The sequence below is a fragment of the Lontra canadensis genome, unplaced genomic scaffold, assembly GCF_010015895.1.
Source record: "Lontra canadensis isolate GAN:19392208 unplaced genomic scaffold, GSC_riverotter_1.0 scaffold1, whole genome shotgun sequence".
Classification (NCBI taxonomy): Eukaryota; Metazoa; Chordata; class Mammalia; order Carnivora; family Mustelidae; genus Lontra; species Lontra canadensis.
The window spans coordinates 11381505-11453593 of record NW_022630995.1 but is presented as its reverse complement, the minus strand read 5'-3'; the positions used below and the strand labels follow the sequence as shown (position 1 = coordinate 11453593).

At 35.1% G+C, this 72089-nt stretch overlaps 4 protein-coding genes across 5 annotated transcripts in view; 2 read left to right on the top strand and 2 right to left on the bottom strand.

Annotated features, from left to right (window-relative positions):
* ODAM (odontogenic, ameloblast associated) overlaps positions 1-1167 on the top strand; it is a 7111-nt gene extending 5944 nt beyond the window's left edge. Inside the window, exons 8-10 of the mRNA XM_032863759.1 lie at positions 271-342; positions 771-932; positions 1138-1167. Coding sequence (XP_032719650.1) covers positions 271-342; positions 771-932; positions 1138-1167 — 264 coding nt within the window. The remainder of the gene's footprint in view (positions 1-270; positions 343-770; positions 933-1137) is intronic.
* A 4874-nt stretch (positions 1168-6041) lies between these two features.
* On the bottom strand, positions 6042-6510 carry LOC116871126 (40S ribosomal protein S15a-like). The gene has a single exon (XM_032863632.1). The coding sequence runs from the start codon at positions 6483-6485 to the stop codon at positions 6132-6134; it is 354 nt and encodes a 117-aa protein (XP_032719523.1). The 5' UTR covers positions 6486-6510; the 3' UTR covers positions 6042-6131.
* A 20119-nt stretch (positions 6511-26629) lies between these two features.
* Positions 26630-44581, top strand: CSN3 (casein kappa). Of its 2 annotated transcripts, none has more exons than XM_032863403.1 (5): positions 26630-26650; positions 36442-36503; positions 40939-40971; positions 42134-42629; positions 44470-44581. In XM_032863403.1, exons 1-4 carry the CDS (start codon positions 26635-26637, stop codon positions 42593-42595), a joined length of 573 nt encoding a protein of 190 aa, XP_032719294.1. In that variant the 5' UTR covers positions 26630-26634; the 3' UTR covers positions 42596-42629; positions 44470-44581. The 2 variants fall into 2 exon arrangements, with proteins under 2 accessions (XP_032719294.1, XP_032719386.1); XM_032863495.1 differs by lacking the exon at positions 26630-26650 and adding an exon at positions 33339-33403 and having other exon boundaries at positions 40936-40971.
* An 8866-nt stretch (positions 44582-53447) lies between these two features.
* On the bottom strand, positions 53448-54552 carry LOC116859621 (gamma-soluble NSF attachment protein-like). The gene has a single exon (XM_032845102.1). It carries the CDS (start codon positions 54518-54520, stop codon positions 53585-53587), a length of 936 nt encoding a protein of 311 aa, XP_032700993.1. The 5' UTR covers positions 54521-54552; the 3' UTR covers positions 53448-53584.
* Between the last annotated feature and the right edge of the window lie 17537 nt (positions 54553-72089).

The window sequence follows — 72089 nt, the reverse complement described above, 5'->3', positions numbered from 1 at the left end:
CTTGCTTGATGCAGGTGTTCTGTAGGATTGTTCATGTCCAACAGAACACCAGGGCCTAGCAGAGAATATCCAGTAAGCTCCTGACAACACAAGCAGAGTTGTGTGTCCTGTGTCAGAGGCCACTTTTCTCTTTCTCAAATCTAAATGATTATTTTTGTTTTTAAGTAACTAAAATTGAAGAAGTTGGGAAGGGTGTAACTGCCTTGCATGCAAAACTACATATTTTAAAGAGGAAAAATTTAGACTTTTTTCAACTTTCCAATGTTCCAGGTTATGCCAGGAGGACAGCAGCAACTAGCCTTAGACCCCCTCCTAGGCACAGCTCCTGACACTGCCGTGATGGTAAGATCCTCTTACCACCCTGTGCTAGCTACCAGAAGTCAGCAACTGTCAGCCCACAGGTTCCTGCACTATTGTTCATTTTAATGGACTTCACTGTTATTTTTTCATCAAAAATTATTCTTCCTTCCACCTGTAATCTTTTACCAGTCAAGGTCCAATTTACTCAGTCCATCATATATTTACTACTCTATATCAGATACACTCCTAGGGACACTCATTTAAAATCAAATATTAAGAAACATCCAAATTTGCCAGTATATATTTATAATAATTCTATGATAGATTATAATCTAAAAAACTAATAAAGTCATTTCCTTCCTAAATAAATTCTTTGCCTTACATCTCAATCCTGTGGCTTTATATTCTTTCCAATTTTGATCTTGTATTTGAATCTGTAACCACTTTGTGTTCTTTCTAATTCTATATAGCCAGCAGAAGGAGTGATACCATATTTACAAAAAGAAGGGATAAACTTTAAACATGCCAGCGGAGGAATTTTCATTCCTTCAACTTCACAAAAACCCAGTACTACAAATTCTTTTGCTCCTGCCATCGACCCAACTATTACCCCAGAGCTGATGGAAAAGAAGGTAGAGAATAAAAGATTTATTTTATGTAAAAAATGGTTACCTAATGGAAAATATAAAGTTAATGTTTAATTTATAAGATTAAGTCATAGAAATGATGTGAGAGTTAATGATATAGTAAAACACATTGTCTTTACCTTAAATAGGGAGGCCAATAATTTAATTTTGATTTAATAAGCACTTCTTATGAATATCCTTTTCTCGCTAGGCCAAGACTGATTCCTTAAAGGAACCGTAAGATGTTTTCCTAACCATTCAGAGTTTTTGGTAGGTATTTGCCAAAAGGCATGCATTAAGTACCATGACACATCCTAAACTAAAAGAGGGGAAAAAAAAAAACATCAGGGGAACTAATGAATAGGTCTTACCAAAATCAAACAAACAAAAAGTGCTTATATAGTTCTGTAAAGCTAATAATAATTGTGGGACTTTAGCCACTTTTTTAAAAATAAAAACAAACGTTTGAGAATCATGTCTGCCTATACCATAAATTTGGTATAGACTCTGAAAACACGAGTAGTAAATATATTAGGTCCATATAAAAGACATTCTACAAACACAATACAGAGTTAGTTCTTCTAAATCATCACCGCACTTTGCAAGCCAGAAGTTGTAACAATGTCAATACATCTGTATTAGACTGGAATGAAATAAACTCTCAAAGTGATTTTTAAAAATTGCAAAATCATATGGAAATTTAAAATGCCATGACGTTCATATCAAACATAATTAATTAATCAATTTACTGTCCTATTGGGCTTGGTTGGCTATGAGGCTTGTGGTGATTGACAGATGGGCAGGCTGGGACAGCACAAGAAGTAAAAACTACACACTAAAAAGCAAACAATTTGGCCTGAGGGAAAAGTAAAAGGCAAGGTTTTGTTTGTTTTTTTTTTTAACTCTCCTTCCTGCTGCCTATGGTCTTTTCTGATTTCTCCTCTTGTGAAAATGAATCCTCAGCACTCTTCAGCTAAGAAACAAAACAACAACAACAAAAACTCTATAAAATACAACCAGAGTGAATAGTTTAGCCTATATTTCTTTAGAAAAGTCTCTTTAATAATGTGACATTTTGTACAATGCAAGTCAACTCAAGTTACTTAATCAGAAATACTAAGGGATTTCGGTATAGCATGACCTTCCTTTTATGTGACACAGTGCCAGAAGTAAAGTTTCCTAGTTTCTGTTAAGTACTTTAGAAAATATCTCAGAAATGTTCCACAAAACAGTCTAATGGTATTAAAATGCACTCTTATCTTATTTTTCAGAGAAAAAGCTATGGCGGTGCCCCGGATATCATTTTAGGCTATCTGCTTCCTCAGTGCCGATAGCAGTTCTTTGAAATATACAAAATACTCTTCTCTTGAATTTCTTTTTTCTTATCAATAATATTACACTTTTTAAATAAGTCATAGAAAATAATATAATCATGTAAGTCCTGCCTTTACAAAATTGTTTCTTTTCAAATATCCTATCATTATATAATCTAGAAAGTAACAACAAGAATAAAGCTAATGTCACTGGATCAACTAATCATTGCATTTATTATTTATTAAGGGTAGCTTTGGAAAATGAGAATAAGGGTACACTGTCATTGAATTTATGAGTGTGGTGATTGTGATTAATGAACTAAAGTATGTACCTTTAACATATCATCTCATTATTACCCCCAGGCTCATTTAGCTAGACTCCTTCTGATGCAGTTCCTTTCAGAGTCAAAACATTTGGTGGCAGAGATCATGAAGTGCATGCTCCCAGTAAGACACAGCTCCGCAGAGAGATGGCTGTCCTCACCAAAAAGATTAGATCCCTATGAACATGTGGGCTGGTTTGAGGAGGCAGCATTCTGTTGAGAATAGGGCACAGATTTCAGATTTCATCATATCTGGCTTTCAATGGGTTTTGAGCCTTCAGCAAGTCACTTACCCTGAGTCTCGGATGTAAAACAGACATAACAATACCTTTTAGAACTTTTGAAAGGACTACGTGAAATAACACATATAAGATACCTGGCCATACAAAGTACTCAGAAAATGTTAATTTCCCCCCTTCCACCTGTGACTATGGAAACTTCTTATTTATTGTCTCAGCTTTAGAGCTAAAGCTAAAATTCTGAGAAAACTGACATGTAATATGCTTTATATAACTGTATGTGAGTGTATGTTGATGTGTGGGAGTGCATGTACACAGAAAGAAAATTGAATGTATAAATGAGGGAATACATGAATGTGTAAAGAGGTTTCAAACATATTTGGTTAGTATTGTAGGCTTTAAAGTTGATCAAAATTCCTGGAATCCTACGTTTTCATAATTTAGTAATATTATTCTGAAAACTGCTACTTACCCTGTGGAAGAGCAACCCAATAATCCCATATTCTATTTTCATCTTATATGTTTCTCCTTTCCCCGTAAATTGGTGAGTTAAATGAGTGTAATTCTGGGTAACTGAATGACCTCTTAATATCGGACATGACATAGAGATTTGTACATCAAGATGTCTGATGAAAGCAAGTATTCAACACTTAGGAACATTGTGTCCCCAAATTCCAAGAGTTCACAAGGTCACTGAAAAAAATTACATGAGATATCTCATGCCGAGTGTTTAGAAAACATTCTGAAACACAGCACACACTTAACTTCTCTTCAAAGAGGAGGAGAAAGGGGATGGTCAGAGACTGAAGAGGAGACATGAGCATGACAGTGAACAGAAGCAGAAGTCAGGGAAAACTGCAAAACTCTTAAGCATCAAACTAAAATCCAATCAAGAGTTTGGCAATATCAGGGGTTACAATAATAAATACTGTGAAAAATATGAGGATTACATAAATACAACAGTAATAGGTAAAAGCATAAAATGAAGAAACAGCACGTAAAAATAATGCAATGTTAAGCGTTATTACTCTGAGAACAAATATTTTGACAAAAACATCCATATTAAGCTAAGTATGTTGACATTATTTCTTTATTCTAGACAATATTAACAGGACCTTATTACTCTGGATAGCTTTAACAGATCCAATTTAGTGTCTTAACTTAAAAAATAAATTCCCTAATCTCGGACTGTTCGGGATCCAACCTGTTTCAGGAAGATGTTAAGTCATGTTAAGGTATTTGTAAGCAACAACTATGCTTGAAAACCTGAGTACTACAATTGCTATCAATGTAATATTCTACATTTTCAAAGTACTTTATAAAAGAACTTTAAATCTACCATTTTGGTTAGCAAAATTAGAAAGACAAGGAGGTACACTAAATGGAAATATCACCAGAATATGAGCAAAAAACTATGTTTTGTTTGTTTTAACCCTAACATTCCAATCTCTTCATCCCAGGCCAGTGGGGGAAAAAAAAGTGAAGGAGAAAAAGAAGCTTAACCAATGCACTTTGTACTGATTTGAACAGAATAAATCTACATAGAATAATTTCTTTAAAATCAGTCCTATGTAGATTTTATAATCCATAAAGCTTTGTTTTGCTTTAAATATTTCTTTGGGGGAAGAAACATCACACATCTTTTTAATTAAGGGAAATATTTTTACAGTCTTGAGGTCTTTTATATTTTTTACACTTATCATGCCACAAATTCATGCAGAATGAGTTGCAATGCTCCTCAAAACTTTCCCTACAGACTTTCTCCACTGGTTGCTTCCTATGTAAATTTTATTAGAACAGCATTAGTTCAAGACTAAAATATAGAATCCATGCATGACTTCATCTTCATTATATCCATATCCAATCTATCATCATAATCTGGCATCCCTATAATACACAGATTTTCAAAGTATGTGGTTTGATGAGTTTTATTCACACACACACACATACACACATAAATATGTATACCTTGTAGCCACCATCCCATCAAGGACAGAACATTTCGATCATCCCTAGAAAGTCCTTGCTGTTTTCCAGTCAGTCTCATCTCCTGTTGTCATGCCAGGCTACTACTTTAAAAAAAATTTTTTCTGCCAATAATACATGAATTTCGCCTGTTCTGGAACTTTATATAAATTAAATCATACACTATATATTCTTTTGTATCTGGCACCTTTTATTCAATATAATGCTTTTGTGATTCATCCATTTACTATTTCAGTTGGATGTCACATTGCACGGAAGTACCTGTTTCTTTATTCATTCTCCTATAAAAGAACATTTGGGTTTTTCCTAATTACTGAACATTACAAATAAAGCTCCTGTGACTGTTCTTATACAATTCCTTTCGTGAACGTGTATTTTCATTTCTCTTGAATGAATACCAAGAAGGAGAGGAAAAGCATAGAGTAAGTGTATGTTATAAATAACTGGTAAGCATTTTCCAATATGGGTGTACCATTTTATACTCTGATTAGCAATATGTCATAATTCCAGTTTCTCCACCTTCTGGCCAACGCTTACAATCATCTTTTTTTAAAAAAATCATCTTCAGGGCCGCCTGGGTGGCTCAGTGGGTTAAGCCTCTGCCTTCAGCTCAGGTCCTGATCTCAGGGTCCTGGGGTCAAGCCCCGCATTGGGCTCTCTGCTTGGTGGGGAGCCTGCTTCCTCCTCTCTCTCTGCCTGCCTCTCTGCCTACTGGTGATCTCTGTCTGTCAAGTAAATAAGTAAAATCTTAAAAAAAGAAAATCATCTTCATGAATTGCTCTTTGGTCCCACATCTTTTCAGAGGTTAATCTTCATGCAGTATGACTTCCATCCCTTCTTCTCAAAAGTTGCTGAATGAACATTGTCATGAATATTATTTTGACTTTAAAAACTATTTGTAAAAGTCCACTGACTCCTACATCTATATCTGTCTAATCTATTAAATAGCAAAGTTTACAGCTAATCTAAAATTGTAAATAGTTCAAAATTGTCTGTCTTTTTAACGTTAGCTATTTTAACAAGTATGAAGAAGCATCTCATGGTTTTAACTTGCATTTGCCTGACGACCAATATAGTGTTTCTACATTTGCAGACCATTTGTGTATCTTCATTTCCAAAAATTATATTCTTTTGTTGACTTTTTATGATTGAATTTTAAGAATTTTTTAATATATTATGGATGAACATATTTTGACAAATAAATGTATTTTGAATACTTCCCATTGTGTAGCTTGTCTTTTCATTTCTTTTTTCTTTTTTTTTTTTTCCATTGAGGCATTTTATTTGCACGTATGTATTACATCCCTAGAAAAAGAATCCCAGGATTTTCCCTCCTGTGTGTTTTCATCTTGCTTCTTCATGGTCCATGATGCCAGCTGAAGTTGTCAGTACAATGAAACCAAACTGGCGGAATGGGAGCAGGTTATTCTGCCATTTTTCTAAATCTTTCAGTTGTACATCAAATCTGGGGCTGATCACTCCACACTTGTTCAACCTTCCTGTGAGGTTCACAACAATCTTCCCCGCTCTGTGATCATCAATGATTTCAAATTCGCCAATATAACCGTGCTTCATCATCACAGTGAGAAACCGGACGATGACTTTGGAGCACGGCCTAATAAGAACCTGGCGTTTGCCTCTCTTTTCAGCATTGTTGATGCTCTTGAGAGCATCTGCCAGGACATTCATGCGCACCATTATGGCGGCAAAGAAAAATGGCGGAAAGAGCTTGTTTTTTCATTTCTTAATGGGGTTTTTAAAAAACACATTTTTTTAATTTGATGCAGTTCAGTTTGTCAAGTTTTCAAAGATTAGAGTCTCTTATGTCCTATTAAGGAAATCTTTACCTACTCCAAAGTAATGAATATATGTTCCTATGTTCTCTTACAAAATTTTAAATGCTATAGTTTTTATATTATTTAGGTCTGTAAGCTATCATTTTTTGTGTAGAGTATGAATATTGGGTCAAGAATTTTTTTTTTTTTTTCCCACACAGAGACCTAGCTGATGTTATACAGAATCATTTTAAAAGACTACAATTTTCGGGGCACCTGCGTGGCTCAGGGGGTTGAGCCTCTGCCTTCGGCCCCAGTCATGATCTCAGAGCCCTGGGATCGAGCCCGACAGCAGGCTCTCTGCTCAACAGGGAGCCTGCTTCCCGCTCTCTCGCTGCCTGCTGCTCTACTTGTGATGTCGCTCTCTGTATCAAATAAATAAATAAATAAATCGTAAAAAAAAAAAAAAAAAAAAAAAAGACTACCATTTTCTAATTGAGTTGCCTTGGAATCTTTACTGAAATCAATTGACTTTATCTGTATCTGTTTTGGACTCTATTACATTTAATGCTTTTTCTGTTTTTGCATCAATACTACATGGTATTGATTACTATAACTTTACACCTTTTGCATTTCCATGTGAATTTTAGAATGATTTTACCAATGTCTACCATGCTAGAGTTTTAGTGAGATTGTGCTGTATTTCCAAATCAATTAGTACAGACTTGATATCTTGACAATATTGAGTGTTTCAATTCATGAACATGGTATATATTTATTTATTTAGGTCTTTTTAAGTGTATCTCTGAAGTGTATTGTGTCTCTCAATGTGGAGTCTTTGTAATATTTGTTAAATTTGTTTCTGAATATTCTATGTTCCTAAATTTCATTTTCTATTTTCAGTATGTAGAAAGGCAGTTGATTTTTATACATTTCATTTGTATGATATGATTGTACTAAATACATTTATTAGTTTCTGTAAGTACATTGTGAGTTCCATATCCTTTTCTACCTAAAAAAAATATATTTTTCTGGAAATAAAAGTAATTTTACTTGTGTCTATTTAATTTATATGTTTGCAATTATTCTTCCTACCTTGTTACACTGACTAGGGTATCCACTGTAGTGATCAGCAGAGAAATAAAAGTGGACATGTTTCCACTGTCCCTTACATCAGGGAGAAAGCAATTATTATTTCACAATTAAGTCTGTTGTGCATTTCCCATAAATTACCTTTATCAGATTGTAGAAATCCTTTTATTTCTCGATTGGTGAGAATTTTTATTATGTTTAGCTGAAACTTTTGTCAAATGATTTCTCTGCATTTACTGAAATATTATTAATTTTCCCTTTGATTTGGTTATGTGGTGAATTACAAAGTTTAATTTTTTAATGTTGAATCAACCTTACATTCCTGAAAAAAAGAAAGAATTTGTTGTAATGCAATATCTTTTTAAAATATTGCTGGTATCAACACAAAATGAACAACTGTTTAGAATCTCTAAAAGTAAGAAAGAGAGTTTTATTATAAGAGCTTAAGTTAAGACACCTGCCCAGGAAACATGCTCTTCACAGGGATGAAAGTGCTTCAGAGACTGAACAGTTTTACAAGGTAATATGCCTTCTCACATCTTGTAAATGCTCAAAAGATTATAGATTAACATATAGGTAGGAATAACTCTTTAATGTCAAGGAATGCATTGACCAATATCTTAAGGACTAGATGGTTTTCCTTTAGACTACTCATTTATAAAGTGTATGTTTGTATGTTTGGTGGGCCATAAATCAGGCTTTTGGTTTAAACAAAGTTTATATATAATCATGCTGACTTGGAAAGAGATCTAAAATAGATTCCTGTACATATCAGGCCTTTAGAGAGCTTTTTCTCTAATCACTGGGTTTAACCCAGTAATATTCTATGAATGATTTTCACTTCTCTGTCCATGAATGCTATTAGTTGGCAATTTTCTTTTCTTATAATATCCTTGGCAGTTTACATATTGAGGTTTTGCTGGTTTCATAATAAGAGTTTGGAAATTCTGTTCTTCCTGAGTCAGCCTGTATGTTATTGGTATTCTTTCTTCTTTAAATGTTCGATAGAATTCACCAGTAAAGCCATTTGGGCCCAGAGCTTTCTTTAAGTGAATGTTTTTAATTATACTTTATTAAATACAAGGTTGCTTCAATTTTTTATTTCTTCTTACATTGGCTTTAGATGTAATGTCAATGAATGGGTATAGCTGTGATTCAATAAAACTTCATTTACAAAAGCAAACGTGGGCTATATTTGACCCTCAGGCTATAATTTGCCAACCCCTAACTTAGATCACTGATTGTAAACATTTCTTTTATTCTTATATAAATATGTTAAAGATATAAAATTCTAATCATTCCTTTCTTTTTTAATTCATGCATTATCAGGAAATGGTTTTAGGTATCTAAATGTTTGAGTATTTTCAGTATATGTTATTATTAATTTTAAAATATACCCATTGAAATCAGGAAAATATATTCTTTTTATAGATATTTTTATTATATTGTTAGCTGATTCAAATACATTGTTGAAAACAAAAGAAGTGAGAAAAAGACTAAACATAAAAGGAATAATGAGTAAATAAGCATGAGAAAGTATTTCACATCTTTTTTGATAATGAATATGATGTATTTATATGTAACTCAGTAGGCACAAATCATACATAATTAAAACCACTAATGCAGTGAAAGTGTATTGTAACTAGCAGTCCATTTTCTCAAAGCAACAGAGACTAATACAGTACTTTGCAATATAATTTATAAAATGTACCTTAAGCTTACATTCCTTGATTCAATTTATTTCATACCTGTATATCTAAGGAAATGATCCTGTTAGGCATAGCAATTCACTGAAACTTTATCAAACTACCAGGAAAAAAAAACAAAACAAAACAAAAAGAAAACAAAAGAAGTCTCCTCACAAAAGGGAACTGCAAAACATTCATTAGCAGGATATTCAGCAGATATTTATTAATGAAGTACATTCACATAACGTTAATTTGAAACTCAACGGAAATTAAGTATGCATAAAAAGCATGCACAACAATGACAGCAAAATAATAGACAAAAGTGTCGGGGTAAGAACATCAAGGTCCTGTTCTTTTATTTTTTTAAAATTTTCTGCAACGTGTTTATTATGTGAAATTTTTAAGGAAAAAAAATTCTTGGAATATATCCCAAACAATTAAGTTGCCTTTTAAACACCCCGTTCCTTCTTTATTACTGACCATGACTGCATCAGCTCTAACCTGGTTTTCCCCTTGGAAATCAGCCACCCAGATATTCCATCACTGCTTCAACCATCTCTTGGTGTCTCAGCTGAGAATAACTGTCTCATCTCCACCTGGAAATCCACCACAGGTACTTGCTGTTTCTGAGATCACCTGGGGTACGGCTGACACTTTTGGTTGCTCAGAAGGATGTCCTTCTACGTGTGACTTGAAGTTCCATCTTTGTTCCACAGTCCACGTCAAGTGTGAGCGGTGCCTGGCCGACTCTGTCATGCTGCTGGCTGCTCCTCAGAGCAGAACATTACACATACCCAGTGGCTGTTCCCTCTACCAGACATTTTATATCATTTTACTCCTTTAAAATTTATTGTTACAGTCACTGCCTCAAACTATGGTCTGTCTTAATGACTATTGTCTGTGCACTTAAAAATGATACATATAATGCAGTTGCTGGGTCCCATGTTCTACAAATACCAGTAGATCAATTTGGTTGATTGTTTCATTCAAATTTCCTATATTTTGACAATTAAAACAGATGTGAAAATGTCCAGCTGTGATTGCTGATTTGTTTATTCTTCCCTGCTTCTGTTGATTTTTGCTTCGTATATTTTGAAGCTCTGATTTTAGATGCATAAACATCTTGGACTCATATTTTCTTGAGGGATTGATCTTTTAATTATGTCATGACCCTAACTATCTCCAATAATACACCATATTTTGAACCTTACTTTGTCTAATATTAAATGAAGACATACCAGCTTCTTATGCTTAGTGTTTACATGATACATGCTCTACCATCCTTTTACTTTCAGCTATGTCTTTATATTTAAAGTATGTATCTTATAAACAACATATAGTTAGTTGGCTCTTGCTTTATTATCCAGCCTCAAAATTTATCTTTTAATTGGAATATTTAGTCCATTCAAATTTAGTGAATTTGTTGATAATGACTGGGATTAAGTCTACTCACTTGTTTTTTGTTTTCTCCTGTGGTGTTTCCCCTCTGTTTTTTAAATTAAACCCATATTATTATTTTCCCTTTCTATCTCCTTGATTGGGTTTTTAGCCTAAAAAATTCATATCATTTAGTGTTTTCTTTGAGGATTATATTATACATCCTTAACTCATCATGGGCTATGTAGAATTCATATACTACCTCTTTTCCTGTAACACAATTATAGTACAATTTATATAATACTATTTACATTCTACTGTCTTTTGTGCTAATACTTTCATATATTTTGCCTCCACATACATCTATTAACTCTTAAAGCATTTTAAAAAGGAAAAAAAAAACACACCTATATTTACTTACACAGTAATTTCAGTGCTCTACCTTACTTCCTTCCTATAGGTCTGAATTTTCACCTGGTGTAATCTCACTTTAGCCTCAACCTTCTTTAAAGTTTATTCAATTTATGTCTGGTAACTGAATTCCTTCGGTCTTTATAACCTAAAAATTCCTTTATCATGGAATACATGTCTATATCCTGTTTACGTGTCCACATTTTTATAGATTATCTTTTCTGGATGTTGAATTCTAAAGTGATATTTTTTTTTCCTTTTCACATTTTAAGCACATTACATTTTTTTTTAATATTTTATTTATTTATTTGAGAGAGAGAGATCACAAACAAGAGTGAGGGGTAGAGGCAGAAGCAGACTCCCCACTGAGCAGAGGGCCTGATGTGGGATCCCTGGGATCATGACTGGAGCTGAAGGCAGACACTTAACAGACTGAGCCACTCAATGCCTGTTACATTATCTTTTAGCTTCCATTGGTTCAGGTGAAAAATCAGCTATCATTTATGATGTTTCCTTAATATGCAATGTGTCTTTCTTTCCTTAAGCTGCTTGAAAGACTCTCTTTTTATCTTTGGTATTAGCAGCTGACTGCAACAGACTTAAATGTAGTTACCTTTGTATTAACCCACCTTCCTGTTGCACTGAGTTTCTTGGATCTGCATTGATTTTTGATAAAATTTGGAAACATCTTCTCAATATTTCTTTGACTATTTTTCTGTTCCATTTTCTCTCTTCTCTCATTCTAGAACTTCAATAACATACATATTAGATTACTTGATACTATTCCTCAGATCAGTGAGCCTTTGCTAATTTTAGTTTTCTCAGTTGTTCAGTTTGGAAATTTTCTATTGATCACTGGTCCTTTTTATCAATTACAGTCAATCTGCTTTTGCTATTAATATCATCCATTGAGTTTTTAAGTTTTTTAAAATTTTAAGTTCTTGGATTACTATTTGATTTTTTAGCAATTTTTTTTTACCTCTCCAGAAATTACTAAACCTTTCAGTCAATATTTTAATCATATTCCCATAAATCCTCCAACATGTTCAATTCTAGTTATTTTAAAATCCTTACCAGTTTATTTCAACTCCTAGCTCATCTGTGGGTCTACTGATTGATTTTACTTTCGAGTACGGGTAACATTTCCTTGTATAGTGGTTAATTTATGTGTCATTTTAACTAGCCACAGAGCACTAAGATTAAATATTTCTGGGTGTGTCTGTGAAGGTGGTTTTGGATGAGATTAGCATTAAATTGGTAGACTCAGTGAAGTAGATTACCTTGCCCAATGTAGGTAGGCAGCATCCAAGTCACTGAGGGCCTGAATAGAATAAAAGACAGAAGGAAGAGGAATTTTCCCTTTTTTTTTCTGCCTCACTCCTTGAACTGGGACATCTCATTTCATCTTGTTTCTTGAACTGGGACTTCTACCATGGGTTCTCCTGGTTCTCAGGCCTTTGGACTGAAACTGAATTACACCACTGCAATCCTGGGTCTCCAGCTTGCAGATGATAGATTGTGGGACTTGAGTCAATTTCTCATAATAATTGTCATTAAAGATATATAGATTTAGATACACAGTTGATTCCCGAACAACATGAGGGTTGGGGTGTCAACTCCACCCACAGTAAAAAATTCATATATGATTTTGGCTTCCCAAAATCTTAACTACTAATAGCCTACTGTTGACCAGAAGCCTTACTGATAACATAAGGAGGGCATATTTTGTATGTTATATGTATTATTTATTGTATTTTTATAATAAACAACAGAAAAGAAAATGTTATTAAGAAAACCATATGGAAGAGAAAATACATTTACAGTACTTTGCTATTAAAAAAATCCACATTTAAGTGGACCCACACGGCTCAAACCCATGTTGATTGAGGATCTACTGTAGATACAGAAAAGAGATATATTATACCTGTTCAATTTCTCTGGAAAACTCTGAGTAATATAATTTGGATTTTTTCTGCATCCTTAGTCATCTTTTCATTATATGTTGACTTTGTAAATGATATATAGTAGAGGCTCTACCTTTTGTTATATTCCCTTGAAGAATGAATTTTGTGCTAATATAGTTAATACAGTGGAGGATCCACACTGGTTTAGTGGAGGCTTTTTTTTTTTTCTTTAACATTCATATATTCATTTCACTTTTATCTTCAGTGCTAGGGCAAATCTAAGTCCTATCAACAGGGTTTTTACACCTATGGCTTGCTCTTATAGTATTTGAATAGAAAACTTATGATATTTATTAAGCTCCTCTAAGTAATGGAACTTTTAATTCCTAACTCAAGTCCACCACAATAGGAAGTTGCTGAAATCTCTACTCTGCTCTTCAACTTTCCAGCTATTGTTTTTCCCTGGGATCCTTGATGTCTTGCTTTGCATAGGCATATTTTAGTAGTCAGCCAAGAATTGAGAAAGACTTTATATACATATTTTGAGGATTCTACTTCAGACATTCCCTTCATTATGGGACTTCCCCACTTTGGCATCCCCAAACTCCCTTCTCTGATATCTCAGAGACGATCACTTCCTTACTCAGGAAGCCCCCAACCCCACACCCTGCAGATGAAGAGCGTCTATGAGGGAAAAGTGATATAAATGTATATTCAATCTTTCTTGGAAGAGTCTAATTTCCTTAAGTTTCTACCTGCTTTGGTCACTCACCAATGCTTTCCAACTATTGTTTTTCATATTATATCCAGAGTTTATATAATTGTATTAGTAGGAGGTTTAGTTCAATATAAACTTTTCTGTCACAGAAGGTAAAGTTTATATTCTTCAGATTTTCCATCATAAATATCTTTGAACATCTTTATCTTTACTGTCTCTACCTTCCTGAGGGCCATGCTCATCTCTTATGAGGATTAATATATTATCACCTCCATATTAGTTTCCCCCAAAATAGAGTGTTCATTCAAAAAAGGAACCTCTATCATGTTAGTCCTTTGCTTAAAACCATGCAACACCTTCCCATTGGTCTCTGCTTAAACACCAAACTCTCTTAATTGACTTAAAGGTTCATATTACTTGGTCCTGCTAATATATCAGTCATAAACAGTTTGATCATTATATTCCAACCAAAATAAACTCCTTTACATTTCAGAAAATATGCCATGAGCCCCTGATATCTAAAATTTCACACTCTGTTCCCTCTCCCTGGAATATTACTCTTCCTTTTCTTCATTTGGCTAATATTATATCACTTAGGTCTTTACTTTTTCTGGTTTACTCTTTCATAAATCATTTATATTAGCCTGGGGTGCCTGTTCTGTAGTTCTACAATATCCATATTCCCTTAGTCATTTCATTTATAAATTCTATTTACTTGTATTTTGTCTAACAAGCTGTAAGCTCTAGTAAGCCATGAACAGTGTCTTTGCTACCAAGTACCACAGAGTGCCTGTGACTTCCACAGTGCCTGATTTGTTGTTACAGCAAAATAAATGCTTAATAAATTAGTAAATTAATGACTATAACTTAATTTGAACACAACCTAATTCCCTCCATCGATAATTTGATACCTTGAACGGCAAAAGCCAGCAGATGAGCAGCCTTGCTTACTTATTTTCTCAAAAAATTAGACATGAAAATGCCATCAACACATTTTGATTATCATATCAATTTCCACTAAGAATTATGTATATTTGATATATCCTAAAAACAGTTTAACTTTTGCCTTCAAAGTTTTCCAGTTATAAAAAATTATTTTTGTGGCTGATTCAAAACTTCCCTTGCCCATATCAAAGTTATTTTTTTGAACATACAGTTATACTTTTAAGTATATAAAATTAAAAGACTATCTTTGTTATATGTTGTAGCCTAATGTCCAAAGGGGTTGGCATATAACCTCTTCTGATATAAAAACACTTTTTAAAATTACAGATTTGGGGCACCTGGGTGGCTCAGTCAGTTAAGCCTCTGCCTTCGGCTCAGGTCATGACCCAGGGTCCTGGGATTGAGTCCCACACTGGGCTCCCTGCTCAGCGGGAAGCCTGCTTCTCCTCTGCCAGCCACTCTTCCTGAATGTTCACTCTGTCTGATAAATAAACAAAATCTTTAAATAAATAAATACATAATAAATAAATTAATTAATTAAATTACAGATTATGTAACTATTTAAAATCTCTATAGCCACCTTGTAATTCACTAAGTGGATTTTTCCCCTAATTCATTTCTTGTTACTTGTGTTATGGTTAGGAAACAGCTCTTCATTCCAGTTCCACAGTTTACTAGATTTGTGTTAAGTAACTTTCTTTCTTTTTTCTTTTTGTTTTCTTTCTTTTTTTGAAATCTAACTTTCCAAGCTGCACTTTCCTCATCTATAAAATGGGGATAATTACAGAGTTTATCCTATAGGACTATGATGAATATAATGTATTTATATAAAGCATTTGTCAGCTTCCAACACATCAGCATTTTCTGACAATGTTATCTTAAATAATGTAAACTAATAGAACATTTTCTAATTATACTATATCCCTTAGAACTTAGTGTAATAGAACCCCTATTAAATACAAAAGGCTTCTCATATTTTAATAATTCAGAGAGAAAAATAAAGGGTGAAAAAACTTGAAATTCTGGACCATGAACATGGTGATCAGATATATACCTGAAGGAAACTAGCTGTTCAAATTCAAAACTTTTGATTTCAATATGCTGCCACATAGAAAACATGATTTTTATTTAAATTTTTTAAGCTAGGAGACAAACAGGAAAAATGTTGTTAATGTTTTTTTAATGCTGAATAAATGGGTGGCTATAAAAGGTTAACCAATTTGCCCAAGTTAAGTAATTGGAAGGGCATGATTCAGATCCTGGATTCGTGATTCTACAGGCCACTTTCTTAATCTCAGCATGAAGAGCATGTGTCGGGGGAAATGTCTATTAGGAGAAACCACAGGCAGTATCTACAGAGCTCTGTGTAACACAGACAGGGTAGCAGCACTGTAAACCATGATTTGTATCAAAATATTTAGGTTTTATTCAAACATTTTAGGAAAAATGTAATAGTTCATAGAAGGAAGTCATTCATTTTAAAATTTTGTATTTAACCAAAATTGGTTTGATTCTGAGGAAAATAAGGTAACGTATTTTGCAGGCAGAATGGCTACCTAAGCTTTTTGTAATATATTTCAAATATGGCAATTTCCATCATTTGAGTGATGTGAAAAATATCAAATTATCCATAGAATTTGGTATAAAATTCAAATTATGCTGATGAAATCATGTCTAATGAGTTTGGGGACAGTTAATGGAGCTTATCAGGTACGGGTCTTTTGAGTTTCAAGCTGTTATGACTGAAAAAGAGCATAAAGAAGTATCCAAAGCAATTTCTAATGAGCCTAATTTGTTCACTCAATAAGTATTTCTTAAGCATATAATTAGTGCCATGGTAAGCTAAGCCCACTCCAAAGAACAGTATGGTGGTCACAGGGTTGCCTGGCTATGACTCTGGCACTTGCTGGTGCTGACTTCAGGCATGAGAACTCTATGACCACCTTCCTTTTTAACAACTGGAAGTTATGTGTGCATTGCAGATTGTGGAATTGACAACCACTGAGATTCTACTACATTTGACAATAGGATTCTAATTCTTTTGCAGGAATCACAGTCACTAGGGACACTTCAAGCTGAATATATAACACAGGCTTTGAAGATAACTCGGAGATTTATCTGCATCCATGCTCTTAGAAGGAAAATGTCACAGTCTTTTTCCAAATAAAATATTCCTCCTGAGTACCGAATATGTATGCAAGTCTATCAAAGGTTATTTCTTATAGTCATTTCTTATGGTTTTCAATGACAAAAAAGAGAGAGAGAGAGAACAGAAATGTCTAGAGAATGTGTATGTATTGAACTTCTACAAACTTTGTCAGCCACAAGATGTGGAAGTTGGTATCTCTGCTTCTTACTGAGTTAATCCATTGATAAGTCTTCCCATAGGGTGGCGTAAGATGTGCATTTCCCTCCCACTAATTCTAATCCTTTAATGAGAATAAGCCTAGGGGCTTTTTTTATTTCATTAACTCCTAAACCTGTTCCCGTAGGTATTCTCATCTCCACTTACCACCCAGTCTGAGTGTTATAATTGAAAAGGTACAGGAGAGGTCATCTAACCATTCCAAAATCTCTGCTTCCTACACCACAGCCTATAGTTACTCAACATCTCCTTGAATACCTGGAGATAGATAGGTCTTTTTAACTTTCAAAACGTTTTTCCTTACAGATTATTTTTAATATTTTTTTGAAGTATAATTGACCTACTAGTTTCAGGTGTAAAATCTAATGATTCAGTATTTGTATATACTGCAAACCAATCACCACAGTCAGCCTAGCTTCCCCATCACCATATTAAGTTATGTAATATACCGTGCAATATTATTGACTGTGGTCACTATGCTGTACATCACATTCCCATTACTTATTTATTTTATGACTAGAGGTTTGTGCCTCTTGAACCCCTTCTCCCATTTTGCCCACCCTCCAATGCCACTCCTCTCTGGCAATCACCAAGCTGTTCTCTGCTTCTGTTTGATTTTATTTTGTTTGTTGGCTTGTTTTTTAGATTCCACATATATATGAAATCACAGGTATTTGTCTTTCTCTGCCTAACTTGTATCAGCATAATACCCTCAAGGTCCATCCATACAAGAGTTCATTTTTTTTGTGGCCGAGTAGTTTCCATTGTGTGTGTGTGTGTGTGTGTGTGTGTGTGTGTGTTTGTGTGTGTACACACACAAATCACATTTTCTGAATCCTTTCATCCATCAATGGATATTTTGGTTGTTTTCATATTAATATCTTGATATATTCATTTTCTTCTGCCATCTGATACCCCCCAAAAATAAATAAATAAACCTAAGCTCTCTTTCATATGATAACCTGTCCAGCTTCTTTTTTTTTTAATTTTTTAAACTTATTTTTTTAAAGATTTATTTATTTATTTATTTGACAGACAGAGATCGCAAGTAGGCAGAGAGGCAGGCAGAGAGAGGAGGAAACAGGCTCCCCGCTGAAGGGCTAGATCCCAAGGGAACATGACCTGAGCAGAAGGCAGAGGCTTTAACCCACAGAGCCACCCAGGTACCCCCAACCTGTCCAGCTTCTGAAAGCCACTCACAACCTCTTTCTAAGCAAAACATCCTATTTGCTCTTCCGTGGGTTACCCTTGCCCTTTGAAAGACAACTGCGTGCTGAAGACATTGCAGAGGGAATTTTTGTATATATAATTTTTGCTCTTTTAGGCAGAGCTGTTTTCTGTTTATTAGATTCTAGTCATTTGTACGTAAGATTTGACACATGAAAGTAAGACTGCTTCTATGGCCTGAATTCATCCAGAATTACAGCTTTTCAGAGCTTGGTGTGTTGATGTGGAGGGTGAAATTACATCACTGATCAGAAAGAACAATCATTCCCTCCTGATACTGCTTGGTTTCAAAATTCCACTACTTACATTCAGACTTAACTAACATAGTAAGCCCCTAATCTGGTTCCAATTACTATGTAATATGTTTTCACACACCTTTACATTAACTGAAGAACATAATTATCTATGGAACCCTGAGGATGTGTGACAGGAATAGGTCTCACTTACTCAAAGCTTCAGCTCTGATGTTCGTGAAACCATCATTTGTGAAGTCAGACACCATGATGACTTTTATAAATTTCATTTCACTTCATTATCAGTTCCAGAGATAATTATTTTTATAGTCACTTTATTTTTTAAAAAGATTTATTTATTTGCAAGAGAGAGAGAGAGCAGGGGAGAGGCAGAAGGAGACGGAGAAAGAATCTTAAGCAGGCTCCACACTCAGCATAGCTGATGTGGGGCTCGATCTCACAACTCCGAGATCATGGCCTCAGCTGAAATCAAGAGTCAGATGTTTAACTAACTGAGGCAATCCAGGTGTTCCTTAATACTTTTTATTTTCTTAAAATTATACTACCAAATATGTTTTCCAATAGGTCATAATCAATGCCAATAGGATGTTTACAAAATATTTTTAATTATGGAAATTAAAATAAGTTTTTAAAAAATAAGAGCATGGGGCAACATCATGTGAAACAAAAAGCTCTGAATATACACGAATAAAATTTGAAAAGAAACCACAGATAGATGTATCCGGTAGTCATTTATCTAAAGTTTCGATGAAACTGTAAATGTTACTTATTTCTCAATTTCAACACATTGTGATAGCTGATGATTCAACGGATTAATAACTGATCCCAGGGAGAGGCCTTCAAGCCACAAACTTCTCCATTCCATTAACTTCTGAGTATATATAATAGCTGTAATATTCCTGGTCCAGACATTGCCTGTTTCTTACAAGATATCCAAGAGAAGGAACTGGTTGCAAAGTCTGAGAGGTAAGAGAGCTCTAAAATATCGTGAACTAGGATAGATGACAGGTAGGTAAATAGATAGACAGACAGACATGTCCTGTAACGGAGGACATTGGGAGATGGAGAGGAGAGGTGAGTTGGGGGAAATTGGAGGGGTAGACAAATCATGAGAGATTGTGGACTCTGAGAAACAAACTGAGGGTTTTGGAGGGGAGGGAGGTGGGTTGGGTGAGTGTGGTGGGGGGTATTCAGGAGGGCACGTATTGCATGGAGCACTGGGTGTGGTGCATAAACAATGAATTCTGGAACACTGAAAAGAAATAAAATGAAAAAAGTCAAAATTAAAATTACTCAAACTGTACACAATGGTTACTTGAATTTGTAAACTTAGTAATTAATTAATCATTTGGGGTACTATGCTTTATCATTTTACCCCTGACAGTATCTAGTACAATGCTTCAGGCTGAGAAGATATGCTCTGTGTGTGTTTATTTATGTCTGTGAGGAATGTGTGTGTATGTGTAAAATTGCCTATTCTGTCAGTCGTTCTATAGAATTCTGAGCTTCACTGGAATTTTAATCCTCTATCTTATTATAATCATAACATCCATCTGGCATTTTTTTAAATCCCAATTTGATTTTTGATTAATATGAACTAAAAAAAAAGACGGAGTTTAAAACTTGATTATAATTTTTCTTTTAAATTTTATTTTTCTGTCTCATAGATATTTAGGAAGCATCACGTGATTAAATCCCCCTAGAATCTCCGTTAATCGCCTTGAAAAACCCCCAAATAATAATAATAACATGGGCAATTGACATTTTCCTGAATGTAAAAGTTTAAATTAAATAATCTTCAGAAAACTTTGTAATGTGTTGACCTAAAATTGTAGAAATAATTTAGCTCATTTTTCTCAAAAATTTACTAGCAATTATAATGAGTACATTATAAACAATTTGTAACATGAGATAAAGAGGCTACAATCAAAATTAAAATATAAAATGAAATGCTTTGGAAATGTCCTTTCCCAAATGTCAAAAATAGGTCCCTCTAAACAGCATGGAATTTTGGGAGTTGCCTAAGAACCAAATCAAATTTGTGTCACCTAAGTTAATTCCATAGTCATTATTACATTGTTTTGAACTTCCTGAGCTCAGTAAATAACTGCTTACCCACACACTACCATTCTCTGTATAGCCTGAGGCTGTATTTCATTCCAGAAACTACTATTACCATATAAAGAGATTATTCTGAAATGACATGCAAAATTTATTTTTAAAAGGATTCATGTAACATAGTTATAAAGTTGCAAAGTACCTTTGATTTTATCCAAACAACAATGTACTCCATTAATAAATAGATTGATACCCTAAGATTAAGGAATTTACCTAAGCCAAGGAGTTGTTAGAACATAATCTGTACTAGAACTGGATCTTCCAAATTTACGCTAATATTTGGTATTCTCCCAACTTCTAGGATGTTTCTGAGTAAGATGAAAGTTCTCCTTCTGATCACAGTCATCTTGGCAGTAACTGCTGGTTTCCCGGTAAGTACCCATTTCTATATTCCAGAGTATTTATGATTTTTTTTCCTAATTCATGAATCTTAGGGATTTTTTTCCTCCACATGCTGTATTTCTACTTTATAAACATGCCTGATGTCTGCCCCTTTAACATGATATTCTAGAAAATACTGTAAATCATATATTGTTCAGTGCTCACTTCAATTCCATGTAGCTTGTAGTAGTGAATTTTAATCATTTAGAAAATATACTGACACTCTGCAGAAAAATGGTTACTATAATATTTTCTAGACACTCAGATTCTAGATTTTTAAAAAATGGATAGTATAAAATAATATTAGGTAGTAGATAAATTATTTCCTTCACACATAATACATCTATTTCTCAGTTTGCATGTTTTATCAACATGAGTTGAACTAATTTCACTGTTTGAGTTTTAGGTCTCTGAAAACCAGGAAAGAGAAGAACGAAGTGTAAGTTACATTTTCTCTTTTTCCATGTAAGATTTCCATGTAAAATATCCATAACTGTGGCTTAAATTCCTTTATCCAACCTTCTCAAATTCTAGAGAAAACCTTAAAGAGTTTAGGTATTATTAGCACTCCACAGAATAAACTTCAAGAATTTGATCTTTGTTTGTAAAAAGGGAATTTTATCAGCATCTCAGGTAAGAGTGGGACCCAAACTAAAACTTGAATCACTCTGTGATAACAGGGTTATTATATTTTTGTTAAAATTATTTAACCCAATAGAGGCTCATAATTGTTCATGCCTCCACTCTGCTTAACTCTATAAAACTCATTCTAGAAAAAGTAAAAATATAATAATAATAATAATTAAAACTTAAGAATTAGGAGATGTGGACCAGCTCTGATGATCCCACCAGTGACAAATTCACTAAAGGATTATTTTGGTCTAAACAGTTAATCAAAAATTTTTAAGAAAAAGAAAATAAAATTTGAAGAGGGAGGTTCTTATTTAGGGATTCATTTGTACTCCTAGAAATCTTACTATATGGAAGGAAGCATTGTTTTGGGGTCAAAACTATAAACAGTGTTAAAGATACCAAAACTGATAGGGATATAGACAGAAGACAGAGGGGGAAAGAGGAAAGAATGAAAAGAGATGAAGAGAAGACTATCTGACACAAGGTTTGGGTAAAGATCTTATATAAAAGCAAAGGGAGAAATCTGATGTCACCTCATCAATCCCCCTCCCTCTTGGTCTTAAAGTTAAAAGCACTTATCAGTAAAACTGGGCTATGAGTAGACAAGTACAAAGATATGGGTATCTCTAAGTAATTTCCCAAAATTTTCTAAAATGATGCAAATTAACTAATCCCTGTTTTTGTATGTGTAGAAAAGGTAAATGATCCCGGAATTTCTAAAACCTCTACTTAAAAGTGAAGACCCACGTTAAAAGGCTATTTTACCTCTTTCAGTCATAAAGAGTAAAACAAGCCTTTTTAATTTCTTTCAACAGGCCAGTGGAAGCAATGAATCACCTTCACCGTTTTATGGCCCATTTGGCCCATATCCACCATTCCTGGATCCAAGATATCCATGGTGGAGATATTGTCCTCCTTTCCCAATACCTTTCAATGTCCCTCCTCCTAATGGACAGTAAAGAAAGAAAAGTTCCACTACAATTTAACATGAAATAGGTGGTAAGTATGTCCAATACAAAGCATGTTTTTTAAGTTGTCTGTGAATTATATTATTCCATGAAAAAAGTATGTTACAATGTTCTCACTTATCCCTTTAAGTTATAATTTGTTTCAATCTTTTTCTCTGGTAGACATTGTTAGGTCTCTATTTAGAGGTACTTGAGTCTTTCCATGATCAAGGGGTCAGAGAAGTTTAAAAACCTCATTTGCTATGAAATAAGTCCTTTCCTTTTTTATTAAAAGATTTTTAACTCTTAAAATATTTTCTACTATCATCAACATTTGTGCATATTTGCACTAAGTCAGAGGTCTAAAAGAAGTAAAATTTCAACCAAAGAGGATATCACAATAAATAAACTTTTGGACCTAGGGTCTAAGGCAGACTTCAGCCTATTCCTTAGAAAATCATGTGTTTTTCTAATTAATATTAAAACCTCAAACCTAGCTTCTGATTGTCACATTTTAACTAATCCTAAAAGTTGAATTATCTCATATATAATAGAGGCCCCTGTCATCTCCTATCAAGAACAAAGTAACCAGATGAATTGAAAGAAGGTAGACTACAGATTACATTAGGACCAAGACGGCTGTTTTAGGAAAGAAAAAACTTTCAGCTAATACCTACCACTAAAGGCCTCTGCCATCTTTCCTGCACCTACTCAGTCTTCTTGAGTGGAAAACTTCCCAGTCCTTGACCAGATTTACTTTTGAAGTGATTGTCATTATTAAAAAGCAAAAATTAAAAAAAAAAAAAAGTAATTCACAAGCAAATTACCCATTGGGATTAATAACTGAAGGCTTATCATTTATTTCAGGTCACTGTACAATGGAATGTGAGCCACTTCCTTGAAGAAGCAATATTCCTGCTAACAAGATAAAAATAAATGTAATTGAAATAGCATACAGTATTCTCTCGCTGATTATCTTTAGTGGGCTGCAATAAATAAAAGAGAAGAACCTGGTTTCCTATTTTCTAAATGTGCTTTGCTGGTAGGAATGCAAAATAAATTCTAACAGATTTTAACACACATTTCTTTCTTTCTTTCTTTCTTTCTTTTTTTTTTTTTTTTTTTGAGAGAGAGACTGCGTGAGCTAGTAGTTTGGGTGGAGGGGGGAGAGGGAGAGAATCGTAAGCACAGACTCAATATCATGACCCTGAGATCATGACCTGAGCTGAAATCAAGAATTGCACGCCCAGCCAACTGAGCCACTCAGGGGCCTCTTAATATACATTTCTTGATGACTAACCAGTCTATGGAAAATAAGGGGATGGAGGTGACCAAAATCAACCAGTCCTGGAAGTATCTTGAATAAAAAATTCTATACAGCAACCTGTGCTGGTATTTGTATTACACCAACTATATTAACAACTGCACCAATTGTATTAACAAGAGCCAGAGGTCAATTTAATTAAAAAAAAATTTTGAGTAATTGTTCTTCAATTACTCAGTTGATACTGTAATTATATACTGTAGGATATAAACTTGATGTATTGGCAAAGGATATAAAAAACAACCAAGTACTTTCTCTAACTTCAAAAAACTTATGAGTAAGATCTTAAAAACAGCATTGATATCGTTCCTGTAGGCTACAGGGTGCTTTTTTGAATTAGATCACCAAACCATCACATGATCTTTGTTCAGTAATCACATTTCCTATGTGAGGAAACTAAAGATCATGAGAATCCTGTGGACCTACACATAGACCTAGAACATGGCAGAAAAGAAATACAAACCAAGCTTATCCAACTCCTATGTTTTTGCTAGCAGCCTATATACTAAAATAAATTCTGAGTCCAGGACTCCACAATGGCAGTACCAATGTCTAGTTAAGTCCATCTGTTTTCACTTTATTTCAGGAGGAAAAATCAAACCCCTACTAATAAATTTAACTGCCACACACTTCCTTCTCTGCTAATCTAGATGCCACACCATCAAAAGAATTACCTTTTGAAACACTCTCTCTCTCTCTGACAAATAAATAAATAAATAAAATCTTAAAAAAAAAAAAAAAGAAAACCCCAAAACAAAAAAACAAATACAGTAGTTAAAAGTAAATGACAGTTACTTCTTTTTTTTCACTCAAGGAAATTACAGTGATATAATTTGAGGTGAATAAAATCTGAGAGTTAAGGACATATATCAAAGACTTAAGCAAACAAAGAGGAGGAAAGATAGTAAATTAGAGACTCGTCCTTCCCAAACTTTAGAGTAGCCAAGCTTTGCCTTAGGCCCAGAGCTTTGATTTCCTACCTTCATTTTCCTCCATCTTGGTTTCCCTTGACTGCCTTTCCTCAGTATTTCAGTGTATTTCATATATTTCTGACTTACTCAAATACCTCGGAAAGCTTCATTTTACCTGCACCTTAAATCCATTTCCCCCACATGGCATTCAAGGCCTCTTACATACTAGCCTTGAGCTTCTTTTTGAATTCCCGTGGCATCAGCCAGCCTCTCTTATGGCCCCAGATGTTACAAGACACTACTGCCATTCCCGACAACTGGCTTTCATTCTCACACTGCTGTGGCTTTGCTTATGCAGCTCTCTCTTTGTGCAATGTCCATTCCTCTGTTTCACTATTTAAATTTATCTTTCAAGATCCAAATCCAATATCGTGACCTTCAAGAAAAACTTTCTGCTCTCTCTCCAAACAGAATAACTCACCACTTTGACCTTCTTCCACCATGTTTTATTTCTTCTTTTTTTTATAAATCTTACTATAATTTCTAATAAAATCATCCATTTACATTTCTGTATCCTTCTCAAGAAGACTGTAAGTTCCTACAGTAACATAATAATATATCTACCCCCCAGTACTTAAGCTGACTATAGGGTACACAGTGAATGTTTGATAAATAAAATATATTAAGAAAACTTTCAAATTCCTAATGTTAAACAAAAGAGTTTTTTCATACTCTGACCTATATCAACACAGAAATTAGCAGGTTATTTTTTTGTGGAAAAAAATCTTATTAAAATCAATATATCAATGGTAACATTACTCTCTTACTCAATTATAGCATTAGCAAAACAAATTGGTTAACTTTGCATCTCTCCATACTTTGTTACAGAAATTGTAGGGTCCATAAAATATGAAGTCATGAATAACATTATTTGTCACAAGACAATGCAAAAATCACTATATGTGTGTGTGTGTTTGTATACATATACATATATATATATATATAATTATACATGCAATTTGAGGATACACACACACACACACACACAATTTCACAGGATTTAACATTTGTGTCTGCTATGGAAAAACCAAGTTCAGATATTATTTAACCAAATATATATTCCCTTTCATATAGAGTAAATGAACACAGCAAAGATTTCACAAGCTTCATTGAAGAACAACTTGTCCTGATCATCAGTTTACATAAATCTCATGATGAAACTCTAGAAACAAACCCCTAAAGGAAGAAAAGGTAGCAGGTGGTGATAAAAATAGACTTTCTTACAGTAAAAGACAAAAAGCATCCAATAAGATTCTACTTGCACAATGAGCCTTTTATTGTGTCACAATGGCAACCTTTGTCCCCACAGGTCAGGCAATTAGAAAAATTCTCTTAGAACAAAGATTACATTTCTCTACTCCAAGTTAAAATTGTTCATAGCTAACAAACCTAACATCAATAAGGGAAACTCTGCCATGACCTGTAAGTTGACTACAAATCAAGGCCAGCCTAATGTGCTTCTTGGCATAACTTGAATAGAGAAACCGCTGTCTCCCTTGGTCATTTTCAGGGTCAGAAGTTCCTCAAACACTAAATATTCATTCTTTGGTATTAAAGTCAGGGATCCCAGTTAAAACTATGGGAGGGACAGCAAAAGGACCAAACTGTCCTTAATATAATTTGGTAAATGAATTTTTTAACAATTATTTCCCAACCTTACAGCTGACAGATTGGAGGCCACTAAAATACTGAGGAAAGGCAGTCAAGGGAAACCAAGATGGAGGAAAATGAAGGTAGGAAATCAAAGCTCTGAAAAGGGGCCTAAGGCAAAGCTTGGCTACTCTAAAGTTTGGGAAGGACGAGTCTCTAATTTACTATCTTTCCTCCTCTTTGTTTGCTTAAGTCTTTGATATATGTCCTCAACTCTCAGATTTTATTCATCTCAAATTATATCACTGTAATTTCCTTAAGTGGAAAAAAAAAGAAGTAACTGTCATTTACTTTTAACTACTGTATTTGTTTTTTTGTTTTTGGGTTTTCTTTTTTTTTTTTGAAGATTTTATTTATTTATTTATTTGTCAGAGAGAGAGAGAGAGAGAGAGAGAGAGCACCAGCAGGCAGAGTGGCAGATAGAGGCAGAGAGAGAAGCAGGCTCCCCGCTGAGCAAGGAGCACCATGTGGGACTGGATCCCAGGACCCTGGGATCAGGACCTGAGCCGTTTTCTTTTCCTTTCTAATTTTTTTTTAATCCTCCATTTTCTTTTGTAATCTCATGTTGATGTATGGGGATAAGATCCACAAAAGCACTGTGTCCCAAAGTCTGTTTCTTGAAGATTCTTTAAAACATCATTTGCTTAACTATTCTTCCCAAACTAAACTGACAACAGAATGATCCCCATCTCTTCTAAAACAGTTAATAAAATTAGTGTGCCCCTGGACACCTATACTATTTTAAAATGTAATCAGCTACAGAGACACTAAGTACCACATTCACATGGAGTATATATATACTAATTATTGAAAAAGGCTTTATGGAAAAATAAGCAAATCTAAATTCATCTCCACTATTCTATTAGTTCTTTTGAGGAGAATACTCATATTTTCCCACATAATCTTTCAAATTTCATTCATTCACTAAAAAACTAAATATTTATTTTGTGTCATTCATTGTGCTAAATGCTAGGGATTTGGACAAAATGATCGTTGTTTTTTTTTTTTCCACCTTTAAAGATCTTAAAGAGATTAACATACATACAATTACAGTAAATGTAGTAAGTGTTCCAATAAAGTACTCACAGAGTTATTTGGGGGTTTTTTTGGTTTGGGGTGGTTTTTTGGGGGGTTTTTTGTTTGTTTGTTTGTTTCGTTTTCAGGGAGAGATTTTTTGTTTTTAGAGCAGAAGGGAAACTAGTTCTGCCTACACAAATTAGGAAAGGTCCCACAGATGACTTTGAGCTGAACCTTAATGGATAAAAAAAGGCAATTGACAAGTATATAAGCACAAATAAAATGTTCAATAGACGTCTACTGAATGGATAAACTCTACTCAGATTAGTATTTATTTTATTTCTTCATTTATTTTAGAGAGAGAACATGCGTGTGTGCAGAGGGAGGGGCAGAGGGAGAGAATCTCAAGCAGGGTCCACATTGAGCATAGAACCCAATGCAGGGCTCAATCCCAGGACCCTAAAATCATAACCTGAGCCAAAATCAAGACGTGGATGTTTAACCAACAGAGCCACCCAGGCGTCCCTCAAATTAGTATTTTTAATGACATTTGTCTTCGTTGGTCAAAGTAAAAGAGAATAAAAGATGGGAAATAAAATCATTTAGAACCTGTTTCTAATGAATAAAAAATTAATATGCATTTCTCTTAATCTTAGGAATACCCTCTGACCTGAGGGGAAAAAAGAGAAAGTAATAAATATTATATTCTTGTTCCGTATATAACATTTCTGCTTATTTTTCATATGGATATAGAGAACAAATATCACCTGATGAGATTTTTCCTTGGTAAATGGGAAGATGTCCAGGAGGTAGTATTTCCTCCAGAATTCCATGTGAATTTAGTACTACCACAGCAGAGTTTTTCTTCTGGTTAAAACTTCTGGCTGAAGTTCACGCAAATCAAGACAGTTGAAAGAAATTAGCTGCAAGAGAACAAGGTGAAAAGTAAGGTACTGGCAGCTAAAGGGTCCTCCCTCTAACAGCTTAAGAAGGCATCCCATTTCTCTTAACTATCCGAGACTTTAGCAGAGCAATGAAATACAACTGGGAGCACACTGATCTCTAACAGCAATCACTCCAAGTGAGAGCCCAGTGAGAGCTCAGCTCCACAATCAGAGGGGAGTCAGTTCTAATGCTCTCCAGAAAATCAATCCTAGAACATCCGTGTATTATCCACATACTTTGGCTCCTCAGTGATGTAAATCAGAATTCCAGGGAAAACAGATAATACACCCACCTATGTCCAGAGCTCTTCATGCCCAGGTTCCGACATCATCCAGAACAAAGTAGTGAATCCCAAACTTTCAAGTGTATTAAAAGCTATTTAGGTGTTTATGTACTATGCAGATTTCTAGTGACACTCCTCCTCTAAAAATTCTGACTCAATAGTGTGTGGTGACATAAAAATTTGCAATTTAAACAAATATCCAGATAATTAATAATTTGTGCAAAAAACATTTGAGTGTCTAAAATATGCCAGACATAACTCTATACAATAAGGAGCTTAGGTTCTAATGAAAGAAGACAGAGAATAGCAAATGAAGGTACATAAATTTTGAAAATAATTTCATGTTGTAATACATTATGAAAAAGTGAGATAAAATAATGGAGTGATGAAGGGAAGGAAAGGACTAGAAAATGTACCAAGAAATATCTCTGAGAAGACATCTGAGCTGAAACTTAATATAAAGGAGACATTATTTGAGAAGAATTAGGGTAAGTTTCAAAGACTATGAACACAAGTAATATGGCACCTTCTAGAAACAGAAAGGTTATTGAGGCTGACACAGAGTGAGAGAAAAGAGGAAAAGAGAGGCAATAAATCATGTAGAAACAAATAGACACTGATAAAATGCTTGGAATTTATCCTGAGTGCTAGAAGCCCCTGAATGACTTTAAGCAGGAGAATAATCATATCAGGTGTATGTTCAAAAAATAACACTTTTATAACTGTGTAAAGAAGGTTTGTAAGGTGACGAGAATAAAAGTAGTGAGACCAGAAAGTACTGAGATGGTCAAGCGTGGGATGTCAGTGTCTGGGACTGATTAGGGCAATAAAGGTAAGACTATAGAAAGTGCTGGCAGATTCCAGGTATATCGTTAAAACAGGGCTTATAACTCTTCAAATGGGTTGTTGAGGAGGGGACAAAAGATGACTCGTAGGACTTTGTCTTCAGCCGCAGAGAGTATCACAGTGTCATTTACTAAAAAGGAAAAAACTAGTAGAGGACTTGGATGAGAAAAGAGATGTGTCTGGAAATCAAACATTGTTTTGTTCATGATAAATGTGGGCTGTCCATCTCAAACATAAATGGAGATGTTAAAGCAACTGCCAGATACCTGAATCTGTAGTTCAATGAAGAGAATGTGTATCATATTTAAAACTATAGGAATGAGTAGGTTAATTATAATGATACTAGAGAGAGGGAAAAATTGGAGAAGGGAGGTAAACTCTCGAAGAATTATGAAAGTTTTCCCAATTTTAAGAGTTTGAAAAACATAAGAGGAAGCAAAAGAGAAATTAAAAGCAGCCAGTAATTTGAGAGGTAAAAAAAAAAAAAAAAGAATAAATCATTACAAGTCAGAAATAACAATCACCATGCCAAAGGCTCCAGAGATCCAGAGATTGATTAAAAGAAGTTGCACTGGATTTTTTTTTTTTTTTATTCCTTTTTTTTTTTTTTTTTCAAATCCATTTGCACTGGATTTGGCTACATAGAAGTCATGACCTGGCTATATATTTTGAATGGTATGAGAGGAATAAAAGACCTATTGGAGTAAATAAAGCACAGAGTTACAGAAAGTCCTGGGGTCATATTGGATATATAATGCTTTACAAAACTGAAAGCTTTCTTAATTACCTTTTATTTTTTAATCTGTGTTATTATAGTGAACCCAGAAACTCTGGGATTCTAAAGTTTATTAAAGCATAAATTTATATGTGCATGCTGAAGTCATAACAACACTCATTCTGGGCTCCAGATGGTATCAAATGTCTTCTCAAAGCCTCAAAAGGGTCTTCCTACTTATGTCCAACAGAAAGTATTATCTCTGTACCTGCTCTCTGCAAGCAGAGACTGTGACTGTCTACTAAATTCTTCAAAGTGCCTTGTTTTTAATAACTGTGTATGTGTGTACTGTTTATTTAAATGTATTGTCTTTAGGAGAGTAAAATAGCAATATTCCATTTTGCTAGTGCTGAAAAAGTCCAACAGCATTTTGCACTACTTTCCCAGAATTTTCACATATAGCAAAGGTTTCCAAAGCATACAAATTTCTGCATTAAAATATTAATTTTCTGATGCCTTATGAATTAATCATGTAGAAGTTGTGTTAGCTATTTACATTGCAACTAGTGTCAAAAACGCATTGTTGTACTTCAAGCACATGATAGAGTATTGACATCAGCCTGGTACTAATGAAGGAGCTGAGAAATAAAATGAGGCAAAAAAAAATAAAAACACATGCTGTGAATACCACCAAAAGAAGAGAGAGATAAAGTACATACCAGATGTGAAAAATGCTAAGAGAACAAAAAGTTGTTATGGATAAAAGAATGCACAGATTTCAATAGTCACCATCTTACTTATCACAAAATGATTATTTCATAGTGCTTGGAATGTGAACTTATGAACCATAATCACCTCTTAACGCAGTATGCAGTTACACAGACAGACACTGATTTAGGACCTAAAGAGGAAGAAGCCATAGCTTGATTAAGAAGCCCTCCTGGTCCTCCTCCTACAGTCCAGGGATGTTTCAGGAGTAGACTGTGACCGTTGAATTGAATATATGACTACATCAAGGCTAGTTTCAAACTGCAAACACTCTAAGTTTTAAGACCTTGTTTACCACTATCCCAGCTACCTGAGAGATTTCACATCATGGGAGTTCTGATCTACCTTTTGTTTTTCTTTGGAAAACACCAGGGTGTCTGAACAGCTCCAACATAGAGTTCACCTAGTCCATCTACATCAGTCATTCAAAACTCTTTAGCTCTTCTAGACTGCCTAAGGTCAACACATACACGGGGAATGTTCAGTGTCACTAGTATTCGAGTAAATGCTAGACTATGAGCTTCACAAGGGCAAGGATCTTTGCCTGCTTTGGTAACTACTTTATCCCTAATGGCTGGAACAGTACCTAAGCTAATATAAGTGTTCAACAAATAATGTTCAGTTTTTCAAAAAAAAAAAAAAAAAAAAGGTCAGATTAGTGTTTGAGGTGGATGGGTGATCCCACTGTAGAAATGGTTTTCTCTTGGTGTGAGTAAGGATTCCTAGCATTCCCAGATGAAACAGAATTACTGAAATATATTTTCCCACTAAAACAATGTTATTAAAGGTGTTCTGAGCCTCTGACGCTTCTGAATAATAATAATAAATTTAAATAAATAAAGTTCTGGTAATTCTAAATTAAAGACTCTGCTGAAAATCAGTATCATTCTATGGCCCTAAACCAATGACTGAGAAATTATCACATAGAAAGGAACACTCTAATGATTTGGAGGTTGACCAGTCCGTACAGAACGGCCGGTCTTCTTATTCTAGCCGTTTGCTTGAGCAGTCTGTATCTCTGCCATCTTCAAACAGCAGAAGCCAACTATTCTGAGAAATAGAAAATCCCAACTCACTCTGTACAAACTCAATAAGCACTCATTCAAAGATTCTGAATACCGTTCCTAACTTTCTAAGACATGAAACAGTTCTAAGAAAAAGACAAGAATACAGGCAGAGCTACAATGCCAGTATTATTTCTTGTATTCCGGCAGTCTTACCCTGATTCCCGAAAATACTTCAGTCTTGCCAAGACCTCATAGCACAATTAACAATTTTTCCCCCAGAGAAATGCAAACAAAAGAAAATACCCTTTTCTGAGGCAAATTATTTGGTTAGCTGTATTTTACCAAAATGTCTCCCATATTCATGGTTTTATGACTCTTACTACCTATTTTAGAATGAGCTATCCCTGAAACAGAAAAATTATCCTCAACTCAATAATTTAATTTTGTATATCCAGAGTATTACCTATATTACTAAACTCTAAAAATCTAAAATAAAATTTGGTTCATAAGAGCTTAAGCAATGAACAAATATATATTGAATGTTTATACCATGAACTGACTGAAAACTGTATGTCGTAGCTCAGATGTAAATGAATATGTTATATTGATTAAAATATTTCACATGTAGATTTGACTTGTTAGAAATTGTCCTTGGGTGCATAAGAAATGATCATTTTTCTAATTTTTAGAAATCAATAGATGTAACTCTGTAAAGACCAACTAGAGTTCATAACATATGTAGTATCACTTGATACACAAGTTCTTAAGTGAAAAAAATCTTCAAAATATGGAAGTGTTTTGGTTAGCTACTTTTCATTTAAATTTAAATAGGTTGGATTACTTAATTCAAATAGTTTAAATTCAAATAGGTTTAAGTTCAGTTTAAATTCAAATAGGTTGGATTACTTAAGAATGCAATTAATTTTTTATAACTCTTCTTTATCTCTTTAAGAAACATAAAAATTTATTCTTTAAAAAGTGTGACTAGTCTTCTTTTCAACCTTTATGAATGACAACTCTATTTCCCCTTCTGAATTTCATTAACTAAGATTGACCCAAAGATGACCCTGCTGTCATCAAATCTTTCTTTTTTGTCATCTTCCTATTCGGTGAAATATAGGAGGAAAAATAAATCACGTGGTGCAAGGCACTAATATCCTTTAATAAGTCTTCGGTTATTTACCTTGGGTCTTCCCTACAACTGAGAGGGCAACTCAACTTACTGCCAAGCAAGACCTGACAGGCACAAGGAAAGGTAATCATATTGAAACACCCAGACAGAAGTCAGTAATAGTATCACCAAAGTTATTTTAGAAGTACATTTTCTTCCTCTTAGCTTTTATCGTTAAGTTTGAGTATGTCTTATTTGATTTTGACGTTAGTTTCTAACCTAAACCTTAGATTCTGAATGATGTTATAATCAAATTTACTTTTAACTTCACTTTGGGGTAAAGGTCAAATTTTGATACTGGTAAATTAGTAAAGACAATGTAAATTCTAAAGAAGACGGTAGAGCGGCAAACCAAAAAACAGACTCTTAACTACAGAGAACAAACTGATGGTCACCAGAGGGGAGGTGGGAGGGGGATGGGTGAAATAGGCCATGGGGATTAAGGAGTGCACTTGTGATGAGCATGGGGTGTTGTATAGAAGTACTGAGTCAAAATATTGTACACCTGAAACCAATATTACACTACTTGTTAAATGGAATTTAGATTAAAACTTCTAAAAAATCATAGAAACTAAAAAATAAAAAATAAGGTATTTAAGACAAATAACCTATTTCTACAAATGTGGAAGATTAACTTTTCAGCAAATGACATGTAATAACAATCCAGGTTGATCCCTTAATTGCAAATATAATTCTATGTAAAGGTGACAATTTTGTTTATAATTATTGTTTTAAAACATGCCTTTTGTATCCTCATGAAAGCTGAATAGCTCTACTATTTCATAAATTATTTCTACCTTCCCAAGTGATGAAGGCAAATTCAAGTATTAATTGGTTTAAATAGATGATAAGTAATGTATGGTCTTACCTCTCTGGTTTCTGTTTATGCTAAAAAGGAAGGAATTACAATCATTTACAGAGTATTTTTTGTATGCACATGTGCCTGTGTGTGTGTGTGTGTGTGTGTGTGTGTTATAATTTTGGGAGAACTAGACAGGAGTCCTACTTGCCATAGAAATTTATTCAGTCTATAATTTTAAAAGTTATCTGGTGATTATAATACAAAATTGCTATCTATATTCATGATACTTGCTAAGACTTCGTCTTAATCATTCCAAAAAAAAAAAAAAAAAAGAAATAGTAACTATAGGACATGATGGTGGTATTAACTATCACTACAATGGCAATCATATTACAATATATAGATGTATCAAATCAGCATGTTGTATACCTTAAATTTATAGTGTTATATGTCAAATATATTTCAATGAAAAAGTTAACTGGCAAGTAAAGAATTACTAAAAACCCCAACCCTCTCAATGAAATTTGAGTTTGCTGTAGGTTGTATGGATTTGATTCTATGAGTTCCACAATACCCATTGACAGTTTGAAGTCAGCTTAGTAGACAGCCTTCTTAATCATTATTAGCTGGGAATGGAGGCAAATAGAGTCCAATGTGTTTCCCCTTTCCAAGCCTGTGTGACCCTCTTTTGTAAAACTCTGTTTGCAGGACTAAAGTCTATTACAAGTATGGCAGTAACAGGAGCTGTAACAAGATGTAGTTAGTATTTGCTTCGCAAGTACAGTATGTGCTTAAATACTAAAAGTTTGAAGTATTACACAAATTTTTCTAAAAAGATAATTTATTGAAAAAAGGGTCAAATAAGCAGGTGTGACAACCCTATATTCCTTTTTAAGGATGAGGCTAATTTTTTTAAAGATTTTTATTTATTTGACAGAGAGAGAGACCGCGAGAGAGGGAACACAAGCAGAGGGAGTAGGAGAGGGAGAAGCAGGCTCCCCGCTGAGCAGAGAGCCCAATGTGGGACCTTGATCCCAGGACACTGGGATCATGACCCGAGCCAAAGGCAGACACTTCTCGACTGAGACACCCAGGCGCCCCAAGGCTAATTCTTTTATATATATTCAAAGTTACCATAATCATCATATCTACATTTCTTATTAAAACCATCAATAACATCATTTATGATTATTACAGAAGTGTATTATAAAGAATGCAGTTTCAGGATCCATCCCCTCCTTACATGTTCCCATTAGATCGATCAAGGAATTACAGAATTTTAGAAACAACTTAAACTTTCATTTTATAGTTGAGAAAGAGAAGATCCAGGCAAGGGAAATTACTTGGCCAAAGTTAAACAAGCAGAGATAGGGCATGGGCTAGAATGCAGTCCTCCAAAGGAATGTACACTTTCAATACTCTCCAATCTAAAATGATTCAACTAGTTTCTATTATTTAAAAAACCATGCCCAACTCTTTCACCTGGCATTCAAGGCCTCTCCTTTTCTGTCCTAAACTTTCTTTTCAACTTTATCTTTATCTTCTTATAAAACACTACTCCATTCAAAATGTCCATGGATATCCCCAAGGCTGCCTCCTTTCTCTCCTCTCCTCTTTCCTCTTCTTTCCTCTCTCCTCTCCTCTCTCTCCTCTCTTCTCCCTCTCTTTCCTGTCCTCTCTCTCCTCTCCTCTCTCTCCTCTCCCCTATTTGGGAACATTTTGTCCCTATTTATCTCTCCATGGACAAATCCCATCTATATGCCATCTCCTACACAAAGAATTTGATGATTCTCTTAACTGAAACCTTCTATCTGCAGAAAACCACTTGTGGCATTTTCCACTTTCTTTCCTCTTGCCCTGATTTGTGTATGTTGTAACTCTCTTCCTAAAATTGATGCTAGGTGTTGGTAAAGCTTGTATCCCTGGGGCACCTGGGTGGCTTAGTCGTTAAGGGTCTCCCTTCTGCTCAGGTCATGATCCCAGGGTCCTGGGTTGGAGCCCCTACATTGGGTTCCCTGCTCAGCGAGAAACCCGCTTCTGCCTCTCCCACTCTCCCTGCTTGTGTTCCCTCTCTCGCTGTCTCTCTGTCAAACAAACAAATAAACAATCTTAAATAAAAATAAGTTTTTATCCCTGATAATCTCGTTTGGTTTTTCTACAGCTTACGATAAAATAGATTTTCCACATTAGCTAAATCTACCCATAAATCTAGCTTTTTTCCCCCTTACAGCAAAAACAAACAAACAAACAAAAATTGTCCCAAATCACTTTTAAATTATAAAAGAGTTTTTAATTTAACTTTTTTTAATTTTTATTTTAGGTGCAATGATGAAGAGTTTTTTCCTAGTTGTGAATATCGTTGCATTAGCCTTGCCATTTTTGGTGAGTTAATTTCATCTAATCAATTTGTAGTAAGACTTTAAGAAAATTTTATTTAAAAGTTCTAATTGGGGCACCTGGGTGGCTCAGTCTGTTAAGAGTCTGCCTTTAGCTCAGGTCCTGATCCCAGGGTCATGGAATTGAGCCCCACATCAAGACCTACAACGGGCTCCTTACTCTGTGGGGGGGGCCTGCTTCTTCCTCTTCCTCTACTTGCTCTTCCCCCTGCTTGTTCTTCCTCTCTGTCAAATATTTTTTTAAAAATTCTAATTATGCAAATTTATAAGTGCAGTTACACTTCATAGGACAAAAAAATTGCATTCTAGCTATATTTTTCTAAAAGCAACTTTATTTATTTTATATCACAAAATTAAAGTCCTATTCTTCTGCATATGCTTTTGGTTCTCAGGAATTAAATAACACTTTATTCTGTATGAAAAAACCTTAAAATTCTCAAAGATTACAGAAAATACATTTTGGGGAAAAATAGTGGAAATATTTTTAAGTTATAAAATGCTCTAAAATAATTCTTAAAGAATCAATATATAAATCATAGTTCAGGATCAGAAATTCCTTTAAATTCCTATCTTGCACAGATCCATTTTCTTTAGGGACTAAATCCTTAAAACTTAAGGAGCTTGGTTAAAGATTTTCCACCAGTATCAAAGACCTTGACACATCTGCCTTCACCATTCAAACATTATGTCTTTTGTTATACTCTTCCCATGAACGTCAACTGACTCCTCCCCGGGGATAATATCCATAAACAATTCTACGGTTTTCAGGTATTTTCTTGAATTACATGCTGTATGTTAAAGCTATGGAACCAAGGAAAAGGATTTGGAGGGGTTTTTTTATTTTATTTTTTATTTGCTTTCTTTGTTGTTTTGGCTTTTGTTCTGTTTTTCATGTTCATTCAGGGATCCCAGGCACTTATTTGCCAATAGCAAGAGCAAGAAGACAAACAGAAGAAGCTGTATGACCATTTCTTAGATTATAAATTTTGAAAGGCACTAGCCCTTGTTTCATAATTCATTTATTACTGAATTTAGACTTGTTTTTAAGTTAATATCTATTAAGTAATTCTCTAGGTAAATTCTTTGTAAAAGAATTTTAAATAACTTTTTAAAAATTTGGATTATGACTTTCAAATTTATTTTATTTCGTTTATTCTTTGAAATTCCATTTTATTGTGGCCACCAGCACATTTCAAACTCGGGTTTTCTCTTTGAGGGGCAGGAATTAAAATTTAAGTAAGAAAATTATTTTCCTGGACACAATTCCAATATGTATTGGGGACAGTGGTTTCTCATACAACACCAAGTAATTTTTGGACACCACGAGTGCTGAAGAATTCAACTCAATTCTGACACTATCTTCCCAGAGGTACTGTCAAATTCCACAGGTTAAGGGTTCAGACCTACAACATCTCCCACTTCAGACATGAGTTGCAAGCCCTGCCTGTTACCTGTAGTTCTGAAGAATGACTATAGATGGGAAGTTCCCACAACCTCCTCCATGGGTTTGGTTAATTAGCCACGTAGCTTACAGAACTCTGGAAGTGTTTTACTTACCAGATTACAAGTTTATCATAAAAAGATATGTCAGGAACAGTCAGATGGGAGAGATGCGTAGGGTAAGGTATGTGGGAAGAGGTGCAGAGTTCCCATGCCCTCTCTAGGAAAGTCACTCTCCCCTAATGTCCATGTGTTCACCAAACTGGAATTTCTCCCAACTCATCATTTTGGGCTTTTAAGGAGGTTTCATTACATAGGGATGACTTACTGACCACTGGGAACCATTCAACCTCCAGTCCCTTTCCTGTCCCTAGAGGATCAGGGGTGGGACTGAAAGTCCCAACCTTCAAATCAAGTGGTTAATTTCTCTGACAACTGGCCCACATCCTTAGGTGGGGTCCAAATGTCACCTCATTAACATAATAAAAGATACTTTCTTCCCCAATGCACTCCCATCACTTAGGAAATTACAAGGGTTTTAGGAGCAGAATTGTCCAGAAACTAGAATAAAGACCAAATATATATTTCTTAATATAAATTGCTATATCACATGATCTACAACTGCCTGCTCTATGGCAACTTCTTTCTGAGCAACTTGAGCCTGCTCTAGCTCCCGAACACTCCTTCCCATTTTCACAGAGGCTTCAAGCCCCACGGACATGAACACATAATTCAAAAAAACAATGAAAGTTTATAGATTTTACCATTCAATCTTATGAGTAGTCAAATTTATATGTATTTTGTGATAGTATCTTTTATGTGTTAATTTATTCCTTCTCTTTCCATATAGTCAGGACAATATTTATTATTAACAATTATGGAATGAGTTGCACACCCTTACAGCCTATGGGAAGCATTATAAGTCGGCATTATAAGTCTTCGGTAGAGCAATCTGATAATCCCAATCAAATAATTTTTGTCCCCCCTGACAAAGTTACACTTTTTAAAAACTATCTTAAGGACTCTATGAAAACTATTAAAAAGGACACTGGTATAAAGATGTTATTCATCTATTTATAATAGAACAGTTTTTTTAAAGAAGCTTAATGGTTAGCAATAAACATTTCATGACATAATTATTAATCATTTTTCAACTATAATAAAACAGGAGGAAAATTGAAAAATAATATGAGATCATGCTCTTTGAATTGCACTAAAATGAACAGATACCAGGAACATATGTACAAATTGATACTAGATGAATGTCTAGATTATCAGAATTTTTGAGTGTAGGCAAACTTTCTCTAGTATTTCTATTACTTTTAAAATTTTTAACTAGTAATATAATACATTTAGAGTAAAGAAATCTCTATCTCAGCATACCTTGAATTTTAATATTTTATCAAATTTCTAATTTTCTGTACCTACATCTTCTAAAAGGTTTCTAGTCTTTTCATACCAAAGAGTATGTGTGAAAGCCCTAAACTAGATCACTTAAAAAACTAATAATAATGTTATTGATGTAGTAAAGACATTAGGGTTTGAAGTCAAAAGCCAAGAAAGAATTCTTGAGACAAATTAGTACAAAAAGATGTTTTATTAAAGCATCAAGATAGGACTTGTGGGCAGAAAGAGCTGCACAGGGGTCATGAGGAGTGGCCCATTATATACTTTCAGGTTGAGAGGGGGTTAGGGATAGTGTACCTCTCTAAGAAATTTTGGAAACAAAGTTTTCAGGAATTTGAGGGGGCTAGCTATTGCTGGGAAAAGGTAATTTATTACTGTCTAATAAAACCTTAGTCATAAGACCCTACAGATGTGTATCAGCGGGTTATATGCTTAGGGGATGACTGCCAACATGGATCTTGGAGGAGTAGTGACAAAAGAAATTCCAAAGGAATTTTTATATGTTAAAATAGACTTACAGGATCCTGGGGGTCAGGCTAAGATTGCCTTTTGCCCTTAACAAAGTGTCAGCATTGAGGTAATTGAGTCCCTAGAGGAATGTCACTCTGCCGGTTTCAAGAACTTGTCAATGGGCTGTAAGTAGTAAGAATATTTAATAATTTTTCTTTTGCTTTTGTTTCCCACATCATTATTACCTCATCTCAAAACTTTACAAAGACTTTGTGAGTTTTTAAAGCTTTATATAGATGCTTACGTAAATCGTTTTCTCACTCCCAATTCCCTATACATGTTGCGATCCAGAATTATTGTAAAAACAAATGAAAAATGATTTAAAAACCACTATTATCTATATAATATTTATACACTAATGTTATGTTAAAGGCAATTATTTATTTATTTATTTATTTTTAAAGATTTTATTTATTTATTTGACAGACAGAGATCACCAGTAGGCAGAGAGGCAGGCAGAGAGAGAGGAAGGGAAGCAGGCTCCCCGCTGAGCAGAGAGCCCAATGTGGGCCTCCATCCCAGGACCCTGGGATCGTGACCTGAGCTGAAGGCAGAGGCCTCAACCCACTGAGCCACCCAGGTGCCCCGAAAGGCAATTTTTAAAAATCTAGATAAACCTCATATGTCATCTTAGGAGAGCAGAAAAAAATATACTCAACGCGCCTCTTTTTTTAACAATACATATTCAAAACACAAAAAATAATCCAATGTACATTCAATACAAAATATGTTATTCATATTTTTCATTTAGGCAAATATCGTGTATGTTTTTTGCATAGGAGTCAGATGATCATATTATATTCAAACTTAATTTCTTCTTCTCCCCAGTGGTGATTTTAAAGATTTTAATTAGTTAATTGCTGTCACTGCTTGAGTGGTTCACAAGCCTTATAGACTAAATAACCATGGAGAATGCTTTATAATATTTTATAATATCAAAATAAAATCAAAGAAATCATGTTTTGTCTTTTGTACAAAAGATTTTTAAAACTACAAAAAAAAATCTGGACTCTGCCCAATGCTTTTTTTTTTTAACTTATTTCTTATTTCTGTGAACTCAGCAGGGCGCAGAGGTGCAAAACCAGGAACAACCAACTGTAAGTTTATTTTATTTCTAGTAGAGACATGAACTCTGAAGTATAATTTTATGCAAAATTCTATGATATTTAAGTGCCTTCTGCCTAAAAACTAATAAACCCCACAAAATAATTTAATAATCATTGAAAAAAATACCACTTTAGAAACCAATCATATGAATCAACCTCAATATTCATCTGAAAATCTTGGATTCTTCTAACCCAAATCATGTGCTTTTGGTTTTCATGTATATTTTGCAGCATAAGAAAACTATCCCAGAGTTTAATATTGGGAATAAAGGAAAACAAATGTAAAGTTTAGTATCTCTCCTCACTGAAGATTGGGGAAAGATCCCTCTCCAATCCGTCTCTGAATACTTCTCATACACTTGCATTTACTTCCTCCTCTTGTTCCATACATATGTTTGAAAGAACACATTTACATATGTCTTCTTTCATGAGAAGTACTTGCTTTGCAGTATAATTTTGTTGATTTGTTTTACTTTTGGAAAGACCTAATGACATATTTTTATAAATGCACACAACCAACAGAGACAAATAAAAATGGTAAATTCCCTAACTGATCTTTAATGAATAACATGAAGTTGAAAAGAATCCAAAGTACAAATCCAAGAGTCCTCCCACATCACATGATTTTACTATTTTGCTATAATTCGTTTAGAAAAAAAATAAATGCGCCCTCAGCCTAGTCTCTAGATAAATAAAATTTGTAAATATTTACAAATATGTAGTAAGAATACATATATACATACACACAAATATATGAAAATATATATATGCACATATATTCCTGTCTTTGTGCTATGTTTGTGCACCATAGGTCAAAAATCTCTATGAGATTATTCTAGCTGTTGTTCTTATTATAATGCCCAACATTTACTGAGCACTTTTCATGTATGTCAAGACCCAGGCAACGAGGTTTTACATCATGGATTACCACATCTAATTTGTTTGAAACTAATATTATTTTTAGTATTTGTTAAAAATCAAAAAATAGAAGGGAAGTGTACAAATCTGTGTCTTATAAAAAATAATATGGTTGCTGAGTTCACTACTTCCAATATTGTAGTTACTCAATGTCAAACACTAAAATACATACTTTAAGATATCTCTATATTCTAGCCTACAATAATACCATCTGCATAATGTATTCTTTTTACAGTGCCACAAGAATGATGAAAGCCTGTTCAATCAGAAAATTGCCAAGTATATCCCATTTCATTATGTGCTGAATAACTATCCTCGCTATGAGCCTACTTACTACCCACACATACCAGCTGTACCAATTAATCATCAATATGTGCCTTATCCACTTTATGCAAAACCAGTTGCAGTTAGGCCACATGTCCAAATTCCTCAATGGCAAGTCCTGCCAAATGCCTACCCACCCACCGTGGTACATCCCCCACACCTACATCCATCATTTATTGCCATTACCCCAAAGATGATTCAGGATAAGACAGGCATCCCTACCATCAATACTATTGCTTCTGTGGAGCCTACATTTATTCCTACCACTGAACCAACAGTGAACACTGTAGTCACTTCAGATGCTTCCTCAGAATTCACCATCACAAGCACACCTGAGACTACCACAATTCCAGTTACCTCACCTATGGTCTAAAAACTCTGAGGAAACATCAAAGACGACAACACAGGTAAGTGAGCAAAAGACAAAAGTAAATAGTGCAGACAAGATTCATGGATTTATCAGTACAATCATAATAACTGAACTAGTATAATAGATAAATTAAGCCCGTTATAGGAGCAGGTAAAATGGGTTCATTATAATTTTAATTTGATGGTACCATAGCATTGATATACTAGATTCTGTTCCAATAAGAAATGAAACATCTTATTTTACAAAATGCAGAAAAATTAGAGTTTTTTTAATCGAATCTTATTTCAACAACTGGAACACTCCTAGAATCTACTAGTTTTAGTTCATTCCTATTCATACACACAGAAAGCAGAGTGAAATACTATGCTAAATTTGTGATTTTTCTTATCTCAAAAATAAATTTTCTGAGACTATCTATATAGAATGAGTTTAAATACATTTTAAACATTTAACCATGTTCTTGCATTCTAATTTTGCCTTGAATCGAGCAAAAGGAAATGTATCCCATGCATTTCTTTATTTCAGACATCATTTCTGAAAGGAACATGAAGTTTAAGCACTCAAAATTACTATTCTAAGATGAGCCCATGGAAGAATTGTAATTCTTAATTTAAAAAGCACATACACACTAGAAAAATACTTTCAGAATCTTTTTTTAAAAATACTTTCAGAACCTTAAACATGATGCCAACATTTCCATTTATTATTTGGATCAATGAACAATGGCAAAGTCTAAAATTTGAACTTACAGAAAGAAATTAAAAGGAAAGCTCAATAAAATAGAAAATGACTGGAGTGTGCAATAATTTGGGGAGAAAATTACAAAATTTTGAGTTTCTTTGCAATAAATATTTTCAGTGCATCATACTGTCTATATTATTATATAATCTGAAATACAACACACTGACCTGTGATACAGGGGAATAGCGTTAGACCAGAGAGGGCTGTTTCTTCCATCTTGTGACTATAGGTAAGTCAATAATCTTTCTGAACTTTTATTTTCTCTTAATTTGGTTTCTACAATGCATATTGTGAAATGACTGTAAAAACTGATCAGCCCACAAATTGTATGAAAAAAATAAAATCAATAAATGCCAAAATTTACTTTTAAACAGTATCCTGTCCTTACTAAATGATAAAAACTTTATATAGTTATCTCAGAATATTTCTATAGCAACCATATGGATCCTATTACTATCTTCAATTTACAAAAGAAAAATAATAGTCCCATGGATCTTAAGTAAATTACCACAGCCCAGAAGTTCAAAACTGGGAACCAAATAAAACTTGTCTGGTTTTGGATAGTAAAGTGTAATTACTATGCTATCTACTTCTATACGGACTGTCTAATATACAGAAAACATACTATGTTTTCCTTAGGTCAGGGTATCTGTAAATTGTACTATTTCTTTGCTCTTTAATAGGACATATGTGGTAGGGAAAAAAGAGATAAGATGTTGGGAAAATTTGGAACTTATTAAAATTTAATGAGAAAATTAATGGAGACAACATGAAAGAAAGTAACAGTTATATATTGCATTGATTTAAAATATTACATGATTATGCTTTTAATGAAATGATCATTATTTCAATAGTTACAATTATTCAAAATTTATAAACCTAGATTTCTAAGTTAAAACCAGTATATAGTATCACTTATAAAGAAACATGTTAAGGACATTGTCTTGATGTCAATATTAGGTGAAGACAATTATTTTCAGTTACTATAAGACAATTTTAAATATTTAAATTTAAATATTTAATTTGATAAAATGGCTTGGATACAGACACAAGAGACAAATAATTTAAATAAAATGTACATGAAAACTGTTAACATACTATGAACTAAATCTCTAAACTGTCATCATTTTTTATAGGTCTTGATGAAACCGAATGATTACTCTAAACTCTCCTTTGGTCATTCATCTTCCTTCATTCAAGAAAGAATGTGATTTTGATGGATTTGGCTCCTTTCTCTTCTCCCCTCACATTTTACGTTCATGTCACATTTAATTTTTTGTTTCTTGCACAATAAAGCCATTTGAATGCAAGGAGATCTCTTAATTGAGGAGTCTATGGATATAGCTCAAGGATCTTTCAAACCTTAAAATTTCAAGGCAAATTTAGTGTGAGTTTGATCAAACAAGTTTATCTGGGGACAAAGTTCATAATGTTATCCAGTTCTCAAAGTGGTCCACAAACAGTGATTAAATACATCTTCTCCAGGATGACACTGGAACATTTAAACTTACAACTAAGTCATTGGAATCAGAAAAGAACTAAGCTATGGTGTTCCAATCTAAGGGACCACAATGTGACCCTTGAGAGCCCTGGAAACTCTGGAGTTAACGTAAAAGTTAAGTGTTCCGATGTATTTCTAATGTTAAATCATTCCTGGGAGTAAATTCTGGGCACAGGGAGGCTACAGATGACCACAACTACAAACACAGATAATGGCAAAATTACAGAAGTTGATGGAGACTAGACCTACATGACCAGATTCCTCCAGACTGGAAGCTACAGTCTCACATCTGTCCAAACATAAACATGAGCATGTGCTGCACACACACACACACACACACACAGGAAGTTTCTGGAATTGAGGTCTTCCAGTCTACAAACATTGGTGAATACTCAAAGTCCAAAAATAGGGTTTTCCCTTAAACACATATTGCAAGGTAAATAAATGGGTTGTTTATGTGCTTGCTCCATATTTAACCCTTCCTGTCAGAGAAAATACAAATCACTCAACTCTTACAAACTGCTGACCTGTCACCCATCTAATCTTCTCCTGAAACTCTCAACAGATATGCTATTATTAGGAATGATCTGTAGCCTTTCGTCAGCTCTCTCACTCAAATTCTAGAGTCTGGAAGAGAGGCATAGTCAGGAACATGGTATGGCTGAGCCTCATTTGCTATGGCCATTAATAACCATTCATTTCTTGAAAAACAAAGTAAAAATGTGGAAGAGGTAGAATTTATTTATTAATTAAAAAAACATTTATCACCTACTAGGTACAAGGTACTATAAGAATTATTGTGGGGTATATAACAATGATATTTAATCATAGTGTGCAATCAATAGTTATACAATATATACTATAGACCAGTCAATCTTCTATTCGTTTATACATATTTGCTCACTTAATATGGGCCCCTGGACTACATGCCGTTGTTGCTGCTGCTGCTGCTGCTGCTGTTGTTACACAAGAGAAATGAAGTAATTTTCCCCAGGTGGGGCTGGGATTTGAATCCACATAGCTTTGCTTTATTTATTTATTTATTTTTAAAGAGAGAGAGAAAACAAGACGGGGTGAGGGGGAGGAAGGGTTAAGGGACAAAGGCAGAGGGAGAGAGAATCTTAAGCAGGCTCCACACCCAGTGCAAAGGCTGACACACTGCTCTATCTCACAATCCTGAGAGATCAGAACCTGAGCTGAAATTAAGAGTTGGATCACTAACCAACTGAGCCACCCAGCCACCCACTGGATATCACATTCTTAAGAAAACCTTTCCTGAACTTCCAAGATCAAATGACCCACTAAGGTATTATCATAGCATCCTGTCCCTGCCATTTCTTTCCCCCTTAGTACTCATCAAACTCTGTTACACCTGCATGTCTACTTTTCTTGCTGGTCTATAAGCCCTAGGAATATAGGAAACATATTCTGCCCACCAACTATGTTCTCCAAAGTAGGGCCTGATACAGTGCAGGAACTAAGCAAACATTTGTTAAACAAATAAGTAAATAAAGGAATAAGTGGACTGTTAATGACTGAAGTTGAAATACCCATTTAAGAGGATTAAATAACCTAGACTTTACTTGCTAAAATCTAAAAGAAAAATAAATGTTGACCTTAGCAGTTTATTAGTGATCATGAATCAGACACCAAAGCCAGTGAACGATATATTATTAAACCAAGTTTAAACTCAAAAGAGAATTACTGTAAATCATTATCACCAATCACAGTAATATAAAAGTATAAAGAGAGAATGTTTTTAGCACTTACTCTCAATTTTCAAGGAAAGAAAGCTGAATGTCAACAGAATGATAACTAAATTATTGTATCAACACTACATATTATCTTAACTTTAGCAGACTACTTAAAAGAAGGAGATGGTGGCATGCTCTCCTCCTAATATAATACACTTGAGTAGTGGCCAAGTGCCCATATTATTGAAATCATAACTATAAAGTCAGGCTGATGAACAAAAACAGATTTAAAAGATCTAATGTATTCTTTTATGTGTATATTTTATTGGAATACACTGAAAAATCCCAGAAACTCCTTAAGGCAAGATTAAACTCTTATACATTCCTTTAAAATTAGTATTTGGCATTAACATAGTTATTTTCCAAATTTAAAAATCTTTCTTTTGAATCATTCACTATAAAACACCTACAACCATCATTGGGATGTTAAGACAGAACTTTAATGAATAAAGCCTTTAAATATTTCATGCTATAGAAATGATAAATTTTAAACTAATGATTTTTTTCAAAGATTTTATTTATTTATTTGCAGAGAGAGAGAGAGAGATCACAAGTAGGCAGAAAGGCAGGCAGAGCAGGGGAAGCAGGCTCCCTGCTGAGCAGAGAGCCAGATGAGGCTGGATCTCTGGACACTGAGACCAAGATCTGAGCTGAAGAAAGAGGCTTAAACCTCTGAGCCATCCAGGCGCCCCTAAACTAACAATTTCAAGTAATAGTAAAAATAATAAAAATTTTATAAGGAGTAAAATTATTTTTTCTAAAATTTATCAGTGAAACATATTTCCACAAAAAAAATCCACAAAAGAACGGATGTTGTCAACAGATTTGACTTTCTTTTAATCAGTGTTAACCCTTGCCAACAGTAATGATATTAAAGTTTTCTCAGCCTCTCTTCCCAATAGGAAATAAGTAGGAGGGACATCCAGGGATGGAAGGTTTATTTATTCAAAGGGCACTTACTAGTTTTCATTTGGAGACAACGTCTACTGGAGAAGTCAGCTTGGTTAAGAGAAGATAAAATCTGACGAGAAGACAGAGGAGAAGCTCTTTTCTAAGGTATCTAACACAGATAAGAGTTTGGGACACTGATTTTTCATTAGACTCTGGGCTTTACACAGTTTGGACACAAATGTATAGTTAAATTAATCATTGAAAGGATCTTCTAACTTAAGACAAACTGAACTTGTTTCTAACATTATTATACTCATTACTATGGGAACTGTTCATATACCATCAAAAGAGTTTCACTTTCTCTGCAGTTTAATCAAAGCTTATACCTATGAATTACTCAAGTTCTGTGGCCAAACAGCAACATTTGACAAAATGTAATTTGCATAAAAATCACAAAGGAAGTTCGTCTTTGTTAAGTAAAAACTGCTTTAGTAGGAATGCTTCATTCTGCCTAAGACATTCTGCTGAAAAGTGGGTGCCAACTTTAATGCTTGTTTCAACCCTTCCAGGTCTCTGTGGAAGTATTGGCTTAAACATCCTAAAAGTATGAATTACAATGTTTTTAACTAAAACTTTTTAAAAATAATTTTTACTTGAATAATGAACTTTTTCTTATATTTAAAGAAGCATTATGCTGTTAACCCCAATTACTCAAATTATTCTCATGTTATTAGAACTTTATAAAGGATGCAGAAAGGTCTTGGGTAAACAGTAAATTATTTAGTGATAGTATTGCTCCTCAAGAAGTCTTAATATCATGATTTACTAAAGTAATTTATACTATTTACACAATTAAATATGGACTGTCTATATTCTTAATTTCCTTTCTTCCTTTCTTCCTTTCCTTGTCTTTTTCCTTTTCTTTCCTTTCTCCTTTCTTTTCCTTTCCTTTTTCCTTTCCATTTTCCTGTCTTTCCTTTCCTTTCCTTCTTTGCTAGAGTCTATGAAGAAAAGATGAAGATGCTCATCTTGTCTACAGTCATCCTGCACGTTACTACATTCTTCTTGGTAAGTTTTCAGTGATCTTCAACAAGTAATTTTTTTTCTCATTTAGAAAAAGATAAAGAGGTTCATATCAATCATATGCCAAAAAGAAATCTTAAAGTAAAATATCATTGTGTTTGTAACCAGGATAAGGCATGTTTTATTGCTTTAAAAAATTTACCATGAACCCTGATTATTATATCCCTTTCTATATATTCATGTAGTGGGATTATAAAATAATCAGAAACTTATGTCCCCACAAAAATGTGAACACGGATGTTTATAGCAGTTCTAGTCATAATTGCCAAAATTGAAAGCAACCAAGATATCCTTCAGTGATGAGTGAATAAACTGTGGTACATCCAAATAATAATATTATTTGGTACTTAAAATGAGCTATCAGAACATGAAAAAACATGGAGAAAATTTAAATGCAATTTATTAAGTGAAAGAAACCAATCTTTCTTTATACTGTATAGGTCCAACCATAATACATTCTGGAAAAAGCAAAACTATGAAAATAGTAAAAAGATCAGTGGTTACCAGGAGTTAGGAAGAATGAATAGGTAAAATACAAAAAATTTTTAGGGTAGTAAAGCATTCTATAAAATACATGCCATTATACATTGTCAAAACCCACAGAATGTAACAGTAAGAGTGAAATCTAATGTAAACTATGGGGTTTGAATAGTGATGTGCATATGTAAGTTCATGAACTGTAACAAAGATACCGCTCTAGTGTGAGATCCTGGAAGTAGGGGAGGCTGCATATATTGAGGCAGGAGTTTATAGAAACTCTCAATACGTTCTACCCAATTTTGCTATAAACCTAAAACTGCTCCAAAAAGTAGACTTAAAAAATAAAATCTGAAAAAAATTAAAAATGGTTACTTTTTTATTTTTACTAGTGAATATTTTTAAATTCAATCAATGTGACTTGATTGTGACCAATGCCACATATTTTTAAAAATTTGTATACTTTTTTATTTGCAGACAAGCGAGAGTCTTAAAACTCATGACCAGTCAAGACAAAAGCTACTGAGGCTGAATTCATCTTCCCAAACCGGAAAACCCAAGTCCTCACCTGCCGAGGCTGCATTAAGACAGGCCCAAGCCCAAACATCAAAGCATCCATCAAGGCAGGTTTCACTTACTAAGACTCAACCAAAATCATCTTCATCAGTTTTACCAAACCAATCCCTAGCATCTAAATTTGAAAAATCTTCGCCTTCCAAGTCTACATCCAAGAATTCATTATCTTCCCAAGATGCCGCAAAAAGGTCTCCCTCTACCAAAAAGCAATTCTTAGCTAATAAGATTGGACAAAAACAGCCACAATCAAAATCAACTTCAAAAACACAGAACTTAATCCACAAGCCTACACACAAACGGTTATCAGCTAACAAGTCTAAGTCCAAACAACCATCTCCCACCAAAACAGCTATAAAAAAGAAGAAAACCACTAAGCCTAAGCAGGAACAGTCAAAAATTATCAAGCAGACATCATTTTCCGGCCACACAGGAGAAAAGTCTTCAGTTGCCAAAACTACACGAAAATCAGCTGTAAAGACAGAAAAACCAAAGGCTCCAGATGCCACACTTGCACTTAAACAGCTGTCATCTTCCCAAGGTGCAATGAGGAGCCATCTGGTTCCTAAGTCTAAACCGCCAACATCTAGAGTTTCCAAGAGTAAAACAAAGAGAGCTTCTTCTAAGAGGTCTCCACCAAACAATTTACCAGGCTCCAAGTCCACTTCAAAAAGAATTGCTAAGTTCACAGCCAAGTCTCAAGGAGGCAGTTCTGCCAGAAGCCAGCATCTAGCTTCCAAAAACAAACCAAGGAAGAAGAGACCCTTGCAATCCGTTAACCAGTCTCCAGCAGATCCAGCATTCCTACGTGCTCTCAAGCACCCTGTGCACAAATCTCATCCACCCCATCTTGTCTAATAAAACCTCCTCCATCTCAACTTCAAACTCCTATATCTAAACCTCATAAGCCTTGTCAAAATCAACCAAAAAAGCAGCCATCTGAGAATTCTGTAGCAGCACCTCCTGCATCACACAGAGCACCAACTACTGTCTTTGCGGATATCACCACAACAGCCACTGGAGGTCCTAATGGTATTACTACTAGCATAACTCAAATTGCACCAAATGCAAAAGCCCTTACTACCATCCTCTCACCTTCTACTACCATCTCTGCATCTCAGCTCATCACCCAACTTGCTGATACCACCACCACCGGACGAGAGACCACTATCCTTGAAGATGACACAGCTACCGCTGGGACTGGCATTATGGCGACAGCAACCACTTCTGCAATTGACACCACCACCACCAATAGTGGTACCACTGTGGAAGAGACTGCTGTCACTGCTCCTGTGACCAGCCCCACAGCCACTGCAGTGAGCACCAACAGTGCCAGTGGCCCTGCGGCCACTGCAGAGGTTCTGAAAACCACCACAGCTGCTCCAGGAGTGAACACCTCCACCCTTGGCACTGCTCTGCTTGTGACTGACATCACTTCTGCTCCCCCCGATGCCACCACTGCTACCAATACAACCGCTGACACTGTGCCTGAAGATGTCACCACCACTGAAGAGTATCCCTATGGCACTGAAGATTATGATTCAGCCTCTGAATATGAATATGAAGATCCCACTGCCGTTCCAGAATCGAATGCCACAGGCCCTGTTACTCCTTCAACTCCAGCAGCCACTTCTCCTAAATAAAAGGTCTCAGAATCTACAACTAATAACACTACCCAGAACCCACACGGGGAGCTACTGCATATAACCCCTAAAGACTGACTTAATACCCCAATCGATAATCAAAGCATTAAGGAGGGCACGTGTTGTGATGAGAACTGGGTGTTACACGCAACTAATGGATCACTGAACACTACATCAAAAACTGATGATGTACTGTATGTTGGCTGATTGAGTTTAAATTTTTTTTAATAGTTATAAATCATACTTCTATCGTTTCAGATTTTATTTTTATAATTATTTTGTCAAAGAAGCAATAATCTACATTTTCATAGCAACACATTTAATATTGACTCATCAAAGGACTGGAAAAAATAGGAAGCACAGACTCCGTACACAAATACCGTATTACTCTGCCTATGTACAAATACATTCAACATATTAAATATATTTCTAGATTGACTTCACTTAGAACAGAACACCGAGTATTCGATTCTGAGCACATTCATGCAGGCTTCCACTTTGGTCAAAGTGATGACGAGTTCTGGAAAAGTTTTTCCTGCTCTAAACACACATTTCCCACTCCTGACCACACTCTCAGGATCAAGACTTCTGTACATGGAAAAATAAAATGCACGAAGATGGAACAAGGGCTCTTTCCTGGACACCACTCAGAATGACCCTGACGTCAAAGAAATCGCCCTCAGTCTTGCTCGTTAGTCCCTAAGTGTGGGCAGGGAGCCGGGAAGAGGCTGCACTGGAAAGAAACAGAGCGTTTCGTGTTCTTCCGGGTCAGCTGCCCCCTGGTACAGAACGCGCTCAATCACTCCTCATTTTTAATATGGAAAACTTAACACTTTAGTCCACAAACAATCTGTAAACAAATGGTCGAAGATACCTTTTAAGCGCTGCCAAATCTGTTTAGACAGATGGTTGCGTAGCTCAGGCGAGCACAACCTCGCGACTCCCGAGGTTTCCGACGGGATCGGACGCGCGCAGCAGCCATGGCGGGCTCCCGGAAATAGGAGCGTGTGCACACGTCTACATGCTGCCTCGCTGCGACTGGTCACCGTTCGTCTCCGTACAGTTATTGAAAATGAGCGGCTCCCCGAGAACTATGCAAGTAATGTGAGGAATCAAAGCATTAAGTTTGTTAGTGTCTTAAATCAGATCTTCAATAATGACTTTTGCCCAGCGCACCTGCCGTGGAGGAGGCCATCCTGGCTGAGCCCTCCTCTTCCTCAGAACCAGCCGGGGCTAAAACCAGGCTTCATGATGGGCCATGCTGTCCTCAGGGAGCCGCACACTGCACACCGGCACTGGCTGAAGGCCGGCTCCAGGCAGAGGCAGACGGGCGTGCGACCGGGGGACCACTGTGGGGGGCGGAGCCACAGGAGCAGAAAGGAATGCTTCCTGAACAGCCTTCTACGAATACCTACGAGGACTGACGTTTTGGCAGCTCACTCCCCTCAACAGAAGCACTTCGGAAACACTTCTTCCCTTCCCAGCTACGTGTCTGCGGTATACACAGCACTGCCACCACGTTACGGTCCTGCTGCAGCTCTAGATGAATCAGAAATGATTCTGGAGGGAAGAAACGTCTATATTCTAGATTGACGGGAACATTATCCCTTTGTTAGAATGCACAACAGTCCTCATTAGTTCCCATTTAGCTAAGAACCAAATGCATTTGGGGACAGCCGCCATGTTTTTTTAGATGGAAAAAAATGGATTTCAAAAAGGAGTTGAACATAGCTTCAAGACTTGCAGCTTACACATAAGTCTTCAAACGGACCTTTTATTGGGCTAAACAATAGTGTAAGGTTCAAAACAGCATCCTGTCCCAATCTTGCCTCTGAAGAGATTTCAAGATTTGATAATCTAAATGTATCTAATATCACTGGGGATAAACTTCCTTTTCAAAAAAGTTTAAAATACTACTTTGTTTAACTCCGTAAACTTCACTTTTAGCAGCAATTATTAAATAAAACACAAAGAAAATTCTGTAACAATAAATCACAAAAAAACAAGAGAAAAGAATTTCTATCCCTAGTGTCCCTTTTGTTTAGAACATTAATTGGTGGCTTGCAAATTTAAAAATCAACTGTATTAAAATGTGACAGTATATTTTTGTTAATTCCTGCTGGTATCTTAGAAAGGCTCTTATGGAAAGAAAAAAAAAAAAACGTGTTTTCTCATAATGGGTACTTAGGAAAATGAAGACTAAACATTGAGTCTTTATTACATTTTCAAAAGCATGACTGAAATGAAGTCTGGATCCCCTTAGACAAGGTCCAAGTCTGTGGATGGCATGTCAGGATTCTTCTCTTCCTTTCTGCGGCAAAGCAGGATCCTAGCACAGGCCTCCCGCATACTCGTCTTCGTCTTCCTCTGCGGTGGGAGCGGTGGCGCCCTCTGACTTAGCCTGTGGTGCTGCAGATTTCCTCTTGATTCCCCCTCCTGGAACCACCAAACTCAGGCCCAGCTTAGCATAATCATTGTCCATGTACTTGAAAAGCGGCGAGTTGCAGACTTCGGAGACTTGATCTTGGTCCTGCTGGTCGTAGCCTTCGAGAAGCTGCTCCCGCGCAGCACAGTCTTCGCTCCCGCTGAACCCTGGGATGCTGTAGCTCTCCCTGACGCACCTCTCAGCAGCCACGTAGTCATTTCTGTGGAGATGAACTAAGACTTGAGCAATTGTTTTCTTATAACAAGTTGGAGAATTCTCAATCTCCTTATAAATATTTTTTTCTTTCTGAATAGAAAGTGCTGCCTCATCAAACCTGCGTCCTCGTACCAGCAGTCTGGAGGCTTTTCCTAGTAACTCAACCGCCTGTCGTAAGCGTTCCTCATTTTCAAACACATTAGCTGTCTGTTGATATAACGGTACGGCCTTTTCTGGATCTACATTTTCTCTAAGCTTGCCGGCTCGCTCCAATGCCATGGCTGCTGTGTCGCGAGTGCCATTTTCTAGGTACATCGTGCCGGCTTTCTCAATCAGCTGAACGGCCTCGGGGAGTTTCTGCATCTCCTTCAACATCATTCCAGCTTGCTCGTAAGCTCTGGCAGCCCGAAGAAGAGCCCTGTTATTCCCGTGGGCAACAGCTTCTCTCAGGCAGGCATCTTCTGCTTGCTCAAACTGATTGGCATTTTTAAAAGCAACAGCTGCTTTTCCGTACTCAGAAGCGGCACTGTCATAATCTGGTTTCCATTTTAAAAAACCAGTTTTCAGGTATTTCTCTGCTTTGGCGAGGTGCTCCAGCCCCTCCTTTATCTTCTGAGCCGCCATCTCGAAGGTCCGGGCCCTGACGTGGACGGGGAGAGCCCCTGATTGAGTTTAAATTTCAAAAAAGGTGTGAAACACTGAAGATTTGAGCAGTGAAAATACAATGTGATTCTTTAAGCATACTACATTGCACTTTTTTCTTCTTTGTCTATCGCCCACATATCATTTCACATATTTGAAACACTGTAAGAAATGTCACTGCATTGTTTAAAAATATTTTTGGAAGTAATCTCTACACCCAACATGGGGCCCAAACTCACAACCCCTAGATCAAGAGTCACATGCTTTACCCACCGAGCCAGCCAGGCACCCCAAGAACCCCTAAATCCTCTTAATTCCCCTCTTAAGCAATGAAATCTCCCATTCACTGACTTTCACTATATTATCCCTCTAAAATCTGTCTCTTAGAGTTCAAAATAATCATTTATTAACTTGGTGAATTTTACTTTTATGAAAGGTAATGAACACTTACAGGTGTTACCTGTAGAATAATAGGAATCCCTTATGCAGGATATGAAATTTCTACAACACTAGAAAACTGGCAGCAGAGATACTATTCAAAGAACCTGGAAAATAAACATGCTTTCTTCCCCCAAATGAAAAGCTGGCCCTGGTAAATACCAAGAGGGTTCTAGACGTCTATAAATACATCTTCATATAGAAAAGACTAAGTTATTTCTGTGCTGGAATGGCACTGGAGTAGCACTGGAAGACCAAGAAAGAGCTTCTTAGATCCGGTAAGATGCTGTGTTGCATGGACAATGTCACTGACGTCTTTGGGACCAGCTCCTCCCCCCACCACTACGGTAACCACACAGTCACAGACTGGGACCTAAGGAGAACTAAACTGATAAATCTTGTCCCTGTCCTTTCTCTCCACAAGCATCACGCCTCCTTAAAACCTCTATATCCTCTGAGAAGTAAGTAAGGGCTTGATCTTCTTTTTTTGTTTTAAGATTTTATTTGAGAGAGAGAAAGAGCGCAAGTGACAGAGAGCACAAGTCAGGTGAAGGGCAGAGGAAGAAGCACACTTCCTGCTGAGCAGGGAGCCCAATGCAGGGCGCAATCCCAGCACTCTGGGATCATGAACTGAGCAGAAGGCAGAAGCTTAACCAACAGAGCCATCCAGGCACCCCTTAATCATCTTTTTAGGGCCTGTACCTGTGAGAGAGAAGAAGAGAAAGACAGAAGGAGATGGCGCTGGGGGAGAGAGAGGCCTATCAATCTATTGCTCACCTGGAAGGCTGTAGTCACATTTATTATTCCATTTCCCACCAAAAATTCCTTCTTCCTTTCTATGATGTGGTGTCAAATGACATATATGTAACAGCAATTTAGAAGTGAAAAAAAAAGATCATTTTTCTTCTAAGGCTGAATATATTTTAGGTTTATCAATTTTTATCTTAACCATTCCTTTCTCAAGACTACCCCACAGACAAATTTTAAATCAGTGTACTCATATTGGATGGGAACACCTTTGCTATCTGATGGGTATTATAAAAGCAAACCAAATTAGTAGATAAGATGTCCCTTCTTTTTACAGACTTTGAGGACAATTTGTATATAGGTGAGAAATATCATAAGGATCTGCTAAGCACAGGCTTAAATTTGACTCTGCTCCAGAGCTCCATGAATGCATACATCTACAAGATGCCTGCTAAGTGATCTTCTCATTCTTAGGCACTTACAAACTTTTATACATCTAAAGTGTTGTCCAAGGCGCTTTACTATGTAAACAGTTAATTTCAGAAAACTGCATATATGAAATTAACACAGTCAACCTCATATTTTGAGCATCCACAAATAGCAAGGCTCTGTGCTCAGCACTACAATACAAAAAGATTCCAAATAGTAACAGTGCTCTAAGGGAGCTCAGACTAAAGGCAGGCGCATAGCATAAGTATATAACCAGTGATGGCACAATCCAAAGTGGAAGAGGCGATTTCTTACCGACTGAGAAGACCAGGGCAGCAATCACGGGGGAAAAAGAAAGGAAAAGTGTATGGAAAATGTGTTATTTGAACTGGACATTAAAGAACAGGCTGAAGTTTCACTTTCTCAATTTTTCTGATTTCACGAAAGCTTTTAACAACTGAATTAGTTACTAATAAGTAAAACATTTAGAAAAAAATAGGAGAATTCATAAAAGTCCAGATTTTCCTCCAAAACACGAATGATCTGGTATTGTGGCCATGTAACCTTGCATGACAACTGCCAACCACAACAACGCTACTCAGAGTTGTCTGCAAACTGGCTGCTAATCCACAAACTGTTACAGACCAGTCAATAGTGAAGGACATAAATCAATGTTGTTAATGTGCACAGTTTTTTTTTTCAGCTTCCTTTATATCAATTGATTTATTCATGTTTTCATTCATTTACTTAGCAGTAAGATTTTCTTGCTGACAAAAGCAATATATTGTGATGCAAGCTCTTCAACTAATCCCTGACCCATCCTTGGAATATCAGTGAACTGAAGTAAGAAATGGCTATTTCTTGCTTTCATAAACGAGGCGGGCTCTCCTTCAGTCTCCACCAGGCCTGCTTCACGGATTCACTATTAACTAGGTCCTCTCGACATTTAAATTTGTAATACTTGCTCTTAAGAGATCACGTAAAATGTTTGAAAAGGGAAGCAGAATTCCCTTAGATGTGATTTAGGCCTGGGGTGAGAGCTAGTAAAGCCCTAGTAGGGAAGCTGAAGGAACAATTTCGAGAGATATTAAGTAATAAATACCAGTAGAACTTGGTAATTGGTATATTTGGTAAGACAGTGGTGAAGAAGTAACTTATCATTTTTTGGCTTGGATGACTAGTTGGACGGTAACACAACACACCAAAACTGGAAGTCAGTCTGCAGGGAAAAACTTACTCTTAAATAGACTCTACACATATCCCCTTTCTTCTAACTCTTTGAGCTAGATTGTACACCTTTGGGTCCTAAAAACTGAGAGCATGGCATCATTTCAAGTACCCACAGTGCACAGATTTGGCCACAGATATAACTCCCCCACATGTTAAAAACAGAGAAATCTTACAAGTGGAGATCTCTTGCTGGAACACAACAAAACCAAAATTAATTTTAAGTCTAGCCAAAAATGTCCAATTACTCTTCCAAAGGACAAAACTGTAATTAAGCAATATTAATAAGGAATTAATAACAAAAATGAGATGAAATAATCAAGCTAATGGGATATAATCAAAGTTATATGAAAAGGTAAAATTCTGTATTAATTATTATGATTTGAAGATCAGATTTATCAAAAAGGTATACTTGTTATTTAGCAAATGAATTCCAAATAGGGTAGGGAGAATATAAAAAGATATTTTTTCCAGTTTTACTGGGGTATAATCAACAAACACGATTGTATATATTTAAAATTTACGATGCGCTAATTTGATATATTCCTACATTGTGACATGATTACCACAATCAAGTTAATTAACACATCCATCATCTCAAATAGTTACTTAAAAGAAAAATTTTTATTAATAAGTTCAGCACTAATGGTGATGATGATCATATAGACTTTCACATTTTCCTCAAAGCTGACAGCACTCTTGAAAAAGAAACAATTGCTGCATCTCCAAATAGTGATAATCCCAGTGATGATTTTAATTATATTTTAATATAATACATGCAGTGGATAATGCTGTAATCACAGTTTGTAAAAAGGTATGCTCAAGAGCATATACCAAGAACCAAGCTAGAGACCCAAATATGTAGCACTATAGCAGTTAATTAATAAATTTTCATTTTAAACCCTCTATTGATTTACTGACACACAAAATAATTTACTGTAATTTTCTACTGCTGGACAGAGCAATATTTGCAACCCCATTAAAAAAAGATACGTGACAGATGCATCACTTGGGAGATAATTATGGAAGACTATATGGAAGCATATACTGATTTATAATATCTAATAAAATCTACTTTGCTCTCCAATCTCATCTGCCAATATACTTTTCAATTTTGAGGGCCATTATTCCAAAGTCCTGTTGTTCTCCAAACCCCAATTAATAGAACATATGAACATACAGCTGCTGCTGCTTGTATTACTACCATGTTACTACTACTACTATTACTACTAATAATAATAGCTAACACCTCCACAATGCTTACTATGGGCTAGGCACTATAGTAACTATTTCATATATATATATTTTTTTTAAAGATTTATTTATATAGTTGACAGAGAAAGACACAGTGAGAGAGGGAACACAAGCAGGGGGAGTGAGAGAGAAAGAAGCAGCTTCCCACTGTGCAGGGAGCCCAATGTGGGGCTCAATCCCAGAACCCTGCGATCATGACCTGAACCGAAGGCAGATGCTTAACAACTGAGTCACCCAGACATCCCAGTATTTCACATATATTAATTCATATAATCCTTACAACAATCCTATGGAATAAGAATTATCATTATGCCCATTTTACAGAAAAAACTAAGACATGGAGAAGGAAGCCGTTTTTGCAATTTCACACTGCTACTAAGCAGGGCAGCTAGGATGGAACTCAAGTATGTCTGGCTCCACAGCGTGCCTGTCCACTGCCCAGAAGAGCCAGTCAACCTGAATGTCCAATTTAAAATATTCATTCCTAGTATCAGTTAAGATGCTCAATACTCTTTTCATTTTATAATCTGTAAATATATTTTTTTACTTGAGTGAAATTTTATCATAAACTATCTTACTTGGCAAATAATTAATTGAGTTTTCCATGATCCTTTATGAAGCTCAGAGAATGCTTCTGAGAACTATAACACTGAATAATTAAACACAGTAGCTAATTTTTCCCAAACCTCCCATGCCCTTCCCTTCTGGCGTCCATCAGTTTTTATTGGCCTGATTGTACTTTTTGTTTATTCCTTTTTCTTTGGTAGACTCCACTTATGGAGTAGAATCATATGGTATTCATCTTTCTCATTCTGACTTAGTTCACTTAGCATAATGTCCTCTAGATCCATCCATGGTGTCTCAAATGGCACTCTTTTTTATGGCTGCATAATATTCCATTTGTGTGTTTGTATGTACATACCACATTTTCCTTACCCATCCATTTTCTTTTTCATTTTTTTAGTTTAAATTCAATATATAATGTATTATTAGCTTCTGAGTTAGAGGTCAGTGATTCATCAGTCTTGTGTAATACCCAGTGCTCATTGCATCGCATGCCCTCCTTAATGTCCATCAGCAGTTACCTCATTCCCCCACTTCCCTCCCCTCCAGCAACCCTCAGTTTTTTTCCTATGATCAAGAGTCTCTTACGGTTTTTCTCCCTTTCTGATTTCATCTTGTTCTATTTTTTCCTCTCTTCCCCGATGACCCTGTTTTGTTTCTCAAATTCCATACATAAGTGAGATCATGTGATGATTATCTTTCTCTGTTTGACTTGTTTTGCTTAGCATAATACCCTCTAGTTACATCCAGGTCATTACAAATGGCAAGATTTCATTTTTTCTGTCCATCCTTCTACTGACGGACACTTAGGTTACTTCCATTTCTTGGCAATTATAAATAATGTTGCAATAAACATAGGGTGCATATATCTTTAAAAAAATAAAAACAGTAGCTAATACTGGAAATATAATGAAAGATGTGACACTGCATTAGAAAAATCTATTATCGGGGTGCCTGGGTGACTCAGTGGGTTAAAGCCTCTGCCTTCGACTCAGGTCATGATCCCAGGGGCCTGGGATCGAGCCCCGCATCGGGCTCTCTGCTCAGCGGGGAGCCTGCTTCCTCCTCTCTCTCTCTGCTTGCCTCTCTGCCTACTTGTGATCTCGTCCGTCAAATAAATAAATAAAATCTTAAAAAAAAAAAGTTTAAAAAAAAAAGAAAAATCCATTATCATTAGAAATTTACAGTTATTCAATAAAACTGTAAAATGCTGAGATAATATTAAAACACTGTAGTTTGAGACAGAAGAAGATATGGTAGTGAGGACGAAAAGATATAAAAAGAAATGCACACTCTAAATTGTTTAGTTTTCCAGGAGTGGAAGTAAAAAAATCTGTATTAATGTCAGATTAAGAAATATTATTAGTATCTCCTAATTTATAGACATACTATAATAATACACGCATTTAAAGATCTTGTCATTTTTATCTAAGTATCTTAATATTATATAACAAGAGGGGAGAAACAGAATATCATTATCAATATTAGAATCTTTAAAGAACCTACATAAGTAATAGAAAGGCATAAAGAAATAGTTCTAAGTTTATTGAAGCATGATTTTTTTTCTATATTTTCTTCCAAGTTTTGTTCAAGCTCAACCTAGCATTTTAGGTATTGATAAATGTTCTCAGAGATTCAGCAGCACTGGTCTTCAATTTAAATGTGATATATTTTTAGGACCATAAAACTTTTCCCTGCATTTTGTCAGTGTATTTCAAGTTTCTCAAGAGTACTCATTACCTTCAATAAAACTTTCTGAAAGTAAGTTAATCTTTTGAGTGAAGAAATTTTATCTATTTTTTAAAGTATTTATTTATCTATTCATCAGAGAGAGAGAGAGCAAAAGCAGGGGGAGTGGAAGGCAGCAGAAGGCGGCTCCCAGCTGAGCAAGGAGCCTAATGTGAAACTTGATCCCAGGACCCTGGGATCATGACCTGAGCCAAAGGCGGATGCTTAACTGACAGCCACCCAGGCATCCCAGAGTGAAGGAATTTTAAATAACTGGATTAAACTAAAATTAGTATTTTATGTCATTTATATTTTAATTTTAAATATTATTTGAAGAGAAGTCATTTATTTTGAAATTCTAGGAAAAAAGGAAAAACAAAACACAGTTACCCTTCCTCCCAGAGGGAGGAAAAATGGTCTTCTAATCCAAATGTGTGTATCTCATACTGCTATAAAATATGGTCTGTATATATAAGGACAAGTTCTGTGTCATTAAACAACATCATATATAAAAGGCTTTATATTATTAATGCATCATAATTTATGTAACCAATTTTATTTTTAGGTAGATATATTTTCTCTTTTTTCTTTTACAAACAACTGTATGACACACATTGCTGGGATCCAAATTCATTTCTACGGGATAGATTCCTAGACATGAAATGAATGAGAGCAACACAGCATTATATAAAGACATTTGTCATAGATATTTTACAAACATTTTATATTCTGATTTTGGAACGCTATAAACGACTAGTGGCAAATATAAGCAGTGAAATGGTTTGACCTAAAACTATCACATCCTTGCTATGAGAACTTGGTCTGGCACAGACCAATTAGAAGACCATTAATATAAACCAGATTCTCCAAGCCAATGATGGTGGCTTGGATGAGGAAGGCAAAAAGAAGAAAGATCCTAGATACTCTTTAAAGAAATTCCTGATTGACTAGATATGAAGTATGAGGTAGAGAGGGTCACAATGACCCAAGTTTTTGGTCTGAAAAGCTGAAAAGATGTTGAAAGCTAAAAATATAGCAGGTGTTGATTATAGTTTAAGGAAGATTAAGAGTTCCATTTTGAAAGCATCAGACTTAGAGATGTTTCTCAGTGATCTAAATAGCATTATCAAGGACAGAGTTGGATCTTTAAGTGTGGAGTATAGGAGGGAAGTCAGGAAGAGCAAGATTATATACTTAGAAGTTGATGCCATAGAAATGGCATTTACAACCGTTAGACTAGATGAGATTAGCAAGGTAGTTATTATAGATAGAAAACAGAAGCATCAAAACAACAAGCCCTGGGAAACTTCATTAAGGAGTTTCTAAATAAACTTTAAGTTATCATTTTAATTATTTTTATTAATAAGAAATCGAATATGTTATCTTTGATTAAATATCTGAATGTGTTAACATTAAGGAAGAAATAATAAAATATTTAAACAAAGATAAACATATAATGTTAACAAGGGATTTTTTCCCACTGCAAATATTGTTAACCAAGTGGACCCCAAGTTAAAGAAAGCATGCTACACAGAGGAACAGCTAACGCAAAGATCAAGAACCTTTTCTAGGAAGTTATTAAACAAAACAACTTGTGTTTCTGATGTCTGACAAGAATCTCTTCACCCAACAGTCCTCTTGGCTATGTCACAATATCTGAATAACAAAACTATAATTATGAACTTCATAAATGGATATATAGTGACAAGTGTTCTAAAGCAAATGGAAAACTAATAAGCGAAAAAAAGCAAATCACATTATGGGTCAAATCAGTGTAACACTCTTAAGTGTATGTGACCTTTCTAGTTTGAACTGATGATGTCAAGTCTCATGAAGAGAGAGTATTATGTATTGTTCTGTTACTAACATGTTTACTACATTGTTAATTATCCAGCAGACTTTCAAATCAAGAGGCTTTCTGAAGCAAAGGTGAATTAGAAGACATGTTCCTCTAACAGCAGAGGAATTGCCCAGTTGAAATATGCTGGGTCTACCAAAAGTGAGCCCTTTGAAAAAAGGAGACTATTCTCTTCCACTTGATCTTTCATTAGTGCCATAATCATTGCTTTGATGTACTCTCAGTACCAGTCACAGAATAAAAGAAAAATTATTTACTATTTTTGAATGAAAGAATGGGTTTTATTATAAAAAATGCTTTAAGTATGAGATTTAAAGTTATAATCAATATTTTTATATTCAAGTCAATTAAGGTGAACAGCTAACTAATTCAATTCAATATGTAAATGGTTAGGATTGTTAACCAGATTTACAAACAACTTTACAATGTATTTTATTCATTACTAAACATCCTCATTTAAATCTAAGAACACTTTGTAATGTGAATTAGGAAAATATCATCCTTTTTCAACAGATGGAGTTAAATGATCTCCCTATCATCAAATTCCTAAGTGGCAGCAAGATTAAAATACAGAATTCCTCCTTCCAAGGACAGCTTCATTTACCATCCAAGAACTACAGGTTATTTCTTCAATGAATTTTCAGATACACCCATTAATTCTCACACCTGCATTTCCTCAGGCACAGAATTTTTTACCATCTGTCCTGGCTTATGATTTTATATTTACATGTGAAAAAACGGTAAATGAGAGTAAAATAACAAATATCTAGGCAAAGTAAACTTCATAAATTAAAAATATTTTCAAAAAACTCTAAAGTAGTTACTAATAAAATAATTCTGATATGCACGTCCTATCATGTTGATGACAAAAATGTTCTCTATATTTTTCCAAATAAAATAATTTAAGAAAATATTCCAACACATTTTAAGCAACTGGAAGAATTTTGATTGTAGTTTTCTCCTTGAATACTTTCATACATTGATTATTCAGCTTTACTAATAATAAATGGAAGTAAAATATGCAAAATTAGTTGATTAAAGTACTAAAACTGTAGGAATATATATTAATTACTATATAATTAATACTATGTTACTAAATGTTTTTCTTTGATAAAATTTTTTTAAAAAGAATGACAGTCTAGAAACTACAAGATAATATTATCACATTCTATACTAAACAAATGCAAGGATTCGTATGGTCTTGAGAAAGAATATGCAAAGAAAAAATCCTCCTTTTTGGGAATTACCTACTTATATGGTTGCTGTTGTTTCAAGATGAACCTGGAGCTATCCCATCTACATGAACTGTTGTCCTCTATCCTCAACAGTACCATCCACCTACCCCAGAAAATTTAGAGGGACGAGAAAAAAACTGAATTACTTTATCAAAGGAAAAAATGACTCAGTCCCTTATAGTCATCTAAAGGCATTAAGACATTTGGTTTAGGTTTGAAAAAGAACAGCTCTGGATCAGGATCCAGGGAAAGCACAGCTACCAGCATTTCTAGTTAGATAAACCCAGCTCTAGAACATTCTTGGTTCAGATTTCTTTATAAGCTTCTCTACCAATTCCTCAGGGGAAGAAAAGAGGCCTGGAAAAGTTAGGAGGTCGACTGTGGCACACAGCACCGGGTCTGAAGAGCGATGATAAAAACAACATTAAGCCACTGAATCCTTCAAAAGAGACCTGGAAGGAATCCGATACAGGTGGTGTTAATACCAAGGAAATGTGTGACTACTTGCAGGAATTCTACAGGAGACTGTAGGAGAAATGCAGTGAGATCTCATAGAACACCAGTCTCTAAGGGAATGAAACAAGAAGGAAGTTGAGGATTAAGAGAAAAGCCAGGAAGGGGTAATTCAACAGAGGACAAGAAGGAAGAGAAGATCTGGTCAAAGTATCAACTACTAAAAAATGATAAACTACAATATAAACTAAAAAATATCCATTATCATTAGTAACAAAAATGTCACAAGCAAATTTGACAAGTAACTTCAAACCTGACAACCAATTTCAGGGAAGTGGGGAATACAGCAGATTATAGAGTGTTAAAGAAGAAGAAGTTAAAATTGAGATTATTGCCTGATGTCTTCTAAGGAGACTGACAGTGAAGCAAAGGAGAAAGAGAAGACAGTAAACAGAGCTTGAATGTCAGCTGGAAACAGGAAAAGTTTTCAACACGTTTAAATGCTAGCAATATAAATCCATGAAAGAAACAGAGATGAGGTAGTTGAAAAGATTACCCACAAGAAGTTTAGTTATGCATCATGATGGATGAAATTTGAGGAAAGAGAACTAAGTTTCTGCATATCTGCAGTGATAAACATGATGAGAGTCATTTCACAAATATTTATGTATGACTTTCTGTGCACTAAGCACTGAAATACACAATGGGATGCATTGTTAACCAAAATAAACACAATCTCTGCCCTTGTAGAATTTAAAATCTAGGACAGAAATCAGCTTTTAAACATACAATTACATACACTCACGTATGAATTTGATAATCATTATGAAGAATCATTACAAGTACTAAAAGAGCAAAGAGTGAGAAAGTGAGAAAGTGAAGGGTTTCCTCAAAAAGTAATTCTGAGAGGGGATCCGAACATAAATAACTAACTAGATAATAGATATAGAACATAAATAATAACTAGAATTCTCTTGCTTAGAAACCTATACAGGCTAACAGGACAAAATGACAGCTTTAACACTAATTAGTTTCATTCTGGCCACTGCCACTTGTTTCTCTGTAAAGATTCTGTACACTGGAAGTGAATACACTTAGTTACTACCTGTTTGGATTAGAAGCGGGTTGGCGGGGGGAAGAGGACAGTAAGCAGAGAATTCAAAGGAAAATCAGGACAGAAAGCACAGAAGGATTTGGGAAATTCTCTTAAAGGGGTTAGGAGGAATTAAATCTGTAAGATTAACTAGGCCTGCACTTCCCTTCCATTTCCGTATCTTCCATCCAGAACACATGTATGGACGTAGTGTCCTCGAAAGACTAAGTCAGGAGAGGGTTTACATCTCAGACTTGTTTGCTTTCAGTGAATTGCTCCTATGATTCTCTCTTAAAAACCAAGACCAATAAAGAGACCTGACACATCAAGTACACAGTTTCCCAAACAAGACTATTCAGAAACACAGATTATATAACAATATTATTATTTGCTTTTCTGAGACTGGGTCCCTTCATTTGAAGCACTATTTTTTCTTTAATATCTCTCGGAAGACTCATCAAATACCTTTCTTATACTTTTCCAGCTTAATTATCATTATTTACTAGTTTCATATAATTTTTTTGTAAAATGACATTGTTTTCACAATTCCTATAGATTTCTCTTTTGACAACATGTGTAAATTCATTCAAACAACTCTCCATTTTTCCAAGGTTCTTCTCTTCTTTTCCTTAATTTCTTATAAATTTTCCACAATATTTTAGGCCTCACACAGGCTTTGATTCACAATAAAAATGAATTCACATTTTTAGAGTAATCTTTTAAAGATTTTATTTATTTGTTTATTTGAGAGAAAGAGAGAGCGAGGACAAGTGGTGAGGAGGGGCAGAGAAAGAGGGAGCACCAGACTCCCCACTTCACAGGGAGCCTGATATGGGGCTGAATCCCAGGACCCTGGGATCATGACCTGAGCCAAAGGCAGATGATTAACTAACTGAGCCACCAAGGATCCCCACATTTTTAGACTATCATCTTCCAATTCATGAATATGGTTAGATTGCTTCATTTTATTAGGTTATTTTTTAATTCTGTTTAATTACTGTGATAGGCAGAATAATGGCCCCAAAGATGACTATCCCTTAATCCCTAGAACTCATGAATTACCCTCCACGGCAAAAGAGACTCTGCATATATGATTAAGGACTTTAAAATGGTGAGATTATCACAGATTATCCAGGTGAGCCCAATTTAATGACATAAATCTACAAGTAGAAAAGAAATAACACTGGGTAAGAGATATATGACACCAGAAGGACTGCATTGCTTTGAAGACGGAGGGAGGGGGTCATGAGCCAAGAAACGTATCAGACCAGAAAAACTAGCAATGGCTCTCAGATACAGTCAAAAGAAAATGGTCCTCTAATCCTACAGTTGCAAGGAAACTAAATTCTGTCACCAACCAAAATGAGCAGGAAACGGATTTTCCCCTAGAATTTCAAAAAGCAATGTAGCCTACCAACATTGTGGTTTTAGTCTGCAGGTTTCTGATTTTAAGAACTTTTATGTAAGAAATTAATGTTTTGGGGGGTCCCTTTGTGGCTCAGTCAGTTAAGTGTCCAACTCTTGATTTCGGGAGGTCATTATTTCGGGAGGCCAAGGTTGTGAGGTCGAGCCCTGCATCGGGCTCTGTCAGCGCAGAGCCTATTTAAGATTCTCTCTCTCACTCTCCCTTGGCCCCTCAGCCCCACCCCCAAAAAGGAAACTAATAAAATAAGATTTTATGATTTTCAGTGTAGAACTTGACCATATCATTAGATTTAATATTTATTTCATTTCTTATGTTATTGCAAATGGCAATCATTTTTAAATTTTATATTCTCTTTGTTGCGGATGTATAGAAATGCAACAACGTTCAAGTCCAAGGCATGGTCAGGAAAATACGGTTGTGAACCAAGGATGCAATTTTTTCAAAGTTTTATTAAAATCTCAGAAAGCAAAATGTACTTCAAAGTACTATTTGGTCACACAGAGAGACCTTTAAAGATTAAGTGTGTGACATATTGCCATTTGCACAACATGGATAGACCTAGAGGGTATTATGCTAAGTGAAATATATCAGACTAAGAAAGCCAAACTCTATATGATTTCAATCATATGTGGAATCTAAAAAACAAAACAAATGAATAAACAAAAACAATCAGAGCTATAAATACAGAGAACAAAGTGATGGTTGCCAGAGGGAAGGGGTGCGGGGAGTGGACAAAATGGGTGAAAGCGAGTGGGATAAACAGGCTTCTAGCTATGGAATGAGTAAGTCACAGGAATGAAATGCACAGCCTAATGAATGGTCTTATAGTAGCATTGTATGGTGACAGATGGTAGCTACACTTGTGAGCCCAGCATAACATATAGAGAAGTTGAATCACTATGTTGTACAATTGAAACTAATATAACATTGTACATCAACCATACTTAAATTAAAAAAAAAAAAAAGATTAGGTGTATGCCTCACAGATCTTTCTAATCAAGCCATAAAGCCTCTAGAAAGCTTAAGGGTATTGTTCTTCAGCAGTCTTAACAGGAAATCAAACTAGGGTCAGCTTATCTTAAAGGGATTTGTGGAAAATGCTGTTATATAAAAGTGAATTGACAAAATATTGATGAGAGACGCCAGGTTTTTAAGAAAAGTTTTGTAGCAAAACACTGCTAGCTTGGACTGAAGTACAGAACAATAGTTCAACTGAAAATGGACAATGCAGGAGCGACTACCTTAACTAACCATTACTATCTGCAGTTCAATTTTAAGTTCATAGTCCCAGGGAGGCAGGTGGACAAAAAAGCCAGGTCATAAATGCCTGAGATGGGATAGAGAGATATGCCTAAATAAGTATGAAATTTTAGGTGACTTAACCATCCTTCCTCTATACATTTACAAAGTAGCACCTCTACATAACATCACTCCTTACACAAATTATTCTTTATGAAATGTGCCTGGGCCTATTTTTAGAAAACATCAAGACCAAATGCCTAATTTGTTTGTGATGTCAATTAGATGTGTCTTCTAATTCAAATTCATCCAGATATCAAGTTCCTCCTATTTTAAAATCTGCCATGTTCTTTTGTCTGTCTGAGCTGTGGATTGGCTGATTATTGGATACTTGAAGGATTTCCTGTCTGGGTTCTCCAAACAAGTGTTAAGAGCAAGGGCTGGTTCCCCTCAGCAACAAAGGACCCATGGTCACTTTGGTAAACTGCTTTATTTATTCAAGTAAAAGGAGGAAAATCATCATTCTGTGTGACATGGAATGGCACGCATATCAGGATGACCTGGAAACTGCAGGGCCCGTCCAGGACTTCATGACTGTGCCCAATCTCCTCTCACTACTTCCTGCTCCACTCTCCACCTCTGCCTCTCTGCCCCAGGAGGCTCACCTCTGTGAAGTGACTCACCGAGCTCCTGAGCTGCATACTTCTTGCTAGATTCGGCTGACTAGCGAGTACTAGCATGGAACGAAAGGAGAAAGACATTCTCCGATTATCTCACGAGTCTCAAGATGAAATAAGAATGGAAGAAGAGATGAATATTTAGGTATGAAGGGCATGATAAGAAAAGAGTGTGGATTGGAAAAACATTAATATAGAGCCAAGGGCAGCTACACAATTCTTCCGTCAAGGGAAATATGATATTGTAACTGTAATTACAAATTACAATATTAACACAAAAAATGAACTCTAAATTTCTCTTAAAAGAAAATAGTATAAAGCCATTATACATTACAAGGTCATAGGGATTTGGGGCAAGATAATGGATTTGTTTTTTTTACCACAAGTGAATTTTACTTTACTATAAGTAAATCTTCTTCAACACTGTTGAATTAAGAGCCCAAATAGTTCCAAAACGCTAACTGAAATATGGTGTTTCAAATATGGTTTTTCAACAGAAAAAGTACCATATCAAGTCTTAAAATATTAAATTCTGACTTATTTATCCCTTCAACAAACATTTATTTCCTTAAATTATAAACTATGGCGCGAAATCATGTTTGAGCAATTCTTGAAAAGGTCATAGTTTTGAGGTTGTTCACGGTAATAATGCTGAGTTGAATGATGATGACTGTGAGCAAAGAAAGATGAGCATTATCAGATAATTACAAACACAAAACATAAACATTTCACACTGAAATTAACTGAAATAAAAATTCTATTTTGTAGACTACGTATATGCACATATATATCAGAATAAAGATACCTCTACTTAATAGATTTTAGCTCCTCAAATGACACTATATCTGCAAATTTCACCTATTTCTCAATTGCTACCCACTATTTGTAATTAATCTATCGCTTCTATTTATCCAATTACTTTTATCCTTCCTTCAAAAACATGTATGTTTATTTTCCTTTCAAATTTTCTAAAAGGTTACATTGTCTTGATCTTTTTTAAACATTATATTTTAGATCAGATGGGCGAGTTGGTCTGAAACTCCCTTCTCTAATTACTGAATATGAACCACATGTAATTATTCTCCTACTTTTTCAAGACAACCTGATAGGAAAATGTCTAAGATCATGCTAATACCCAAGTACCTCATAAGAATATTTGCAGATACTTTATATTTATTTAATCTTGATTGGTGTTTAAATGTAAAACAATCTTTTTCTTCCATATCAATAACATGTTAATAACTGTGCAATTTATCTTATTCATGACTGGAAGAAGCTTGGTCTACTTTTCTAAAACTTCTTGAATATCTTTGAGTTCACCCTGAAGAAGGCACGAATAATTTTTACATAAACACAGAGTTTATGTTATTTGTTGCAATTTCCATATAAGAACTGTCCTTACAAAATTAAGTATAAACTCAAATTTAGGGAATAGGCAGACCAAAGTTCTTAGCTTCCAATGTCCTTTCTACCATATTCTAATATTCAATCAAAATAAAAACCATAAATTGGAACACCTATAATACTGACTTCATAAAGAAGAGTGTTATGTTTAATGTTCCAAAGTAATGACAAACATAAGAGAGAAGGAGGCCAACCTTATTATGAGTCAAATCAGTGTATCAGTATTAAGTATATATAATCTTATTAACTTTAAAGTGATTACCTCAATTCTCAGAAAAGACAATGTTGTGCATTGTTATTGCACAGCCCTTATTATGATATCAATTATCATGCAGGCGCCCAACTATTCAAGTGCAGCCAAACCCTGACTTCTGACCTTCCTAAGATTCTTGAAGAAAAGGTACTGAATGAAGAAAATTTGTCCAAAAGAAATGGCTAAGTGGAAGCGTGCCTTCTCTATTAACCAGATATCAATGGATCAAAGTCACTCTTTTCTGTTTGTGTTAACATTTCTTTCCAGTAAGTCCCTAGCCCCTCAGGGCAGAAACTAGGTCTCTCTTGTTCTATTGAATCCACAATGCCTTCTATAGATGGACGTCCAGTAAGTATCTGTTAAATGAACAAGTAATTAAAAATTGCCATTTCAAATCCAGTAATGCAGAGAGTAAAAGTTATATTAAATACATCTATAAATAATGAGTTATAAAAATTCTATATACAAATAAGTTAGATTACAATCGATATTGTCATAGAGTGCTATAGAACTTACAAAGTAAATGAATATTCTAATTTAATTGTAATAGCAACACATGCAGGTAAATAGAACAGGATTGATTCTCATCTTATAGATGTGAAAATGTCATTTGCAAATAAATTTACCAGAGTTCCACAGAAATAAAATGACAGAACTAGGAGTTAAACCTAAATCTCCAGATTCCAAGTTCGGTGCTCTCTTCACCATTCTAGGATTGTCTTTAAAACTTTTTTTTTGCATTTTTTTTCTCAAATACACTGGTGATTTCTCACAGCTACACTTCTTCAGAGCTAGTATATTTGCCATTTGTTCTGGCATGTGGTTTAATAGAAATGAATACATAAAAGTGGTAAATAAACCAGTATAAAATTAATAAATGCAAAAATGTATAATATAAAACTACATATAATTAATAAAAGCAAGTATGCCTAATGGAAATTATCTATATTTCCTCACTGCATGGAACCTGCAATTGAAAAAGTATTTAGAGGGACACCTGGGGTGTTCAGTAGGTTAAGCCTCTGCCTTCAGCTCAGGTCATGATCCCAGGGTCCTGGGATCAAGTCCTTCATCAGGCTCCTTACTTAATGGGGAGCCTGCTTCCCCCTCTGCCTGCCACTCGCTCTATTTGTGGTCTCTGGTGATCTCTCTCTCTCTCTCTGACAAATAAATTTTTTTTTTAAAAGAAAGCAGAGTAAACATAGTTCACAAATTTCTCTAACATGGGCACTCTGAGTTTACATGTTAAGTGAATGTGTTTTAACGCAGTGAAGGAAAGATTATATATATTCTCTTATTACATTCTTTCAGACATTCATCTCTTCAATTCTATTACACTTTGAAATATTGAAACAAACTGCAAAAATAAAGTCATTCTAATGCCAAAAATTGGGGAACATTTGACGATATATAAATTATTTTATAACTGCAAATAAGAAACTGAACCACAGTTTTCTTAAAATGAATGATATCCATATAAGCTATAGGGTTAATTTATGCATTTTGTTAACTCATCAGATTTTACC

Excerpts from the sequence above, each read along its gene's own strand:
- CSN3 (XM_032863403.1), top strand. Across the intron at positions 36,504-40,938 it reads CATTAGCCTTGCCATTTTTG|GGCGCAGAGGTGCAAAACCA; the intron begins GTGAGTTAATTT and ends TGAACTCAGCAG. Across the intron at positions 40,972-42,133 it reads AAAACCAGGAACAACCAACT|TGCCACAAGAATGATGAAAG; the intron begins GTAAGTTTATTT and ends TTCTTTTTACAG.
- LOC116871126 (XM_032863632.1), bottom strand. The coding sequence starts at position 6,485 with ATGGTGCGCATGAATGTCCTGGCAGATGCTCTCAAGAGCATCAACAAT.
- LOC116859621 (XM_032845102.1), bottom strand. The coding sequence starts at position 54,520 with ATGGCGGCTCAGAAGATAAAGGAGGGGCTGGAGCACCTCGCCAAAGCA.